Source organism: Hibiscus syriacus, unplaced genomic scaffold (assembly GCF_006381635.1).
Source record: "Hibiscus syriacus cultivar Baekdansim isolate YM2019G1 unplaced genomic scaffold, ASM638163v2 tig00111996_pilon, whole genome shotgun sequence".
Taxonomy (NCBI): domain Eukaryota; kingdom Viridiplantae; phylum Streptophyta; class Magnoliopsida; order Malvales; family Malvaceae; genus Hibiscus; species Hibiscus syriacus.
In genome coordinates this window covers 3,831,929-3,904,017 of record NW_024063233.1, presented here as the reverse complement: position 1 = coordinate 3,904,017, position 72,089 = coordinate 3,831,929, and the positions used below count along the sequence as shown (strand labels likewise).

The 72,089-nt window shown below is 33.0% G+C and overlaps 1 protein-coding gene across 1 annotated transcript; it reads right to left on the bottom strand.

The window, feature by feature from the left end:
• Positions 1-45,717: 45,717 nt before the first annotated feature.
• Positions 45,718-48,704, bottom strand: LOC120174021 (biosynthetic peptidoglycan transglycosylase-like). The gene is made up of 5 exons (XM_039181015.1): positions 48,206-48,704; positions 46,892-47,017; positions 46,509-46,660; positions 46,245-46,389; positions 45,718-45,983 (listed from the first exon to the last, which is right to left on the bottom strand). Exons 1-5 carry the CDS (start codon positions 48,689-48,691, stop codon positions 45,837-45,839), a joined length of 1,056 nt encoding a protein of 351 aa, XP_039036946.1. The 5' UTR covers positions 48,692-48,704; the 3' UTR covers positions 45,718-45,836.
• Between the last annotated feature and the right edge of the window lie 23,385 nt (positions 48,705-72,089).

Genomic DNA, 72,089 nt, shown 5'->3' with positions numbered 1-72,089 from the left:
TAGTAAACACAAGTGTTGGATGGAGTGATCTTATCTTTTCTTTAGAGTGATGTTTGTGAGGCTTTGAGAGTGTGCTAGTAAGGTTTTCTTTATTTTGTTTTGTTTACTAACCATGTCTCAGAGTCCTAGAGGAAATGCAAGTCAACCAAACTTGCAAATGCAAGCACTGATTGGAGAAATGATGATAATGTATCATGAAGAGTTTGATGTTCTTCATGATAAGATAGACCAACGTTGAGATCCACCATAAACTCAAAACAATCCTTCGGAGACAACGACCTCTCCAAGAAGATAATGTCTTAAACAATTATGATGGAGAAGAACCAATAATGATACAATGACCTAGATGTGCCAATGTTGATGATAACATGAATAACATCAAAATCAAGATTCTTTAATTCCAAGGGAAAACTCATCCTAAAGCCTATCTCAAATGGGAAAGTAAGGTGGAACATGTTTTTAGTTGCCACAACTATTCGGAACTATAGAAAGTGAGATTGGCATCCATAGAGTTTGTAGATTATGCTTTGATATGGTGGGATCAACTTACTCTTACTAAAAGGAGGAATAGAGAAAGACTAATCTCAACTTGGCTTGAAATGAAAGGTATCATGAGTAAATGTTTAATTCCTATTCATTATCATCGGGACTTGTTTCAAAAACTACAGAATCTTAAACAAGGCCAACGGAGTGTGGAGGATTACTATAAGGAGATGGAAGTGGAAATGATCTGATTAAATATTGAGGAGGATCATGAAACAACCATGGCAAGATTTCTTTCCAGGCTTAATCCAGAAATTGCCAACACCTTAGAGTTATACCATTACATTGAGATAGATGAAATGGTGCAAATGGCAATGAAGATAGAAAGGCAAATACGGAGAAGATCTACATCTCGCAATGCCATACTTACACCTTCAAGATGGAGTCCAAAAAACTTGAAGAAATCTACTTTCACTCCTAGTAAAGAGAAGGCCGAATCATCCAATGCTCAACCATTGAACAAGGACAATCGAGGAAAAGAAACCCCTAAATGATCAAGAGACATTCGGTGCTTAAAATGTCTTGGGATGGGGCATGTTTCTACACAATGTCCTAACCGAAACACCATGCTTCTACTTAGAAATAGTGACATTGAATATGACCATGAAGAAGAAGAAGCAGCACCAACTGAAGTTAAGGAAGAAGCAAAATTGGGGCTCCCGTGGAAGGAGAAGCTCTAGTGGTTAAAAGAAGCCTGAGTACACAAGTGACAGAGAATAATGCACAACAAGAAAACATCTTTCATACACAATGTCATGTGAATGAAAATGTATGTTTCATGATCATAGACGGTGGGAGTTGTACCAATATAGCAAGTTCAATCATTATGGAAAAGATGGGATTAAAAACCTTCAAGCATCCAAGTCCCTATAAAGTACAATGACTCAATGAACGAGGAGAACTTAACATCAATAAACAGGTGATGGTTCCTTTTTCAATTGGAAAATACAAGGACGAGGTTATGTGCAATGTCGTTCATATGCATGCTAGCCATTTACTTCTTGGAAGACCATGGCAATATGATAAAATGACTATCCATGATTGTTTTACCAAACAATACTCGTTCAACCATGGAGGGAAGAAGATTATTCTTACACCTTTGACACCTAAACAAGTTCAAATTGATCAAATCAAGATGAAGCAAAGTGTTAAGGCCATGAGGAAAGGAAAATCTACATCAAACAAAGAGGAAACTAGTCAGAAAACAAGTGTTTATACATCTAAGTTCTTGTTACAGAAGTGCTTATTGTTAAGACGCAATATCAAAGAAGATTTTTCTAACTGTGAAAATGCAGAAAATTTCTTTGATTTGCATGATGTTCCAAGCAACATAACATGTCAAATTGGGAGACTAAGGGATGTGACCTTCCAAGAGCCAAGAGATGCATCTAATGAGAAGCAAATGGAGATAATTCTTCATCCAAAGGACGTGAATTATGAGGATTCTAAGGACATTTCCATTCCAAGGGTCATAACCTTTCATGATTCAATGAATACATCCATTGGAGGAATATGGAATATGATTTTTGGGATACTAAGGGACATAAACGATCAAAGAAAAATGTCTTCAACATACATGAACTTTGAACATCCATCTAACAAGGAGAACATTTTAATTTTAATTATGTTTGATCAAATTTTTACTTATGGAAGTTTTCTTTCTTTTCAGATTATGGACCTTCAAAGCATTCATTCAAAGAACATGAACCTTTTCATAAAGAAACCTGTTGAATCTAGAGGATGGAAGGACACTAGGAAAAGAAAACCTTTCGATATAAGTACAAATCGATTAAAAGAAGGGGAGGATGAAGTGATCCAATTCACCATCATCTTTAACTTTTCATCTCCATCGTTTCAGGGGAAGAACCTTTGTATCCTTCTACATAATGATGTTTATTTCATTTTCTATAACATAGTTATATTCATATATATATATACTACATCTATAACTATAATGATATATATATACTACATCTATAACTATAATGATAATAACTTATTCATTACTATGTGAGGCATAAGTTATTATTATATACTATAGTACACATTTTTATCTTATACACATTAATATAGTTCATGTACTTAACTTAGTCTTTATGTTTTAAGTGTAGGTACATTCGGCCACAACTTGGGAGCTATCTTGGAGCTAAATGATGAAAGAAACAACAAGGAAACTTACATAGGGACATTTAGGAGAGCATAAGGAACATTTAATGAAAAGTTATCCGGAGACCTGTGAGCTCATAGCAGGATTGAGCTGAATATTTGAGCTACAAGATGACTTCAATTCAATTGGGGAGCTACACCATCAGCATCACCACTTATGACACTTTAAAAATGTCATAAGTCAATTTTTGTGAAATCGTACCTTTTCGTGAATAATTGCTAACTCAAGAGGTACCTATCCACAAGCAGCTGTCGTAATGTTCATCATGTTACAAATCACCTATGGCCAGCTCACCTCCAGCTCATTCACCCTAGAACTAGCTCAAACATGAAATGTTACCTTCCAACAATTGTAAGCTTCATGAATGATGTTTCCCATGAAGATGCCCTTTCATCAAGGTGCACGTTGGTAAAGAGATTACATTCATTGGAGGCCTAAATCATGAAGAGACATGAAACAAGCACCATGCCTATTCGGCCACCACCCACATGCCTTGCACATGAAGAATTTGGGCACCAAGATGAACCATCACAACACCATTCAGCCAAGGAAGATGACTTTGACACCAAGATGAACAAGCATATCACCATTCGGCCAAGGGAGATACATCTTCATCCTAGCCGAACCAACATGTCTTATTTGAAGGGATAACTAAACCATCACAATGCCAAGCGACTGCTCCTTTCATTTAAAGCATTATGTATTTTAAATTAAAGTCATGTACTTGCCGAATCACTAGGTGACTATTCGGCCAAGCCCTCTTATTTCCTATAATTTGAGATGCTTGTTTTCATTTGTACTCATCTCATTTCATAATATAAACCACCTTTTGTGAGTTAAATCTCTCTTCAAAGTTTTTTGAGAACTTTATCTATTAAGCAAGTATATTTCTTATACTTGTGGCCTCATTAATTCACCTTGATTTCTAAATTCCTAGATTTTATATCTAGTGGGTTCAAGACACCATTACCACCCCTCAAGCAAGTTTGTGAAGACTAAGGCCATATAACATCAACACCATCAACCATCTTCCATCAAGGCCACCAACATCATCGTTTATAATTTCGCAGCCAACTCTATTCTATCCTTATTTTCATTTCTTATTTTGATTATCCATTTCTTATTTTTTTATTAATATTTTCTTCTATCATCTTTGTTGTAGCCATACTTATAATTCAAGAACATTACTAATTGTTATTCCTAGATTAGGATAAAAATAAGGCTATCTATCATCTTTTTCATTGAGGGCGTAAATGAGCCTACATCCGGGAGTCATCTCATTTGTCCTAAACCTACGAAGGAGAATAATCCAAAAAAATCAAGATTGGCTTATACTCGCGAAGAGGAACTATCTCATTTGACTTAAACCTACGAAGACAAAATATCCAAAAAAATAAAGAATGGATTAAATCGTGAAGAAAAGACGTCTCATTTGGCTTAAACTCACGAAGGGGAGTAATCCAAAAAATTAAGACTGGCTTAAACCGCAAAGCGTAGTCATCACACTTGAATAAAACTCACGAAGGGGTCATCCGAAGAACTTGACTTAAACCCACGAAATGGAGTCACCTGAAGAATCATTTCACATGACTTAAACTCGCAAAGTGGAGCCATCTAAAGCACATGACTTAACTCACAAAGTGGAGCCATCTAAAGCACATGACTTAAACTCGCAAAGTGGAGCCATCTGAAGAATCATTTCACATTACTTAAACTCGCAGAGGGGAGCCACCCATAACTGGACTTAACTCACAAAAGAGGAGTCAACCTCAACTTTATTTCCTTGGACATAGGAACCAATAATCCAAACTAACTTTTGTATTCACACACACACTAACCAATTGTCATGTTGGCCTTTGCAGATTCAACTACTTTGGGACCAAGATGAATTAGAAAAAAAAATTAGAACACATATACTTGAAAATGTAAAGAAGCATCATAATGGACTAAAAAATGGCCAATTATTCTTGATGATACAGATAAAGTGGAAGAGCATATCAGTCAAATGTTAAAGGAACGCAACAACACAATGGAATAAAGCTATGCCAACCGAACAAAAATCATTTATTTTTTATCTATTCATGTTACATGCCAATGACCAAAGAATTGGTGCTGTAATACCCAATTTTTGTCTAGCCTACCTTTTATCCAAGGCCCTAAACATTTTATTGAAGTCAATTTTGAAGTTTGGAACATTAGACAATTTGCAACAAATTTTCAAGTAAGACCTAAATATTTTCAGGACATTGTATCTTCTTGAGATAGAATCACTTTCAATTAGCTTTCCAAATCCTTTTGAAATACCTCAATCAAACATCTGAAACTCAAGATATGCTTATTTTAGTAAGGATAATGCGTGTATAAAATTAGATACGGGTTCATTATGGAAATTTTAATTTATTCTGAATTTTTAATTATTTTATTAATTATTTGTGAATAAATTCAGCTTTATACTTTCCATTATTTATTTAGGGCTATTTAGGATCTTTTCATTAGGTTAAAATTAATTTTCTTAATTAGTTTATTTAAGATTAATAAAAAGATTCTAGGGATTTTTTGTTTTAAGAAGCTAAGGATCGTAACCCCAAAGGTACAAGCAATAAAAGATTTTTTTTGATTAAAGGTAGTTCTTTTTATTTAGTTTTTTGTTCCTTTTAGTTTGTTAATTCCGATATTTTTTTTATTTTCTATTTTCTCTTGTTCAAAAAAAAATATCGGATGAGAGAAAACAGAGGAACAAGGAAAAAATACCTTTAAATAAAATCTTCATAGATTTAACATTCCTTGAGGTTTCTCGATGAAAACTGATAATAAATCTTAAAAATATAATTTTCGAGACTTTGTTTTAATGTTGATTTGTTCCTTTTTTATTTATACTTTTTTATTTTAATTGTGTATCTTAATTACATCAAACTAATTTTTTTTTATTTAAATGTCTTTTAACCTGTCGTATAAATCTTTTGATTGTTTTGTTAATTATTAAAAAATTCATTTTCCATTGTTTTTTTTTTTTACTTTTCCCTTTCTTTCCATTTCCATTTTCTTTTCTTATTTATTTTTAATTTATGAGAGGGTTAAATCACGTAACTTTTCATTAATTTTGTTTTAAATTTTTTTAAATCAATTTTGTTTTTATCATTTACTTATTTTTATTTCATTTACCTATTTATGTTTTTTCCATACTTATTATGTATACAATTCATATTTACTTATACTAAAAATTTTATTTATTTTTATATTTTTTATATTGGTCACAACCCTTCTGCTTTATTTTTGCATATTAGACTCATTTATTATAAATTCTGATGTAAGGCTACCCAAGCTTCTTCAATGATGGAGAAGTTGGCAGCCTTGTTGTTTCCCGATCTAGGAGAGACACCAAATGCTACACTTAAATATATAAGTAATTTGCACAATATAAAGAAAGAATTGATTAAAGGAATTGATAATTATTAATGGAAATGAAAAATGGAAAGAAATGATAGTGATAGAAATGTTATCAAATGTTGGTTGTGGAAGTGTTGTTGAATTGTCATTCAAATGCAATAGGATTCGACCTCCAATGGTGATGATGGAAACTTGCCTTGATGAAGATTGAAGGATGGTTTTATGGTGATGGAATGGTGATGGAAGTGAAGATGTTGTAGGCGTGAAAATGATAGAATATGGTGATGGTAAGATAGTATCTCAAAGAAGACTCAAATAAGAACCAATGTTAATGAACAAAGACCCAGGCTTTATATTGCTTCTTTAAGGGGTGGTATGAAAGGACATGAACCCACTAGTTATAAGAACTAGGAACTCAAAGTATCTATGGAAGGGATGAAGCCACAAACTAAAGAAAGCTTACTTAATTGATATAGTTATAAAAAGAACTTGAAGAGAGAATAATCTCACAAAGAGTTTGTATTATGAAAAGGGTTGAGTACAAATGAAATGCCAAAGCCCTATTTATGTTTGGTCGAATAATTATGTGTCCATTTGGTTAGAAATACATGTTTTAATGAAGGGAAATGTCCTTGGCCGAATGGTCTCATTGTTGTTCATCTTGGCACCAACTTTGAAGCAATATCTTCCTTTGGCCGAATAGGGTGAAGCCTCTTCACTTTGGCGACCATTTCATCTACACGCATGGCACATGTGTTGGCTGGTCATGAGGCACTCACATGGGTGGTGTAGAATTCTTAAGGTGTGGACTCCCCCATGGCATGAAGATAAACAACAAGTTAGGCGTGACTTGGCATCAAACATGTGTCTAAATGACATGACATCTATGAGGCAGCAACTTGTTATGAAAGGTCATATTTGTGGAAGGTAACCTTTCATCATTTGAGCTACATTCCATGTGTTTGAGCTGAAGATTAGATGGCCATAGATGAAGGGCATATAGGTGAGTCTTAGGGCAGCTTCTTATGAAAAAGAACCTCTCGAAATGGCAACTCTTCGCGAAAAGGTATGAATCCACAAAAATTGACCTAGACCATATTTGTAGTGCTCTATGTGTTGGTGGTGATGGTCTAACTCTCCAGTTGAAATAAGGTCTCTAGCTAGCTCAAAAGTCCAGCTCAAGTCAGCTATGAGCTCGGGGGTCAGCTGGCAACTTTGTCCCACAATGTTCTTGAGTTGTCTTAGAGTTTTCCTAGTCAAGTTCCCATAGCTCTTGGACTCCAATGATAGCTTTAAGATAGCTCCCATCATGTGGCCGAATATGCACCTATAAAGAAAGCATATTATAAGATAAATAATATAAGATATAAATATATATAAATATATTGTTCATAGATTATATTATATGTTAACATGAAACATAGTATATAATCTATTTTTAGGGATAAATTTTTAAATGACTCAAAGGTTTTAATGCATTTGGATGTAAGAGCTTCCCTGAACAGTTTAGCCCTTGATCGAGTGATTGGTCCTTGTGGCATCAGTTCCATGTCCTTTGAAGATGGCATTAGTGTGCTCACGTCATCCCCCCCTTCTTTTACGATTTGTCCCCAAATCGTCACATCCTTGATTGGAGATAGGTCCTCTATATTGAAGGTGGCACTTACATTGTATTCTCTGGGAAGATCCAATTCATATGCATTGTCATTGATCTTCTCGATGATCTGAAATGGACCATCACCTCTTGGTAAAAGTTTGGGCTTCTTTTTAGTTGGAAACCTTTCCTTACGCAAATGCACCCATACCCAATCTCTAACTTCCAAATGGTGTGGTTTGCGTCCCTTATTAGCTTATTGCTCGTACTACTTTGTTCTCCTCTCAATGTTGTGCCAAATTTGTTCATGTAACTTCTTGATGAACTCAGCCTTGTCCTTACCATCCTTGTTAACCATTTGTTCTTGAGGTAAAAGAAGAAGGTCCAAAGGAGTTAAGGGATTGAATCCATACACAACCTCAAATGGTGAAGCCTTTGTTGTTGTATGAACTGATCAATTGTAAGCAAATTTAACATGTGCAAGGCATTCTTCCCATGTCTTTATGTTCTTCTTGATGATGCCTCTCAATAATATTGATAATACTCTATTGACAACCTCTGTTTATCCATTAGTTTGGGGGTGACAAGTTATTGAAAACAATAATTTAGTTCCAAGTTTGTTCCACAATGTCCTCTAGAAATGACTAAGGAACTTAACATCTCAATCAGAAACAATGGTCCTTGGTATACCATGCAACCTCACAACTTCCTTGAAGAATAGATTAGCCATGTGAGTTGCATCATCGATTTTGTGACATGGTATAAAATGGGCCATTTTGGAGAACCGATCAACCACCACAAATATAGAATCTCGCCCATTTCTTGTTTTTGGAAGACCCATCACAAAATCCATGGAAATATCATCCCACGGTGTTGTAGGAATGGGAAGAGGTTTATAAATTCCACGAGGTATGACTTTTGACTTAGCCTTTTTGTAGACGATGCACCATTCACAAATCCGTTCAATGTCTCTTTTCATCTTTGGCCAATACAGATGTTCTTTCAAGATTTCCAACGTCTTGTTGATGCCAAAATGTCTCATAAGTCCTCCTTCATGTGCTTCTTGTACCAATACTTCTCGAAAGGATCCTTGAGGGATACATAACATTTCTTCTTTGAATAGATACCCATTATGTCTATAGAACTTCTTAACTGCACTTTTTTTTACAAGACTTGTATTTCTCTCCAAAATAATGATCATTAGCATAGTAATCTTTAAGGAAATAAAAACCAAGTAATTTAGAGTCCTAGGTGTTAAGAAGTACATACCTTCATGAAAGGGCATCTGCAATAACATTCTCTTTACCTTTCTTGTAATGAATGACGTATGGAAAGGACTCAAGAAACTCTACCCACTTGGCATGCCACTTTTTGAGTTTATGTTAGCCTTTAATATGCTTCAATGCCTCATGATCAGTATGAATAACAAACTCCTTGGGCCATAGATATTGTTGCTACGTTTCTAATGCCCATATAAGAGAATATATCTCTTTGTCATAAGTGGGGTAGTTTAGTGAAGCACCACTTAACGTTTCACTAAAGTATGTGATTGGTCATCCCTCTTGAGTAAAAATGACACCTATACAAATTCCATAAGCATCATATTCTACTTCAAAAGTTTTATCAAAATTAGGAAGTACCAGTAGCGATGCTTTAGTCAAGCATTCTTTGATGGCATTGAATGCTTCTTCTTGTTCTTTGCCCCATTCAAAGATGAAATTCTTTTTAATTACCTCGGTTAAGGGAGAGGCACTATAACTAAAATTGGGCACAAATATCCAGTAAAAGCTTGCAAGTCCATGGAAACTTCTGACTTGGCTAATCGATGTAGGCCTTGGTTAATCCTGAATTGCTTTAATCTTTTCTGGATCTACTTCAAGTCCCTGTGAACTTACAATAAATCCTAAGGATGAAAGCTTGTTAGTGAAAAAAGAGCATTTTTGAAGGTTGGCATAAAGTTTCTCCTTCTGGATAGTTTCAAGTACTGACCTTAGATGTTGCACATGATCTTCCAAAGTATGGCTATAAATCAGAATATCATCGAAATATACCACACAAAACTTACCAATAAAGGGCTGAAGTACATGGTTCATTAACCTTATAAAAGTACTTGGTGCATTGGTTAGTCTAAAGGACATAACCAACCATTCGTACAACCTTGCTTTGTTTTGAAAGCAGTTTTCCATTCATCTCCTTCTCGTATCCTAATATGATGATATCCACTTTTAAGGTTAATTTTGGAGAAAATAGTGGCACCACTTAATTCATCCAACATATCATCAAGTCTTGGAATGGGATGTCTATATTTGATGGTGATCTGATTAATTGCTCAAAAATCTACACACATTCTCCACGAACCATCCTTCCTTGGTACAAGCAGAACTAGAATAGCACATGGACTTAAACTTTCTCTAATGTACCCCTTTTCCATCAATTCACCAACTTGTTTTTGAAGTTTCTTTGTTTCCTCTGGATTGCTTCTATATGCTGGTTTATTTGGAATGGTAGCACCGGGAATGAAATCGATTTGGTGTTCAATTCCTTGAAGGGGTAGAAGTCATTTTGGTATATCTTCTAGGAATATTTCTTCGAATTCATGTAAAAGAGAAACAATAGAAGAAGGCAAGCCTTCTTGGAGATTAGTTAAAAGTAGACTATCCTTGTACATTAGAACAATTAAAGCCTTATGTGACAATAAATATTTTCGAATCTCCTTTCTTCCAGCATAGATGTTTAATGCCTTGGTCATCTCTTTTTCATTGTTTTTGTATGATTCCATGATTTTCTTCAATTAAATCTGGTATTCATTCACTTGAGTAGGAGAAAGTGGCGTCAAAGTGAATTTCTTACCATTATGGGTGATAGTATATCTGTTTGTAAACCCATCATGGATGGCTCGTCTGTCGAATTTCCACGGTTTTCCCAAAAGTATATGTCCAACATCCATCGGTACAACATCACAAAGTACTTCATCTTGGTATTTGCCAATTAAAAACGAGATGACAACTTGCTTTGTGATCTTTACTTCTCCACCGTCATTTAACCATTAATGTTTATATAGATTTGGATGCTTAGAGGTCTTCAAGCCAAGTTTTTCCCCCATAAGGGTTCTTGCAACGTTCGTACAACTCCTTCCATCGATGATCATGAAACAAATTTTGTTGTTTAGATGACAACGAGTATGGAAGATGTTTTCTCTTTGATCATCCTCTATAATTTGAGTGCTTAAAGCCTTTTTAGTGAACAGAACTTGTCTTGAAGGTGTATGGAAATCAAGTAATTCTTGTGTCATGGTTAGTAAAAATAAAAAAATAATGAAACCTTACCAGAACACTCACAAAAGCCTCACTTGATCACTCCAAAGAAAGTTCAGATTGCACTCCACTCACACTCGTGTTTGCACTCATGGATATAATCTTGGCTTTTTTTATTCCCCTTCTGATCTCAACCTCTCGTTTTCCTTTTACCGCTCAATTCTCTTTTGTGGGTCCTTTAAAGAACCAACTCAAGATTGAGCAAGTTTCTTTATTTGTGTGTCGGCCTAAAAAGGAAATGGTTATAGTATAAAAATGATAAAGGTAGGAAAGAATGATTAAGAAATGATAAGGTAGTAAATAATAAAAGATGAAAGAAACGGAAATGAAATAAAGAGAAAATGAAGATAACTTACAACTCAAGTTGCAACACTTACTATCTTCCTTCACAAGAAACAACAAGGATACCTCATTCAATTTTGATGTTGGGGCAGATTGTAATGTGCTTCACTTTGAGTGTATTTTGCAACTTTGATTCGCTTTTCTTTTGCTTCGAATTTTCTTCTTTTCCTTTCTTTCTTTTTGCACTCCAATTTTGATATAGGAGTATTTTTTTTGTTTTTCTTCTTTCTTTTGATTTTTGTTGCAACACTTGATTACCAATGCAACTAAGTTCTGATATCACTTGATGTAAGGCTACCCAAGCTTCTTCAATGATGGAGAAGTTGGCATCCTTGTTGTTTCCCGATCTAGGAGAGACACCAAATGCTACACTTTAATATATAAGTAATCTGTACAATATAAAGAAACAAATGATTAAAAGGAATTGATAATTAATAATGGAAATGAAAAATGGAAATAAATGATAGTGATAGAAATGTTATCAATTGTTGGCTGCGGAAGTCTTGTTGAATTGTCCTTCAAATGCAATAGGATTCTGCCTCCAATGGTGATGATGGAAACTTTCCTTGATGAAGATTGAATGATGGTTTTATGGTGATGGAATGGTGATGGAAGTGAAGATGTTGTAGGCATGAAAGCGATGGAATATGGTGATGATAAGATAGTATCTCAAAGAAGAACCAATGTTAAAGAACAAAGACTCGTACTTTATATTGCTTCTTTAAAAGGTGGTATGAAAGGACTTAAACCCACTAGTTATAAGAACTAGGAACTCGAAGTATCTATAGAAGGAATGACGCCACAAACTTAAGAAAGCTTACTTAATCGATATAGTTCTAAAAAGAACTTGAAGAGAGAATAATATCACAAAGAGTTTGTATTATCACAAAGGTTTGGCCAAATAATTATGTGTTCATTCGGTTAGAAATACATGTTGTTTTAATTAAGGGAGATGTCCTTGGCTGAATCATCTCCTTGTTGTTCATCTTGGCACCAACTTTAAAAAAATACCTTGCTTTGGCCGAATAAGGAGAAGCCTATTCACTTTGGCGCCCATTTCATCCACACGCATGGCACATGTGTGGGCTGGTCATGAGGCACTCACATGGGTAGTGTAGAATGCTTAAGGTGTGGACTCTTCCATGGCATGAAGATAAACAGCAAGTTAGGCGTGACTTGGCATCCAACATATGTCTAAATGACATGTCATCTATGAGGTAGCAACTTGTTATGAAAGGTCACATTTGTGGAAGGTAAACTTTCATCATTTGAGCTACATTCCATGTGTTTGAGCTGAAGATGAGCTGGCCATAGATGAAGGACATGTAGGTGAGTCTTAGGACAACTACTTGTGAAAAGGCACCTCTCATAATGGCAATTCTTCGCGAAAAGGTACGAATCCACAAAAATTGACCTAGACCATATTGTAATTACTTTGTCTGGTGGTTATGACGGTCCAACTCTCCAACTGAAATGAGGTCTCTAGGTAGCTCAAAAGTCCAGCTCAAGTCAACTATAGCTCGGGGGTCAGCTGGAAACTTTGTCGCATAATGTTCTTGAGCTGTCCCGGAGTTGTCCTAGTCAATTTCCCATAGCTCTTGGACTCCAATGATAGCTTTAAGTTACCTCCCATCATGTGGTCGAATATGCGCCTACAAAAGAAAACATATTATAAGCTAAATAATATAAGATATAAATATATAAATATATGGTTCATATATTATATTATATGTAAACAATAAACATAGTATGTAATCTATTGTTTGGGGATCATTTTTAAATGATTCAAAGGTTTTAATGAATTTTGATGTAAGAGCTTCCCTGAACAGTTTAGTTCTTGATCGAGTGATTAGTCCTTGTGGCATCACTTTCATGTCCTTTGAAGATGGCGTTGGTGTGCTCACATTAAAATCCTTAATTTATTTTATTTTACAATAATCAATCATCAAAGAAAATCAATTTAGATCAATAATTAAATTTTCACCTAAACTTTAATTTTTACAATTAAGACAACCAAATCATCATGTTGATACCAAAAGGGCCATATAGGGGTGTTAAATCACAAATGATCGGTGACAAATCCATTACCCAATCCAAGTCGAAACGCGAACCCAAAGCCACCTGAAGAATCATTGCAATAATGTTATAATTTTTTAATCGAACTTTCACAAATGATCGGGTATAGAGCTTATGTTATGAAATGCAAGTTTCATGTGTAAGGAGAAATTATCAAACCTTTAACAAACAACCACACTAAAATCGAGCTAAAACGAATCCAAAATTTCAATATCTGAAAATCAATCAAATACAAACATTAGTATACAATGATATACAAATTTAAAGGAATAAAAGGAATCGTAAATTAAATAAAACTGAATTCTCAATTTCCAAATATATAGATAATATATAATCGATTTAAGGCTTACCCTCTAATATCCCTAGTAGAGTAGCCAAGCTGTCGACACTATTTTTCGCTCAGGCAGGGGAAAAACTTTAGTACGACTTGGGATTTTTCTTTGAAAAGGTTTTGAAATGTTTTGGAGTCGCCATCGGCCTTTTGAGTTAGGTAGGTCGAATACCTAAAAATTTTCTTTTAAAAGAGTTTTTAAGAAAATATTATTTTAAAAGATAAACCAGCCTACGTATATCTAGAGATTCATTCTTTTTTGTAATAAAAAAGGGATCGGGGATCGATTACATGTGGGGAAGGATAAACACCCCCACAACACTCAAAATTGGTACCCCATTGATTATAAATTGTCTCTAATAGTGGAAATCTAAGAATTCAAATATAAATTTAAGTTACGATCCTATTATTTCAAATTCAACCATACAATTTTTATTTAACAGAATTTCTAAGGAGAAATAGAAAATATTCTAATATTTCTAATCGAAGAAAAATAATCCCTAAAATACTTTAGGACATCTCTTTCCAACTGAAATAAAAAGAATATAATAATTTCCCCAAAGAATTCGAGATTAAAATAATTTGATTCGACCAAATAAAAATTTAAGGAAATTAATCCAAATTATATTAATCATGCTAGATTATGATAGTTTAAACTAAAATGGTAAAAGTATAAACACAGTAAAAGGAAAAGGCCCACAAATAAGTATCACACAAATATAAGTGCATTAATAAAATAAAATCATAAACATAAGGACCACAAAGCAAAATAAGACATTCAATATGATAAAAACATGAAACATGCACATATATATTCATGGGACTAAAATAAAATAAACAGAAACTAGATTACAATAATTAAAGGAATGAAATTAAATTGATGAAAAAAGGTGACCATAATATAATTAAAAAAATAATAGCCAAATCAGAAATAAAAAAATGACTGAAATAAATAAATTATAAATATCACATCCAAATCATAATAACATAAGAAATAAAATCCAAAAAGTGGCTAAAATGAATAAACATAAAAAATAGTGACTAAATTTGAAAGTTATTAAAGTTAATATGCATATTCAAAATAAATAACAAAGTAAATGACCAGAGTGCAAAAGAAGCTAAAATATGGGGAGCTTAAAGATAATTTTACCCTGATAGTGACCAAAACGTAAAACACACTGAACTTAGAAGGACCTAGACTGCGACTTTACCCTAAAACAGTTGAACAAAGCAAAAAGCACCTAGAAGCTGGGGACCTGGTGCATGAGTTACCCTTTTTCCATACAACCAAGATACTCCCCCCTCATTTACGTGACTTCCCAGAAGCTTGCGAAAGCTTCCACAAATGCTTTGCCCGCTGTGCACCGGCTATCACACGTTGGACACCGAGACGGTGGTCACTCTAAATCAATCGGTGACCTCGACCACGTTGGAGGAGGACCAACTGGACTCCTTGACCGGCCAAAACCTGCCCGTTATTTTTCTCTCTCACTCTTTCTCCTCCCCATTCGGTGGCCGAGAGGGCTCAAAGCCGAGCCATAACACCGACCACAACATCTCTCACACGTCTGCCACCACTCAAGGGTGCCCACTCTCCCTATAACTAATAAACCCCAAAATAGAAGTTAAAGGAAAAGCACAATGAAAATGTAAAAAAAAGGAGCCAAAGAAAGCAAAAAATGGAGAGCAAAACTTTTTTTCATTCCTTAATTTTTGAGGTAGGGGAGTTGTCATAATAAAATAAAAATGAAAAAAATGGTTACTTTATTTTATTTCCTTTAATCATTTAGTTTTATAATTATGCAATTCAGTTCTCGCTTTTTTTATTTTTTATTCCTTTGATGTGTGCTTGTTTATTTAATATATTTAATTGTGTTTATTATAGCTAGTGTTTCTTAGTTTTTTGGTTAATTAGTCTTTTAGATTTAGTCCTTAAAATAGGATAATTCTTAATTTGGTCCTCGCTTTTGCTCGAGGTTCTGATTTAATTATTCGAACCTTAAACTTATTTTAGATTAATATTAAAGACCCTATTTTTGTTAGATTTCAATCTAGTATTTTAATTTAGGGAATAATTCGAGTTGGCCCTCGCCTAAATGCTCGAGGGACCATCTTGGCTATTCGATTCAATAATTGGTTTAAAAATTAAATAGGAAAAATATTAGAGCCTACATTTTTTGTTTGTGCCTCTAGGTTCTTTAATTTTCATAATTCTCAACACTTTAAGCTAGAAAAAGGCTTAATTCACCCTTAGTTTAATTAGGATAAATAAAATCTATTTGATTGCATTTTATTTTTAAACCTAGGCAATGTTCACTTATTAGGGAATTAATGGTATATCTCACGCAAGTATGCTAAGAGGGTGACTACTGGTGATTTTCGAAATAGGTTGACATCCTTTTCAAAAACTGCATCATGATTTTCTAAAATTAAGACAATGTCCAATTATTAGACACAATAGTTGATCTCCCGCATTCATGCTAGGGGTGAATGTTATCGACCTTAATAAACGAATACTCTTTTCAACTTTTTACATCCGTAATTATTTTCAAATTAAATAAAGATCAAACTCAAAATTTACAATTTTAAATATAGGGTAATCAACTAGGTACCAATTTTTGGGCACTTGTGGGGGTGCTAATCCCTCCCCACGAGTAACTGACTCCCGAACCCGATTTTTGGATTTTTCACATACCCTAAAACTTGGTATTTTGATAAAAATAAATTGTTTTATTAAAATCACATGATTTTTATGGTGTCTCAATCGCACTTTAAATGATTGGTGGCGACACCTCACATTTTAAAAATCCTTTTCGAAAGAAGACCCCCAAGTCGGTATCGATCTTTCCCCGCCCGAACGAAAAACGGTGTCGATAGTAAGAATTTGGTTGACAACGGTAGTTGTGTTGCTCTCGACAATGACATTAGACGAATGAAGTTCAATGTTCAACCGAATCCCATTGGTAATAGCTATCACCTCCACCTCAGTTGTAGCATTCATGGGCCATTACCAAACCATTAGAATCATGGGCCAGCACTTCGATAGACCTAGCTGATCACCCTCCGTGTAAAGCACCATCACGACACAACTGGTGGAGGTTTTCAATGTTGGTATTGCGCAAGTGTATAAAAGCATGCAAGTCCTAGATTCTGAAGGTAAAGCCTTTTGGCCTCTCATTCCCTTCCTTGTTGAATGATAGATGACAAGGCCGCAACAGATAATTTGTTGCTATGTTTCATAGTTGGCTGGAATGATTTATGAGAACTAATTGTTATATTCAACAATTGTTATAACTATTTACTTTTGTAGGTTGACTGATGGTACTTAACATAATATATCTAGACAATTTTTTAGGTTAGATACAATTGTTTATAACAACAAACAACAACTTAAACCCTAGATTTAAATCAATGGTTATACAAGGCTAAATTATATCCATTTAAGCTGTTGTTATAACAACTATTCTTCGAATGAAGTTGGACAGGTTTAAGGCTAGATTCAGCCAGTTATAATAGATTTATTAAACAAATTTTGATCATCCAAAGCAAATCATTTCTCTCAAAAATTCTCTAATTCCTCAAAATTATTTGACTTCTTGGTTTAACAAATGAAAGCAGTAGAAACATTGTCCACTCTGATCTTTGGGTGTATAAATATTCGAAGAGATCGTGTTAAGACTGGGGAACGACCATCTACTGCAACAATTACACACATCGAGATGAATTTGTTTCTAAGGCAGTGGTTAATACCACGACACAGTTGTTCGTCTTTATTGTTTATTTATTTTATAAATTTTCTGTCAGTGATAATGATTTGATTTTATAGTTTATTTACCAAAAAAATAGAAACAAATTACAATATTGTATTTTAAACTTGATGAAGCTCGTTCGATCAACCAAAATATGCCATTATGAGGTGAATTGGTTTTTTGAAGTTTAGGGAGTAAAGAGTATAAAGATAAAAAAAAGTGCACAGTGAATTATGGTGGTTCAACTTCCTTAATGAAGTTTACATCCACTATCTAACCTCTTCACTTAAGATTTTCCAACAAACCCACTAATTTGTTCTATCTTTTTCAAGGAAAAACAGATAACCTTTACAAACTCCCTATCTTTTCAAAGGCTTGGCTAGAACCAAAACCCCTTTACAAAAAAAAAATAACTGTAAATAAGAAAACCTCTAAAAAAGAAGATGTTTACAAATTAAAGTTCACTAAAACACAAATATTTACAAGAGAAATAGAAATAAAGAATGAAAAGCTTTTCTCTTGTGTTTGATTGCTTGGATAGGTGTCGGTAACCTTCTTCAAGTGTCATTGGGTTGTTTTTATAAGTTGGAATGAGTTACTAATCGTTTCTAGTCGTTGGGGATCAAAATAGTAGTTACCTACAACTTTTAAGGCACAAGGGATCGATCCTTTTACCAAAGGGATCAATTCTTTTTCAAATATGTCGGCCGTTATACCAAAGGGATCTATTATTTTTCAAATATTTCGACCGTTATACCAAAGGGATCTATCCTTTTTGGGGAAGGGATCGATCATTTTTCTCGAGGGATCGATCCCAAACTCACTATTGTCCAAGGGATCGATCCTTTTTCAAGGGGATCTATCCTTTGCCAATGGGATCATTCCTTTTGCTAAGAAATCGATCTTTTGAGTTAGAGAAGCTTGGAAACATGACTTTAAAGAGCGAAAATGATCGAGTATGTTTTGAAAAGGTTCGACTAGTTTTGAAAAACATTTAAAAACTTTTTTTAACTTTTATTTGGACTTTGAATTATTTTTGAAGACTTTGAATAAATTCAATTCAGTCCAAAAACATTTTCCCCTTATTTGTTATATCAAAATATAAGTTCTACAATCTCCCCCCTTTTTGATATAACAAAACCTTTGAAAAATATTTTTTGGAAAAAACTCCCCCTTAATAAAACATTTAATGAAAAAAAGAAATATTTTAGAAAACATTGAAGCTCCCCCTTTTTTTCCTTATTGAAAATGAATTTTTCAAACTCATACTTCTCCCCCTTTTGTTATATAAAAAATAATTCAAACTTTAAGGTTAAAGAATAATAATGGAGAGTAAGTAATATTTTTAACATGAAATCATTTGAAAAATCAAAAGCTCCCCCTCAACAATTGCATTCCAAACAAAAATTTGACTTAAAAAATTTGACACTTAAAAAGCAACTTTCAACAAAGATGGACAAACATGTTAGTAACACATGAAATTCAATATATCCAAGTCTAATATACATTATGCAATACCAATTGTTGAATTTAAGTGCATGTGCATAAAGCTATTCAAACATGTTATGCATTTGAACAATTGAAATCAATTATTAGAGAGATATAATTTGCAATAAATCACATGCATAAACATTTAAATTAAGGTCAAAAATTTAAATTTGTAAAAACAAAGCATTAAAATCAATTTTGACCAAAATTCATTATGATGAACAAACATTCGCGAAAAAAATTAAAACTTTAGGAAATTGTTCATCACAATTCTTTTTAACATACATGGGATAGAAAACATAAAATCATTTAAAATCAAAACTCATGCATGCTTAAACCAAATGACCAACCAATTATGCAAGATAATCAAAATAAGGTTAGAGGTTACCATTCCATATCAAGTGTGGCTAGAGTATTTGAATATCTTCACTTTCATCATCATTTCTCCCACACACCTAAAAGAGATATTTATGTGAATTTTGGTATCCAAATTGTTTTGGATCCTTAAACGTTAGTTTCAATGCCCCTTGTTCCATTAGGAACCCATACTTACTAATTTTAAAATGTTTTCCATTTCTTTAAAGGACAAGTATGTTCCAAATGACCATGAAAATGGAAATGTGAGCATTTTGCCATTTTTAAACATAATGAGTTGTTTTTAGAAATTAATTGTTTTTCTTTTGTTAAGATTTCAAGCTTAACTTTCAAATCTTAATTTCCTTTTTCTAAATCATTGATTTTGATTTTTGAAATATCTAAATCATTTTTAAAAAAGTTTCATTTTGTTTTTCAAAATCAACTTTTGCTTTCAAAATCAAATCATTTTAAACTTTAATTTTTGAAATTAATTTCTTATATTTGGAATTCATGGTCTCAAATTCCAAATACAACTCATAACATTCTAGATGGGAGAACGAACGAGATAGCAACTAGGGAGACCAGTAATAACTCAGAATAGATAGAAACAGTAACAACAATGATGTCATAAAACTTAGCCTTTATGTGTGACACTCGGGAGACAGTCAGGACACTCGAGTTACTTTAGTAGTAGGACAATTGTATTGATTGTTAGAATGTCCAAGTTTATACCAGTCAATGCCAAGGAACTTGTCAACTGGGCGTAGAAGCACTAAGACTCGATTACGTAAGTTGGTGGGGTGTACATTTCCAATGCAGCTCTAGATCTCACCCCATATACCCAAGGGTATCTAAGTAGGCTAGAGGGGAGTGTGAACTCCGAGATGCATAACCCTCAGTCGAACCATGATACATACCAAAGCTTGTGCATAGTAGTGTCAGTGTTGCATAGTAGTGTTAGTGTTGCATTCAGATAATGCACAATAGAGCCAGTGTTGCATTCAAATAATGCACAATAGAGCCAGTGTTGCATTCAGATAATGCATAGCAAAGTTATGTTGCATTCAGATAATACATAGCAAAGTTATGTTGCATTCAGATAGTGCACAAGAGTGTCAATATCACATTTAGATAATGCGCAACAGATACAATCATTAGGGTTAGAGACCCCTTTAGAGGTATACTCATGGCTAAGCCCTTAGCAGAGGATTAAGAGAAGCATGGGACCCTTACTTCAGTGATAGAATAATTAAGCCTTAAGTAGGTAACATTTGATCTAAATCATGCATATACCTACTTCTTAATATCATGCCTTTAGCATGCTTATGTTTATGGAACTCATAATGTTGCTTTAGTTTAGCGATTATATTATTGGGCTTTGTAAGCTTAGCCTTTGGATGTTTTCTGTTGGCAGGTCAATAGCTTGAGCCGTTTTTGGAGCACCGTCGCAACATGACTTCCAGCATCTCCTTCAGAATACTATACTATAGCTTTAGTGGGCCTATGTATTCATAGAACCTTACTCATGTATTCAGTTTTATAACTCAAAGTTTGTATTATTTGGTTTTAAATTATGTTTCACGGAGCTCCAATTTTTATAAAGTGTTTTGTAATTTTTGTTTAAGTTTATTTTGATATCATTCAAATTATTTTAAAAAAATGAACATGTTTTCAAAATCAAGGGTTGCCTCGGTAGCCTAATGTGGCACTTTAGGCCCAATTGGGTTTAAGGTGTTACATTCTCGTAATGGTGATTATGTTGGGAAAGGATATTTAAACGGAGATTTATTTGTAATCAAAACTAGTTTAGTAAAATTAATAAAATCACCACTTTTGCTTATACTGTTGAGATATGTGGCATGCTAGATTAGGATTTGTGGATATACATTAACTTAAGAAACACATTAAAATGAATCTACTTTCTAATCTAGACAAGAATAACTTTAACAAATGTGAAATTTGTGTAGAAGTCAAACATGTTAGACCTTCCTTTAAAATTGTTTCTAAAAAAACTAAATTGTTAGAACTTATTCATATCGATCTAGCAGACTTTAGAAATTCTGAGAGTAAAGGATGTAAACACTACTATATTATCTTTGTAGATGATTTTTCAAGGTATATAGAGGTATATCTCCTTAAAACTAAAGATGAAGTTGAAAACTTCTTTCTTATTTATAAGGAAAAAGATGAGAACCATCTTGGATCGCTATGTATTTGAAAAGACGCAAGAAGTTGACTAAGAGAGAGCTAAGTTTTTCAATGGGATTTTCATGGCATTAACTTCTAAAAAATAAGCTTGGATGGGGTTGGCGTGTCTAATAAAGCTAACAAGGTTGAGGTTGAGGGAACTATAAAAGAATTTGAATAATTCAGTAAAGCGAACGTGTGGTATTTTGCAGTGGTTGATCCAAAAATATTTTGAAGATGAACACATAGGTTAACTACACAAAATTTTAAATGAGGTGGGCACAAAGAAAATTTGAAGGTAGGTACCATTAATAAAATAAAGAATTAATCAAAGAAAATTTAAATTTAAGGTGGACACAATCTCACCCTCAATTATATGTGGCTCTGCCACTGATGCTCGAGAAGGATGGGAGACGCTGAAGAATTGAAGATGGTATTAAAAAGAATGCAAGACTTGAAGAGGTGCATTACTGATACAGTGGTAGAGACAAAAAGTAATAGTTTGGTGGAGATTTACTTTTGAATTTAAAGGATGATAAGTGTAAAGTTAAATAAATCATGTGCAATGTTTTCAAGCATAACAGGAGATGTGTAGTGGGAATAGGGATGAGCGTTTGATTGAGTCAAGTTAAAGTTTTTTGAATTATTTGAGTTGATGAACCCTATTTAATAAATCAAAGTTGACTTGAAATTTTTTCGAGTCAAGTCAAATTTTCGAGTTTCTATTTAAATTTAATTGTAAATATTTACAACATTATGAAATTATTTGATTCTAATTTAAATGATAATTTATAACCATATATGAAACATATATATATTTTTGTATTTTTTATATGTAATTTACATATATCATACAAAGTTGAGGGACCGGGATCAAACTTCGACTCAAACTTGAAAATAGATCTACTAATTATTAAAAATTTCAAGTTATTCGAGTTAGATTTTACAACTTGATTTGAACTTGAAATTTTTTCAAGTCGAGTTTATAAAATTACAACTCGAAGTCAATTCAAGTCGAGCAGAAAAAAATGATTTTTCGAGTCAAGTCGAGTTTTCCTCACCCCTAATTGGAGAAAATGAAGTAAAAGAAGAAACTACTTTTTGGAAGATTAGAGTGTTGATGTGAAAAATAAAAATACATGTGTAAAACTATTACTGGTGTTCGACTTTATTATTTCTCCTATTTTATTCACTATACTTAATTTTCTTTAATTTAATCACTGAATTAAATTGAATTTTTTTTTATCACTCAACTGTCAAGTTTCTATCCCCGTTATGAAGTGAAATTAACGACGTTATGAGGTGATGAATTGATAAAATATTAACCATCGAAAGGGCCGCATCAATTAGCTACTTTTACCTTTGACAGCGCAAATTGGGTTTTACCTTAGTTTTGTTTGGTCTAGGCAATGGCTTCCCGTATTTGATGATGAAGATAATGGTAATATTGTTGTTTCCACACCACCAACAATTTGTACTTCAATAATATTATCCCACGACACAAAGTTAGGACATTACTGGGAGCCTGGGATTCAACCCATTCATTCAACTCTTCTGCTGCCTCCGTAAGCTCTCTAGTACGATATTAAACTTCAATTGGAACAATGTTTTCCATGTTATCTATCAATGGAGGCAAATAATTATTTGTGTCCAGTGTGAAAGAAGTTGAAGGAGGAAATGATAAAACTTGAAGCTGGTGGAGATTATTCCAGGTAATCTCATTGTTTAAGTGTCAAACATAAATAATGGTGATTGAGATGGAAATAGGGTTTATTGAGCATGGTTTTCCCTTGTCGTCAAGTCCTGGTTTATTGAGTTAACAATGCCTCTGATCTTGATAGCATCGGTAAAGGAATCATTGTTATTCTTTAAGGTCTCAGGTTTGAGCATCATAAATATCAAGGGTGTAAGTGTTCAACATCAAATGGTTGAGAGTTATTTTTAAACGGATACTGCCTTTATATTTATCCCAGATTAATAAAAATAAATAAATAAATCATATATCAAAATATCATATTGATAGAAAAATTATAAAATTTGAATTTATTTATTCACATAAAAATTTAAAGAAACAATATCCATCTAATCTTTTTCATTTGTCAATTATTTCACACAACTTATAATATATAACCATAAAAATCTATTAATTTAATTTCATAATAATTTCATATAATATACAAATTTAATAAATTTTAAATTTATATTTATGTAATCAAGATATATATATATATATATATATATATATATATAATTATATAATTGTTTTTAAGATTTTTTATTTTTAGAGATAAAATTTCATGAATGGACATAAGAAACATATATATTTAAAATAAATTATAAATTTGTGTCTAAATTTTTAAATATTTTAGGGGTGGAGGGCATGGCCTCCATTAGTCCTAAGGAGGTTATGTCTCTGGCTCGACGGTCACGGGGAAAGGTGGGTTTCCTCCTGGTTGATTTCGAATAGTGACAAGAATAAAGAAGAAAATTACAAAAGGGGTTGGAGAGAATAAAAAATAATATTAATAAAATATTAATTAATTTAATAAAATTATCATGTCATCACATAGTTGGAGGATAAAAGAGTTGAGATATAAAAAAATTTAATATTCAAAATTAAATAAATAAATTAAAATATTTTTAATTTAGTTGAACAAAATAAGAACGAAAAAATAATTGAGTGAAGAATGATATAATTTACCCTTAACAAACAAAATTAGAGGCATTGGAAAAGCTTTAACCCAATATAAACATATAATGAGGGATGTGGGAATAATCATTAGAAATGTTACATTGTTCCTAAAAGTATTTTTTTTATTCAAGTAATGTGTTTGCGTACACGCTAGTATATTTGTTATATTATATTTTTTTGTTTGTATAAATAGATAAATTTACAAAATTTAATTTTATGTTTCAGTTTAAAATAACACTAACACTTCTTATTAATATTCTTACAGAAAACAATTATAAGGACTAAAAACAAAACTTACATCTTGTTAAGTTCATTGTTTGATGAACCCATATCTACAAAATGGCCCATCTATTTTAGATATTTGCATCAATGACATCATATATTTAAGTTAATCGGTTGATATATATAAACAATTAACATGTTTGTTATCCCATCAATGTGTAATATAGGTTTTTTCATGTTGATTACACAACATAATTTATATGTACTCTATTTTGAACATCAATTTCTTATTCATCCCTTAACCGTTTTGAGCATATTAGATATAGTTGTAAAGATCTTATGAAGTAGAATATGAATCAGTAAAATCATTATTCGAATATCTATCTTTACACTTAGAAAATAAGTCTCAAAGTTTCTAATTTATCACAATTCTCCAACATTATTTTGATTGTTCACGAGATTTTCCATTACATGAAATTATCCAAGAATGATACAAAAATGAGACAACCCTTAATTTTAACATGGAGAAAACTTATTGTAATCACCAATTTTTGAACTCCAAATATATTAATAAAAAAGGAAAGAGAAGTCAAACAAGGCCATGCCTTGTTGCTCACAATTCCCCTGCCTGCCATACCTACTGTTGCAATAAAGCCACCCGCACACTCTATGCAACCCCCTGCCATGACAGCACAAGCAAGCAACAAGCAACCATTTTCAATTTTCTTTGTAATATGGGTATAAAACCCATACAACAATCTAAAAAAACTCTCTCGGCTAGATTAAAAAAAAAGCTCTGTACTTGTTATTTTCAAAGCAATAATAACAACATTTCAAGTTTACTCTTTGTACCTTTTTATTTTTTTACTTCTTTTCAAGCAGTATTGTTTTTGTTTAGCTTCGAATCTAAGTAAATAAGTAAAAAACATTTTTTTAGTTTCGAAAAATCATCACCACAACCAAAGTTATTTTCGCAAAAAAAAAGTGTTATCATTCGGTCGGAGCCTCACCGATGTTAAGGGAGTCGGTTAGCAGATCCGAACGATGAGGAGGAGCGTTTCGAGGAGGAGAGTAGCATACTAAAATTTGGGACTGATCCAACGACGGACGGCGAAGATCCGGGCAGTGGAAGTTGAGGGGTTTTTGACTTATTTCGCGGCGTTGGAGGCTGTTTTTCACAAAACCAAGCCCAAATCGGTGACCACCGCGTCAAGACGAGTCTTGAGGTAAATTTTGGTAGTTAACGATCACCGGAAACAGTGGCGACTAAGACGACGGCCTGTGAGGGTCTGACGACATGCGAGCGGCCGAAATTCTACAGAGATGACCGTCTCTCTCTAAAAGAAATAAAAAAACAGAAAAATGAAATGTTAAAAAAATGAAAAAAGTTTATATTTATAAAATAATTTCAGGGAAAATCACATTTTAGGTCCCCTAACAATTCTCGTGTTTTTATAAAACGGTCACTGGAAGGGACCATTTTTATAATTTTCTATTTTTTTTTTGTGCTTTGAATTTTTTGGTATAATTTCAGTTTAGTCCCCAAACTTTTAGCATGTTTTACACTTTAGTCATGTGTAGTGACCTTTTAATTTTTTTTAAACTTTCGCGGGCTTATTTTGTAATTTGCCTTTTATTTTAACAGGTTATTTTTAGGCTTAAGCAAATGGTATAATTTCCTTTAGGTCCTTTTAATTTCTAGCGTGTTTTGTATTTTTGTCCCTAATTCATTTATTTTTATTTTGTTTTGATTTAGTCTTCGAATTTTGATTTGTTTTAATTTAGTCATTTTTATGTTTAATTTGTTCCCATTTAGTTTAGTAATTTCACATTTATGTAATTAGGTCCTTATTTTATGTTCATTTATTTTTATTCTATGTTTTTATAGTTTTTTTTATTTTTTTATTTGTTATAATTTTTTAAATTAAGTTTATTAAATGTCTCAATATTTCATAGTTTTAATTCTTAGACTAAGTTTTAAATTAGATTAACATTCGAATCAAACTTAGAAATTAGGATTTCACATTAGTTTAATTAGGGAGCAATTCGAGTCGAGTTTTCGCATATGATGTCTAATTACTCGAATCGATTGCTCGTTTTTTAAATTTATCAATAATTAATATTTTCTAAAAAAACTTTAGGTTTAATAATCTAGATAGAATTAGGTTTTAAATTATCGATTTAGGTCCTAAGCTTTTAGATCTTTTAGGTCCTAAGCTTTTAGATCTTTTAGAAATCGATATTTTTAGTTCTTTGACCCTTTTAGTCCCCGAACTTCGATTAATGTTTTAATTTTGATATAATTAAATAAGCTAAATAGAGCACTCCATTTTAGATTAGATTTCAAACTAGTCTTTTAATTTAGGGGATAATTCAAGTCGGCCCTCGCATAAATACTCGAGAGACCATATCGTTTATTCGATTCACTAATTGGATTAAAATCAAATAGGATTAATATTAGAGCCTACATTTTTAGGTTTGAGCCTCTAGGTTCCTTTAATTTCATAATTTGACAACTTAAGCTAGAAAAAGCCTTTAATTTACCTTAGCTTAATTAGGATAAAATAAAAATTTGTTTGATCGAATTCTATTTTCAAACCTAAGGCAATGTTCACTTATTAGGGGGTGACTACAGGGGGTGACTACAGGTGATTCCCGAAATAGGTCAATATCCTTTTAAAAGACTACATCATGATTTTTAAAATCGAGACAATGCCCAATTATTAGGCACAATAGTTGATCTCCCGCATTTACGCTTGGGACCAATGCTATTTGGTCTCAATAAACGAATACCTTTTTCAACTTTCCATCCGTAATGATTTTCAAATTAAATAAAGATCGAACTCAAAATTTCCAATTTTAAACATAGGTTAATCAACTAGGTACCAATTTTTGGGCGCATGTGGGGTGCTAATCCTTCCCATGTGTAACTGACGCTCGAAGCTGATTTCTGTATTTTCACAGATCTTAAACTTGGTATTTTGATAAAAATAAAATGTTTTATTAAAACCTGATTTTTGGATTTTTAGCCGAGTCATTCTATGGGTGTGACGCCAAGGAGTTAAGTTTGGTTCCCGATCTGGTTCTCCCACCAAAGTTCAAGATTCCAGACTTTGAGAAGTACAATGGGACCACATGTACTTCATCCCACATCACCATGTACTGTCGATGAATGGCTGGCTACTTGGAAAATGAGAAGTTGTTGATCCACTGTTTTCAGGATAGTTTATCTAGATCTGTTTCTAAATGGTATTACCAGATAAAATGTACTAAATCAATTCTTTCAAGAACATGATAGATCTAGCCCCTTATCGAATCACGTTGCAAAGCATGGAGATGAGGTGTAACGAGAGCTTCCGAAAATATTCGTAATGATGGAGTGATGTTGCTTCTTAGGTACATCCACAAATGACCGAGAAGGATTTCGCTACTATGTTCCTCAATACATTAAAACCTCCCTATATTGATCACATTATATGAACTTCCACCAAGAATTTCTCTAACATTTTCATGTGTGGGGAAATGATCGAAACAACTATAAAAAATGGCAAGATAAGAGGCTCTGATAGTACTGACGTCAGGAAAGGAGCTGAGGTCAATACAGTGAGGTCTTTTTCAACTAATCATGGGACCAAACTTTATAGAGTGACCCCATAGAATATCCCTATTGGTGAAATTCTGGTGACATATGAAGAGTTGATCCTGTTACTAGTTGAGAAGAATCTCGTGACTCTAGTTTAGTCTAACCCTAAATAACCCCATTTGATGAGGGACATGATGCTAATGCAGTATGTAGCTACCACATGGGAAGCTCGGGGCATACTACTGAGAATTGTGGGGCATTGAAGCATAATGTCACTTGATGTACTCACATATTATCTTTTTTGAATTTCTTTTCTTTCTCTTTTTTATTAAAAGGTTTGTAAGTCACTTGACAATTAAACATTTTAAATAAAATTCTACCTTCTGATGTTATGGCAATGAATAATTTTTCAGACTAAAAATTCTTTAAATATCAATTGGATTAAAATCTCTTTTAAGAATCAGAGTTATAGATCTTTGTCAAAATGACATGATTGAAAACTAATGAAACAAGGACCCTTGACCTTAACACAGATGATACATTTGAACCTCATACCCTTCTCTTGCAAGGACCAGTGTAGCCTTCTCCTCTCATGAGAAAAATATCAAAAGGCTTGGCATTCAGGCATGAATAGGAGCGGACAATATGGGACATCTCTTGTGTATGACATTGCAAAACTACCTAGACTACACTTCTATTGAAGACGTTCAGTGATGATACTAATCTTCGCAAATAGAATAGTGGAGTAGACGAATTTAGTTTATGTCAGTTTTTTGGGAACTGAACTCTAAATGTAGGATTTTCTGACCATCAAAGACACCTAGACTATTACAGGTTCTTCTCGAAGAGCTTAAGAAATTCTAAATCTGAATACTCAAAAGGTTGATAAATTATTATTATATAATAAAGTTGAGATATTCCGCTAAAGTAATTGGTTACAGAGGCAACCCATAAGCACTGACTTTATGAATAGATTGCATTCGAACCATGACATTATTCGAATACTCGGTAGTTTGATGTTTGCTCCACTGCAATTGTCAAGACGAGGATCTTGTGATGAGACAAACCCTTCAGCTAGCCCAATGAAGGCGATTATAAGATGTATACAATAAAGTTGAATTTAGCTAGCCCAAACAATGGAAAATTAAATCAAGTTGATCTAATAATGAGTTTCGATGAAAATGGACTAAGGGAATCGAGGAACACCTTTTATAGTCAACCTCACAGAAATACATAGGAATTTTATGTTTAGACTGATGTCCCTACACTACCTTTGTTAAAGTAAGTCTATGAAGCTTGAACAAATGAAAGATTTCAGAGAACCGAAACAGAAGTGTTCTAGAAAGTCTAGTGAATGATTATGCTAGTTGCGTCATTTTTTCCACATCTGATTAAAATTCCAAGCCAATGAAGAGAGGCATGTCGTAAGGTTCACAAGGACTGAAGAAGAAATGACATTTCGATGACTGAAACCTTAGAAACTTTAAGGAGCTAACCTGAAACTAGCCCATCAAATTTTTGACAAGTACTTGTCAAAGAGGTATAACTTTGAAAGATTAAAAGAGCTGTTTATTCTTTTGATATTTAGTGAACTCATGTTCTATGATTTGCTCCAATTGTGAGCCTAAAAGAAGGACATTTTTCTTAAACGAACTTTCCACATTTTGAAAATAAAAATTGTTGAAAACATTTTGATATTTCGATATAACAAATAAAGTATTATTGAATTTTAAGATTTTATATTCAATTTTAAATTATATATTCGTTTAAATTATTCGAATATCAAAAATATTACTCCAAGTTTTCAAATATCAATTTTAATCCTTACTTAAGTGTAAAATTGTGTTTTAATCTTAAAATATTTTTGAAAGAAGTTTTTTACAAAGTATTTCGAACCATAATCGGGCCAAAAAAATAATTTTTACAAAGGGATGTATCGATACACTCGTTCATATACCGATACACCCCCTACTTCAAATGTAATTTGGGAATTAATACACTCATGTGTGTACCAATACACCCCTTACTTCGAATGTAATTTGGGAACCAATACACCTAGTGTGTACCGATACACTCGGTCATATAACGGTCAAAATATTTGAATTTTACACTCAGTGTACTGATACACCTTTATAGTGTACCAATACACCAACGGTCCCAAAAGATTTTTTAAATGATAATTACACCATAACGACTCTATTGACTTCACCAATGATCCCCAACATTCAGAATCAATCCAAGGTGTATTGAAACAAGCTCAGGAGCCATTGATCGACAACAAGAAGCAAGATTTGAGAGAGAATCAAAGAGAAAGCTTTAAACTTATTGTTTGAGCATTTCAAACCCATTTTTCATTCAATATTCATTTTGCTTTCAAGAACACCATTTGTGCTCAATTGTGTTCATTCTTGAGTGTTTTTTCTTTGTTCTAGAATTGTGCAAACATTCTACCTTGTGAGGCTTTCTGTTAAGTTTGAGAATTTGTAGTTTTCTCTTTGGGAGAGAGTGTTATTAAGAATTTGGGGTATAATTCTTGAGGGATTTGTAAGGTTATTCTTTATCCTCAAAAGAAAGACAAATTAGTGAATTTGTGGAAAATCCTTAGTGTGGATAGCTAAGGTAGTGGACGTAGACTTTGGTTGAGATAGTCGAACCACTCCAAATCGATGTACAAATATTTTCTATTTTCTATAAAAGCTTCCACCAAAGTTTTAATTGCCAATTCACCCCCTCTTGGCTATTTCACCGATCGATTAACTTAACAATTAGTATCAGAGCCTCAGTCATTTAAAGGTTTAACCACCTCTTGAGTCGATTCGAGAATAGTTATATCGATAACCATGTCATCAATGGCCTCCACTTCAAACTTTGACTTTGTTCTTGAGTCTCAGCCCGCCAACAAGGATCTTTTCTTCAATGGAGCAAATTATGACTATTTGAAGAATAGGATGAGGTAATTCATTCAAGCAAGTGACATGAGATCATGGAAAATCATACTGAACGGATACTCCGAACCTTCCACAGGCCCAAATATATGGAGTGAATAAGAGACGAGAATGTTCCAGCTCAACTCAAAAGCCATCCTTATTCTATTTTGTGCTCTTAAACCAGCTGAATACGGGAGAGTTTCATCTTGTACAACCACCAAGGAGATATGGGACAAATTACAAGTCACTCATGAAGGCACCAACGAGGTAAAATAATCTAAAATCAGTCTTCTAACTCATAGCTATGAAAATTTCAGGATGAAACTGGATGAAGATATCAAAGCTATGACGGATAAATTTTCCACGATTGTTAATGGTCTCAAGGCATATGGAGAAATCATTCCAAACGAGAAGCTTCTGATGAAGATAGTTTATTCTCTTCCGAAAGCTTGGCAATCAAAGAAGACGACGATCATCGAGGCTAAAACCTTAAAGTCTTTAACTCTTGATGAGTTAATTGGTTTTCTCCTCATGATTAAAATGAAGATCAAAGATGAGGAAGACCTCGAGAAAAAGGACGAGACAAAGAAGGAGATGGAGAAGAAGAAGAACGTTAGAGTTGCTCTCAAATCTACAAAAGATGAGAGTGATTCTGATTAAGATGACGATGACAAAGAAATGACATTATTTGCCAAATGATTCAAAAAATTAATGAAGACAAATAGCGGAAGAAAATTCAAAAGAAATGAAGGCTTCAAAACTGAATCAAAGGAGAATGACCCTATCATTTTCTACGAATGCAAAACGCTGGGGCATGTCAAATACGATTACCCACAATTAAAGAAAAAAGGTCAATCAAAGAAAAAGCACAAGGCACACGTGGCTATATGGAGAGATAATGAACCATCAGATGAAGAGGAACAAGAAGTAGCAAACTTGTGCTTGATGGCCATCGAGGAGAATTCTCAGGAAAATGAGCATTGCTACAAGGAATAGAATGCAAGTTTAAATTCGTGGTTCATTGATAGTGGATGCTCAAGACACATGACTGGAGACAAGAGCCAATTTATATAGCTTAACGCCAAAAATGTAGGAGTAGTAACCTTTGGTGACAAATCAAAAGGTTACATTGAAGCTATAAGTAATACCTCTTCCATACTAATAGAAAAAGTTTTATATGTGAATGGGTTAAAGCATAATTTATTGAGTATTAGTCAATTATGAGATAAATGATACAATGTCTTGTTTGAAACAAATAGTTGTAAAGTCATTGACATTGCATCTAATCAGATTATGCTTATTGGTCATAGAATAGGAAACATTTATATGGTGCATTTAGATTCAATAAATATGACTAACTTGTGCCTAGTTTCTAAGGAAGAACATGTTAGTTGGTTATGGCACAAGAGACTGGGACATACAAAAATGAGTGTTTTACAGAGACTAATTCAAAGAAATTTAGTAAGAGGATTGCCAAAACTAAATTTGATAATGATAAAATATGTGATGCATGTGCTAAAGGAAAACACAAAATAGACTCCTTTAAATCCATTAATAATGTATCAACTAGTAGAGTTTTACAATTGATCCATATAGATCTTTTTGGGCCAATTAGGACTACTATCTTGGGTGGAAAACAATATGCATTTGTCTTGGTAGATGACTATTCTAGATATACTTGGGTTCTATTCTTAAGTACTAAAGATGAAGCATTAGAAAATTTCATCACATTTTCAAAAGTAATCTAAAACGAAAAAGGTTACTCCATTTCTAGTGTTAGGATTGATCATGGTACTGAATTTAAAATATTGGATTTATTGAGTTTTGTAATTCTAATGGTATTAGCCATAATTTTTCAGCACCTAGAACCCCTCAACAAAATGGAGTTGTTGAGAGGAAAAATCAAACTTTAGAAGAAATGGCTAGAACCATGCTTTGTAAAAACAATTTGCCAAAATATTTTTCAGCGGAAGCCACAAATACCTCTTGTTATGTTATAAATCGAGTAATGATTAGGCCTATTTTGAAAAAACTCCATATGAAATTTTCAAAAATAAAAAGTCTAACATTAGTTATTTTTATTCATTTGGATGTAAATGTTTTCTTTTAAACAACGGTAAAGACAATCTTGGCAAATTTGATACTAAAAGTGATGAAGGAATTTTTCTAGGTTATTCCTTAAATTCTAAAGCTTATTGGGTATTTAATAAAATAACTTTAGTGGTAGAAGAGTATATACATGTTTTCGATGATAATCCCCTTCTGAGGGAGAATTCTTGTGTTGATAATGATGTAGGTATTGTAAATGCACATGACGTTAGACATGACGTTGGAGAAGCATCATCAAAAGAAGAAGTGAAAGATAAGGAAACTCATGATGTTCTCGAGAATCCAACCATTGAAGAAAGGGAAGTCACATAGCCAAGAGAGTACAAATATATCAAGGATGGTGAGATTATAGGTGATCCATCAAAAGGGGTAACTACTAGATATTCTCTAAGAAATATATGTAATTATGTTGCATTTATCTCATGCATAGAGCCTAAGAATATCCAAGAAGCATTAAATAATGAAAACTGGATTATGGATATGCAAGAAGAGTTAAATCAATTTGAGAGAAGTAAAGTATGAACATTAGTTGAAATGCCTAGTAATAAATCTACTGTAGGTACTAGATGGGTATTTAGGAATAAGCTTGATGAAAGTGGTAATATAGTGAAGAACAAGCTAGACTTATTGCTCAAGGGTATACTCAAGAAAAGGGTATAGATTTTGACGAGACGTACGCTCTCGTAGCTAGGATGGAAGCAATTATAATGTTATTAGCATTTGCATGTTTCAATGAATTTAAATTATATCAAATGGATATTAAAAGTGCATTTTTAAATGGTTTTATAAAAGATGAAGTGTATGTGGAACAACCTCCTGGTTTTGAATATTCAAAATCATGTTTTTAAATTGACAAAAGCTTTATATGGTTTAAAACAAGCTCCTAGAGCTTGGTATGAAAGATTGTCAAACTTTTTAATAGAAAAAGGTTTTTCAAAAGGGAAGGTTGACACTACATTGTTTTTAAAGCAAAAAGGTAAAGATTTATTAGTAGTTCAAATTTATGTTCATGATATAATATTTGGTTCTACTAATGATGCGCTTTGCCAAGAATTTTCTAAGCTAATGCAAGGTGAATTCGAGATGAGCATGATGGGGGAGCTTTCATATTTCTTGGGGCTCCAAATCAAGCAAAGAAAAGATGGCATCTTCATCAATCAAACAAAACATATCAAGGATATGCTCAAGAAGTTTGGATTGGATAATGGGAAACCTCAAGCCACTCCAATGAGCTCATCTACAAAGCTTGACAAAGATGAAAGAAGTAACTATGTAGATGTTAAATTATATAGGTCAATGATTGGTTCTTTACTTTATCTAACCGCAAGTAGACTGAACATTATGTTTAGTGTTTTCTTATGTGCTAGATTTCTATCATGCCCTAAGGAATCATATTTACTAGTCATTAAGAGAATATTTATATACCTTAAGGACACTTCTAGTTTAGGACTTTGGCATCCTAGAGACTCTAGCTTTAGCTTGCATGCCTTCTCTTATGCAGATTATGGAGGATGCAAAATAGATAGGAAAAGCATCTCCGGTACTTGTCAAATACTAGGAAATTTGTTGATTTCATGGTTTTCAAAGAAACAAATAGTGTTGCATTATCTACCACTGAAGCGGAATACATTTCAGCAGGTAGTTGTTGCACACAAGTTTTATGGATGAAACAACAACTTATAGATTATGGAATTGAAGTTGGTACCATACCTATCAAGTGTGACAATACTAGTGCAATTTGTCTCACTAAAAATCACATACAACACTCTAGAACTAAGCATATTGAAATAAGACATCATTTCATTAGAGATCATGTCAATAAAGGAGATGTAGTTCTACAATCTATAAATATTTTGCATCAAATAGAGGATATTTTTACAAAACCTTTAGATAAAGAAAGATTTTGGACACTTAAGAGAGAATTAGGTTTAACAAACCTACCTTGACTTAGTGTTTAAAATAATTTTTGCACTTTTAATTAGAAAATGAAAAATGCTTATAAAAATAACATTTTTGAATGCATTCTATGCTAATAGTTAGGGGGAGTTTATGATCTTTAGTGAAAATTAATAATATGTTCAAATAAAATTTAAGGATAGATTTGATTGATTGTACATTGTTAATTTTTTATCTATAAGTTGCCAATACCCACTAGAGCTAATTAATTTAGCATTTTAAGTGTTTAAATACAGATTTTGACATTTTGTGCACAGTGTATCGATACATATGTCTGGATACATCCTCGCTATGTATCGATCACTAATAAAGTGTACCGATGCATTCCTTTAATGTGTATCAATACACTCAAGAGTGTACTGATACACCCGTCGGGGTTTAGGCTTAAAATCCCTAAAATTTTCATTTTGTCAAAACACAAACACTATTGCCCGCCATTTTGCTCTCTCTCTCCTATCTCCATATTTGCCAAAAATCAACGTTTCAAGTCAGAATCTATTTTGTTTTTCAACTCCAAATCCTGCTATAATCATCAAAATCGTGTAAACTACATCACATCTCACTTAATCCAAAATTTTCATGGTAATTTTTTCTAAAACTCTATTTTATTGATTTTGAACATAGGACTAGTTTTAATTAGTTCTAGGTTGAATTAGATGTCGGACATTTGTTAGATTGTAGTCTAGAACGATAATCTACAACTAATTTCATCAAAATCGAACTATTTTAAAAAAAAACAAAAATTTTGAAATAAAAAATTATTTTATTTTAAATTGTTGCTTTTGATTTAATTATGTTGTTTTCATGAAAACTATACATATTATGATTTTTCAAACATTGGTTTTCAAATTATTACTCATTAGGATATTATTTAGAGAACCTTGAATATTGAGGACTCGTATTGAGTTTTGGGATTGATTTTATTGCATACATGTGTTTTTAAAATTGTAGGTATCCTTAATCTCATTCCGATTAAAAATCACGTCTCATTCAAAATGCCCTAGGTCTTCATCTAGTCGGTTAAACCAACCACAAAATCGACCTCCTATTCCACCTCCAAATCCAAACCCAAACGAACCGAAAATGACTATCCTAAACTCATGCTTTAATGAACCCGGTCGTAGAGAAGATCTCTACCATAGGTTTGTTAACTTATTCGAGTCATATAGAATCCGGGAAGAGCGTATCCCCTCAATCCAAGCTATGGTCGATATGAAATTCAAATATCTTCCTACCCTCAGAATTTGGAAATTTGATAAAATCTTTCAGCTCAGACTTATCGTTTATCACTAACTAGTTCGCATTTTTTATTCCAATGCAATTTGTGTCCAAAACGAGTCTCACACCGCCACCGTAAGAATTCAGTCTTACCTCTTAGGCCAAATCATTTATATTGACTCCGACACAATCGCTAATATTTTGGGTCTAGATAACGAAGGTTTAGATAACGAAAAAGAGATTGTGGCTAACCGATATAGAGCCAAGGCTAGTGCGAGTACTTTAGTTGATCAACACGATTGTTTTCTTCACTTAATGATATCTTGGTGGTTTTGACCATCCATGGGTAGATAATCCACCCTTAGATCCTTAGATTTATGGTGGATACATTGTATCCAACATAATAAGAAAATAAATTTGCCACAAATCATTTTTGCTAAGCTAGTAGAAACCGTAAACAACGTTCCCTCTAAATATGTTGAAACATTAGTTTACAATTGTCTCCTTAGTAATTTATTTATCAAATCCAATCTTAGATTCCAGCTTGATGTATCCATCCCTCTTAAGAACCCAATAAATCTCACAACCTTGAAAAATTCAGGATGGTCCGGGGAAAAAAGATCAATGGGTTCGATCAACCTAGAAAACACCGGGTGCTAGCTCTTCACGAGCTACACTAGCACCAATAGCTGATGATGATCCATAACTTGAAGAAATTATATGAGATATTGATGATCACGTACCCGAGGATGAGCCGGTCCAGCAAGAAAGTCAAATGCCTGCATACTTTTAATCATTCATGGAGACACTTGACATGAGGTTTGCATCCATCGAGTCACATTTAACTGCTAACAACGAAGCAATGAATCATCAATTCGATGATATGGACGAAAGGGTCGACTTGCTTACACGAGATGTGGCTAATATATGGGCATATGGGCACATCTATTACCTCCCGATCCACCAATGGATGATTAGACCTTTTTCTTGCTTATTTTTCTTAGGTTGATTTTTAACTTATTGTTAAAACATTTTGGATGTTTTTTATGTTTGGATATATTTGAATGGTTTGAATGGTTAATTTGAACTTAATGTTTATATTCTTTTCATTAATTTTTGCACCACTTGTATTTTAGATAAATATGACCAATTACCATTACACATTTATGAATATCGATTTGGGACTAATGGCTAATCTTTCTCTTGATTGTGATCTTAGCAGCTTAAGACTATAAATTTTTAAATCAATTGTTATTTTCTTAAAAATCTTGTTTAAACATTTTATAGAGTCTTTTTTTATTTAAAAAAAAGGGGGATAATATAGTAAGGGGGAGTAAGAGGCGTAATTTTCAAAATTGATTTCAAAAATGTTTTTGAAAAGAAAATCTTAAAATTACTTATATTTTTTGTTATGTCAAAAAAGGGGAGATTGTTGAAAACATTTTGTTGTTTCGATATATCAAATAAAGTATTATTGAATTTTAAGATTTTATATTCAATTTTAAATTATATATTCAATTAAATTATTCAAATATCAAAAATATTACTCCAAATTTTCAAATGTTAATTTTAATCCTTACTTAAGTGTAAAATTGTGTTTTTATCTTAAAATATTTTTGAAACAAGTTTTTTTACAAAGTATTTCGAACCATAATCGGGCCAAAAAATAATATTACAAAGGGATGTACCAATACACTCATTGATGTACCGATATTCCCCCTACTTCGAATGTAATTTGAGAATCGATACACTCCTGTGTACCGATACACCCCTTACTTCGAATGTAATTTGGGAACTGATACACCTGGTGTGTACCGATACACCCAGTTATATAACGGTCGAAATATTTTAATTTTACATGCAGTACACCGATACACCTTGATAGTGTACCGATACACCTACACTCCCAATAGATTTTTTAAATGATAATTACACCACAACGGCTCTATTGACTTCATCAATAATCCCCAACGTTCAGAATCAATACAAGGTGTATTTAAACAAGCTCATGAGCAATTGATCAACAACAAGAAACAAGAATTGAGAGAGAATCAAAGAGAAAGCTTTAAACTTATTGTTTGAGCATTTCAAGCCTATTTTCCATTCAATATTTATTTTGCTTTCAAGAAAACCATTTGTTCTCAATTGTATTCATTCTTGAGCGTTGTTTCTTTGTTTTAGAATTGTGTAAACATTCTACCTTGTAAGGGTTTTCTATAAGTTTGCGAATTTGTAATTTTATCTTTGGGAGAGAGTGTTCTCAAGAATTTGGGATATAATTCTTGAGGGATTTGTAAGGTTACTCTTTGTCCTCAAAAAAAAGACAAATTAGTGAATTTTTGGAAAATCCTTAGTGTGGATAACTAAGGTAGTGGACGTAGACTTTGGTTGAGAAAGTCGAACCATTCTAAATTGCTGTGCAAATATTTTCTATTTTCTACAAAAGCTTCCACCAAAATTTTAATTGCCAATTCACCCCCTCTTGGCTATTTTTTCGATCGATTAACTCAACAAAAAGAAAGAAAGAAATTTCAAACAAGACAATCTCTCTGGAGAGTTCTAGCCTGGAAATTGAAAAAGGTCGCGTAGACCTTGAAGCTCAAAATCAGAAAGTGGGGCAAAGAATTGGAATGTTAGGGAGCAAAAAAAAAGCAGATTTTTGCAAAGAAATGCTATGGTACACCGTGGCGTGGGAGGAATGAAGACGAGTGGATCAAGAAGAGAACCAAGACTGCATGAGAACTTTTTCACTACTATTAATCGAGAAAGACATGCAATACATATACATGAATTTGCATCTTTGCATCAAACATGCATCATCTTATACAATGAAAACTTTAATTTTTCCCTCTCACAAGGGTACCATTAAGATTTCTCTTGAAATCCTGTCTTTTTCAAAAACCTTTTCTCTTCTCATGAGGACCTTCAAGATAGTTGCATTCAGCTACATTTTTATAGATTTTCAAGAAAAGAAGAGAAACTCAAGCCTTAAATGAAGGGAGTCATATTTGAGTGGCAAAACCTCAAGAATTGAGGAACCCAATCCAAGAAGAATCATTACTTTGACGTGGGGGCACGTTACCCAAACAACATGATGTTTTTAAAAGAATTTTTAAAGAAAGCAGATCTTATTTTTAGAACCTTCTTGATAGGATGTTTTCAAATGAACTTTTAAAAGAAGCTAAGCCTGATTTTTAAGGCTTTCTTGATATTTTCAAATGAGTTTTTAGAAACTAAACCTGGTTTTCAGGGGTCTTTTGAGGATGATTTCCAATGAATTTTTAAAAGAAGCTAAGCCTAATTTTTTGGGGTTTCTTGATGTTTTCAAATGAGTTTTAGAAACTAAGCCTAATTTTTAGGGGTTTCTTGATGATAACTTAAAATGAAAGTTTTAAAAAAAACTAAGCTTAGTTTTCAAGGCTTTCATGATGAGTAAGTCCTTCGGGCCATCAGTAAGTCTTTCGAGCATGATGCTTAAATCCTTCAGGTCATCTATAAGTCTTTCGAACAAGATGATAAGTCCTTCGGGCCATCCATAAGACCTTCGGGTAGGATGTTTTCAACATTTCCTTTGCTCGATTCACGTCATTTTGAATCAGTGATGCCTCACTTGAGGGATCAACATCTCGCTTGAGATAGTTTCACTCGAAATAGAAGATTTATCTCACATGAGATTGTTTTTCTTAAAACCAACTACGCCTCGCTTGAGGGATTAACATTTTCAAATGGAGAGTTCATAATGAGAATAACTCATCCGATAGAGGGAGAAGAAGTTCATAATGAGAAGATCTTGTTCGACCCATCGCTCGATTCATGACATTTCGAATCAGCAACGCCTCACTTGAGGGATTAATATCTTGCTTGAGATAGTTTCACTCGAAACATAAAATTTATCACGCTTAAGATAGTTTCACTCGAAACAGAAGATTTTATCTCGCTTGAGATAGTTTCGCTCAAAACAGAAGATTTTATCTCGCTTGAGATAGTTTCACTTGAAACAGAAAATTTTATCTTGCTTGAGATAGTTTCACTCGAAACATAAGACTTTATCTCACTTTAGATATTTTCACTCGAAACAGAATATTTTATCTCGCTTGAGATAATTTCACTCGAAACAAAAGATTTATCTCACTTGAGATTCCTTTTCTTAAAACGAACAATGCCTCACTTGAGGGATCAACATTTTTTGTGCTCAATTCACAACACTTCGAATCAGCATCACCCCACCAGAGGGGCTGACATTTTCTGTGCTCGATTCACAACACTTCGAATCAACCATGCCTCACATGAGGGACCAACATTCATTCATGAGGAACATTCAACGATTCACAATATTTCGAATCAGTGACGCCCTGGGCTCGATTCACAATATTTCGAATCAGTGACGCCTCACTCGAGGGTAATCACCAATTTTTGAATCCCAAATATATTAATAAAAAAAGAAAGAAAGAGAAGTCAAACAAGGTCATACCCTGTTGGTCATCATTTCCCTGCCTGCCATACCAACTGCTGTAGCAAAGCCACCCATACACTCCATGCAACCCCCTGCCATGACAGCACAAGCAAGCAACAAGCAACCATTTTCAATTTTCTTTGTAATATAGGTATAAAACCCATACAACAATCTAAAAAAAACTCTCTCGGCTAGATTTAAGAAAAAGCTCTGTACTTATTTCTTTTCAACAACATTTCAAGGTTACTCTTTGTCCCTTTTTATTTTTTTACATCTTTTCAAACAGTATTGTTTTTGATTTTTTTATCTTCGAACTAAGTAGATAAGTAAAACAACATTTTTTTTAGTTTCGCAAAATCATCACCATAACCAAAACTATTTTCACAAAAAAAAAAGAGTATTACCATTCGGTCGGAGCTTCACCGGTGTTCGGCGAGTCGGTTCGTAGATCCGAATGGTGAGGAAGAGCATATCGAGGAGGGAAGCAGCATACTGAAATTTGGGCCCGATTCAACGACAGACGATGGAGATCCGAGCGGTGGAAGTCGAGGTGTTCTTGACTTATTTCGCGGAGTTGGGGGGCCGTTTTTCACAAAACAGAGCCCGATCCATGACCACCGCGTCGAGACGAGTACTCTGGTAAATATTCGTGGCTAACAGCCACCGAAGACGGTGACTGCGACGACCGACGAGCGGTCTAAATTCTAGAGAGAGGGGAGACCCTCTCTCTAAAAAATTAAAAAAAGAAAAATGAAATGTTTAAAAAAAGGAAATGAGATTGTATTTATAAAACAATTTCGGGGAAAATCGCGTTTTAGGTCCCCTAACAATTCTCATGATTTTACAAAATGGTCACTGAAAGAGACTGTTTTTATAAGTTTCCATTTTATGTTCGTTCTTTGAAAATTTTGGTATAATTTCATTTTAGTCCCCCGTTTTAGTGTGTTTTTACACTTTATTCATGGTAGTGACCTTTTACTTTTTTAAAAATTTTCGTGGACTTATTTTGTAATTTTGTCTTTTTATTTTAACAGATTATTTTTAGGCTTAAACAAATGGAATAATTTCCTTTAGGTCCCTTTAATTTCTAGCATGTTTTGTATTTTTGTCCCTAATTCATTTATTTTTATTTTATTTTGATTTAGACTTCGAATTTTGATTTGTTTTAATTTAGTCTTATTTTATGTTTAATTTATTTCCATTTAGTTTATTAATTTCATATTTATGTAGTTAGGTCCTTATTTTTATGTTCATTTTATTTTTATTTTATGTTTTTTATTTATTTTATTTTTTTAATTAAGTTTATTAAATGTCTCAATGTTTCATAGTTTTAATTCTTAGATTTAAGTTTAAATTAGATTAACATTCGAATCAAACTTAGAAATTAAGATTTCACATTAGTTTAATTAGGGAGCAATTCGAGTCAAGTTTTCGCATATAATGTCCGATTACTCGAACCGATTGCTCGTTTTTTAAAATTTATCAATAATTAATATTTTCTAAAAAACTTTATGTTTAATAATCTAGATAGAATTAGGTTTTAAATTAGTCATCAACTTTAGAAATTATCGATTTAGGTTCTAAGCTTTTAGATCTTTTAGAAATCGGTATTTTTAGTTCTTTGACCTTTTTAGTCCCCGAACTTCGATTAATCTTTTAATTTTGACGTAATTAAATAAGTTAAATAGATCCTCCATTTTAGATTAGATTTCAAACTAGTCTTTTAATTTAGGGAATAATTCGAGTCGGCCCTCGCATAAATGCTCGAAGGACCATCTCGGTTATTCGATTCAATAATTGGATTAAAATCAAATAGGATTAATATTAGAGCCTACATTTTTAGGTCTGACCCTCTAGGTTGCTTTAATTTCATAATTTGACACCTTAAGCTAGAAAAAGCCTTTAATTTGAACCTCTAGGTTCCCTCTATGTTCAAACTTAAGGCAATGTTCACTCATTAGGAAATTAATGCTACACCTCCCGCAAGTAACCTCAGGGGGTGACGGTCTGACCCTCTAGGTTGCTTTAATTTCATAATTGACACCTTAAGCTAGAAAAAGCCTTTAATTTGAACCTCTAGGTTCCCTCTATGTTCAAACTTAAGGCAATGTTCACTCATTAGGAAATTAATGCTACACCTCCCGCAAGTAACCTCAGGGGGTGACTACTGGTGATTCCCGAAATAGGTCGACATCCTAATGAGTTGATCTCCCGCATTTACGCTTGGGAAAAAATGCTATTGGTCTCAATAAACGGATATCCTTTTCAACTTTGCATCCGTAATGATTTTCAAATTAAATAAAGATCGAACTCAAAATTTTCAATTTTAAACAAAGGTTAATCAAGTAGATACCAATATTTGGGCGCTTGTGGGGGTGTTAATCCTTCCCCACACGTAACTGACTCCCAAACATAATTTATGGATTTCCGCAGACCTTAAACTTGGTGTCCCAATCGCCCCTTAAATGATGTCCCCTTAAACATATTTGGGCGCTTGTGGGGGTGTTAATCCTTTTCAACTTTGCATCCGTATATGTTTTATTAAAATCACCCTATTTTTATGGTGTCCCAATCGCACCTTAAATGATTGGTGGCGACTCCTCACATTTCGAAAATTCTTTTCAAAGAAAAAACCCCCGAGTCGGTATCGGTCTTTTCCCCGCCCGTGCGAAAAACGGTATCTACACTTATGATAAGATTTAATGAAATTTCTGAGAGCGGCTATGTTTAAATTTGGCTTTTCATCTGACTTGGTGAATATTATTATACGAACTAACGAAAAATTATTGGTTGATTTAAGGTCGGGGAGGGGATTATAGCAAGATAATCCCTTGTTTATTCTTATTTTGTTCATCGGTTTTGTAGGCTAATCAGATTATTGGTATTCTGGTAAGTCAGTAGAGTCATCGTGCGAATCGTCTATTATATTTTGATGATTGATTGGTTTTCTTTAAAAATTCAGAGACCAAAACATAACGATTTAAGGAGCTATTTGACGTATATGAAAATTCTTTGAGACAAAAGTCCAATTTCGCAAAGTCTATGTTATTTTTACTGCCAACACAACTGAATCTATTGGGGAAAAAAACTTTGGGGGACCTTGAGTTTTGTGATTTTAAACTATTCAACGTGACTCTTCTTCATTCTAATATGTTGGAAGAAAAACTAGGCGAGAAGCCATCCTTTGCATAGAAAAGCCTTTTTCACGACGCTTATCCCGACCTTTTTATAGGGTTGCCATTAACAGTCGAATCCGCATGCATGTTGACCCTTGGGGTGGGTCCATGTAAATTATATTTCACATTAAGTACAGACCTGAATTGTTTGTAAGAACCAATATATAACTGAACATCAAATTAAACAATTATTTAATAATATCAAATCATTAAGAATAAAATAAATATTAAATTTATAAAAGTATATTTGTTAGAGATTATTTAAAAGGTTGAGATCTTAAAATATTATTTTTTGATTGTGATCTTTTAAGAATATATAACTTTCTTTAGTATAAATTTTTGACGGGATTATAGAAAATATGAGATGATCTATTTATTGTTGCTATAACCTCTTTATATAGTTATTATTTGTATTTATAATCCTACCGCTCATTAAATTATAAATACAACGTTAATAGTATCTACACTTTTATTCTCATGATAGTTTTAATACCTTATGACTTATGATTATGATTGATCACTTGATTTTATGTCATATTTTATGATAACAATATATATTAAAATATGTACTCACAATTATGAAATTTTATCCAACATAATCATGATTATGTTACTCCAATTCTTTGTGTGGATTTCATGTCCACATACGTACCAAACAGGGATGCCAAGAAAATCACAAAGGTCTTTGATGCCGTTGATATAGAAAGCATTCTTCGATGTCCTATGCTCTGATGCAGGTGATATTAATGATTTAAATAACGATTCGTTATCGTAATAATATTCACTATACAATAATAATGGTGTCATCTGAAATCATGATTACATGACTCGAGGCGTTCACTGCAAGATTGAAGTTGGCGGTTGAGGAGATGTAGCTGATGTCAACGTAGTTTTCATGTTCATTGTTGGCAAACAAGAGGCAAATGTTGTAGCACACAAGCTGGCCCAATGGTCTTTAATTCGTTTTTGTATTGTGAATTCGAGTTTCTAGGTTGCATATCCAACATTATATTGCAAGACACGAACAAAACAATTTTGGTGATAAAATAATTATTATTATTCTTTAAAGTTTTAGGTTCATGCATCACATATACTGGGTACAAACTTTCAATGTAAAATTATTAAAAGTCTTTGAACAAATATTATCTTATATTATTTGCCACTGATTAATCAAGAAAAAATTGTATTGCATGAGAGTATGAGATCATTTTCAACTAATTTAATATAAAATCCTCTGTTACTGAAAAAACAATGTCAATGAAAATAGAGAAGAATGAATTATTTAACACAATAATAGGACTGAATAGTTTTTTTTCCAGAGGATGGAATAGGTTAAGGATTTTTCTGCTTCAACTTTAATAGTAATAAAAATAATTAATATTTTATTTAATTTGAAGTTGAATTTGAATTTGAATAATTAATTTAAAATGACTAAAAACACATATTCAATATTAACGCTTTTAACATTATACTTTCATATATAATTATATACTATACTTACATAGATATAAATTGTAGATTTTTTTATATGCTTGAGGTGAATACAAAGTAATATATGTTTAAAAACTCTCAACCATTTGACATTGAATGCTCAGACACCTCTAAACACATGGTGTTCGAACTTAAGATCTCAAATAATAACATCAATTCTTTAATTACGGAGGTCACTTGGTTCATGCATAAACTGTAGGTTATAAATAATCATATCCAATGGGCATATCCCATACATACGATGAGTTTAATGGTACAATTTTCAAAATTTGATACTTTAGAAGTATACCATCAATAACTATAGCATTTAAATCTGTAGAGAAATAATGAAAGAGAACGGGATCCTAAACTTGTTATTTCTTCAGAACAGTGAGAGAACTGAAATACTAATCTTCCCTAGAAATAAATCTTTAGTCTTTACCCAACAAATGTTGTCTTGAACTCAGCTTTTCATTTCAATTAAAGCGTTTTACCTTAAGCATTTCCGAGTCGAACCTTGATGGCCCATCTTTCCATCTCTTCACATACTTCCCGTATTTTACTTTCTCTTTCCCAATCCCATGTACCTTTCCATGTTGATTCTGTTCCTTCTTCATTCTGCTTGTTCTTCTCTCCAACTCCCTGAGAACAAAATAGGCTATGATTTAAATTGTGATTGCTTCATGTTTATATTGAGATGTTATCATGATTGATTATGGTAGGTATTAAGAAGAGTATCCATGAGTGAGTGAATGAGCTAGAACCAAAAATAAGGGACCTGTTGACATTTTCAGATAACTGCAGTGTCATCTTGAAACTTTCACAATAAGATCTTTTGATCGACTTTATTTATTTGCTACTGATGATCATTACAGAATAGCAAAACATGAAGATATGTCATACCAACTCATCGGAAGGTCCACTGGCATGTTCTTCCCTACTAAGATGTAGATAAAGAGGTTGTCTCACTGCCAAAAGTGCCATCTCAATATCAAGAAAGCCAACTTGCACCATCCTTTTCAAAACTCTGGCTTGGAAGGTCTTGCCACTATCATAAAGGCAAAAGTCAACTTTAAGCTTATCGTTTTTTTCGTTTTCGTTTTTCATGGGGTTAAAAGATTTAGAAACGGAGAATTTAAGATAATTACAAAAATGATAGTTTAAAACCTGGTATGATCCCTGAGTGGTGATCTAAGCTCTGGTGCTGGTATAAGTCCAGTAAGCATCGCAGACTCAGCCAAGCTCAGGAGAGATGGATGCTTCCCAAAATAGAATTTTGATGCTGATTCAATATCATTAATACCATGTCCCCAGTATATCTGTAATTTACAATGGCTTTTTCAGATTCCAAATTTCAAGATCATTGAATCATAAAACAAAGTGATATAGTACTACTGCTTTGCTTTCATCCACCAATTGGAAATTCCAGGAGAGTGCATGCGAAATTGCGGAATCCATTCAATAAAAATGTTGGCCAAGATGAAAGCACATGCATGAGCATCAAAGAGAAAAGGCATCAATCATCAAAATAAATGAGACATGTGATCGACCTTACAAACATAAGAGCTTAATATTCTTTGCTTTGACATTGTCCTTTCTAATACCAGAGCCAGCACCGTCTCCAATATCTTTCTCGAGAATGTGCGCTCATTTTTCAGTAAAGTGTTCTTCACAAGCTGCCATGTGAGTTGCAGAGAATCATCAAACATAACAAAAATTGATAAAACAGAAGCTTCTCAAATCAATTAGAAGATATATAATGAGGAAAACTCCAAGTGTTGGTTGAATTAAATAGTTTTCCAGGATTTGCAAAGCAGAAGATGGTCAAATTCCAAAATACCAACTGATATATAAGCATTGGATTTAGGAAACAACAGGAAGTCAAGAGGATAAGCAAAAAAAGATTATCATATCAACAATCAAAATGTCACTAAAAAACAAATAGATAGATATAATTCCATTCTACATAATAGTTGTAATGTCATATTAGCAGATTGGTACATCCGAAGAATACTACATTCCAATAATTTTATAAAGCTTGGGGGCAAAGGCAACATCATTTGTGTTTTAGAGACATTTGGCAGTGTGTATGCAACTTTCCACGGTCCTAACACTATCAGTCTTAACAAAATAGTAACATAAAGCTCAAAAGGATTAAAACAAAAGGAGGCAAAATCATGTGATCTTAATATCTACTCAAGTAAATAATCTGCACAAAGCGAATCAAATACAGCCAAAATCATCAACCTGACATGAACTACTTCTCTTCATAATTAATGACACCTATATGACTAAAGAAACTCTTTTTACTAAAGCAACAACTTAATACTAAAACTCAAACTTTTGACTAATTAAAATTATACTCTGCGACACAGAAGTTGAAAAACAATGGAACAGAAAAAACAAGGAAAATAACCCCATAACAACAATCCTACTAGTTTACTGATTCCTTTCCAGTCTACCCTAATTTGCAGTTTCTTTATTCCAAAATCATAAACCTGACTTGTACTAGTGCACTTCATAAGTCCCTCAACACCTATATAACTAATGAAACTCTTGTTACCAAAGCAATAAAATAGTATTAAAACTCAAACTTCAACTTCAGAATAGAATACTTGAATCATGTAAAAGGGGTAAAATATTTTAAAGGATGGAGAAAGTAATTTAGAGTCAAATGCGTGTTTAGCCATTCACATGTAACGAAATACAAAATGAATAAAGAAGGCGCAAAACGAATCCAAAGAAGCAATGCTCACTATTTGAAAATTTAAACATAAAAATAAAATAAAAACGCACTTAATTGGGTAAAACCATCAAACATGTCATGTAAATTAAAAAAAATCAATTAAGAAAACAAAACTAACCTGTTGAGTTATGGTGCTACCACCTCCACGAGCCGAAAGCGACAAAACAGCTCGACAAATCCCAAATGGATCGATCCCAAAATGCCTAAAGAAGCGACGATCCTCATAAGCAACGATGGCTCGCCATAGATGTTTTGGATAAGATTTGGTCCGAGCTTCAGCTTCACAAGAGAAATCAATGAGGTGTTGCCAACGAAGAGGAAAATCAGACAAAAGGGCATTGGACAAAAAACGGAAACACAAAAGGGTCAATGACAAAGCAAGGAGGAGGAGTAGTTCCTGGATAGGGTGATGGGTCCGAATGGACGGGGACCTTGACTGGAGTGAGTTGACTCGTAGGGAATGCAACGAATTGAAGTAAGTCGGAGACTTCGGCGAATAAAAAATATAGGTTTTAACGAAGCGACTTTGTGGGTTTTTAAAGGAGAATTTGGGAGTTTTGCCGAGAATCATCAATTTGTGAGCAGCAGCAGCAGCCATCCCCATTTTCTCGTTTATCTTTTCCTTCCCGGCTCCGTTAATTGTGTAATAGAAATGCTAATAACATTGAAGCAACGATCAAAACACAGGTAAACCGTGGATGTTTTATTATTATTATTATTATTATTAATCAATTATTTCAAATCGAATATTAAAGATATAAAAAAAAAACCTTTTAATTATCTTATTTATAAGTAGGGTATACTACACATATGACTATTTAATTATGATCAAAAATTATTTTGAGCATCAATATTTTAATTTGATCAAATTGATCATTCAATTATTTAAATGATTCAATAAAACCATTGTTCGTTAATTTTTAATGGTATAAGTGACGTGACAATTAAAATTTAATTGAGAGAATTTCTCAGTTAAATATTTGGTATAATTATATATTTGATCCTTATTATTTATACAAGATATCAATTTGATCCTAATTTTAACTAAATTCAATTTAATTAAAATTCAATTGTGACACTTGTTAATAAGATTAAATTTTTATTTTTAAAAAACTCTGAAATATTAATATTTTTCAATATAACCCAAAATCTCTCTAAAATCTAAAAAAAATCTGAGACACCCATTACCGTTGTTGGTAATAGTAGACCGTCGCCACCGTCTCCAAACTGCATCCACTTGTCCCCGATCACCTACTGACCGACCATCGCCCTTGCCATTGCAGTTTTTGGACTGGGTGCCGTTGGCCTTACTCCTGCTTTGTAGGGCATTTCGAATCATCCTTCATCTGAATCCGAGAAGATTCGAAGAAGCAAAGAGGTTTGGGATTACAAAGTTTTTGAATCCAAAAGACTATGACATGATCCATTTGAATGTTTAAGGAATTAATGTTGCTGCATATTGCTCTAAATTACCCATCACCCTTGTTGCATCTCTCTTTCGCTTGCTTTACCCATTACAATCCCCAATCACAGATTCAAGGATTTTCTTCTTAAAGATAGTGAGGATTCAAAGATTTTTTCTTTGTATGAATGTTAACGTTAAAATTTGGAACCCATAATTTTACTTTGTGTGAAGATTCCAGTGGAGATTCCCATATTATTCGCCTAAAAATGTGATTTTCTAAGTTTAAATTTTAAATTCCCAAACTAAAATCAACATTAAAGAAGACAATCGTTTCTCACATTGCAGTTATGACCATCCATTCCTACTAATTTTGTCATCTCTCGAATCTCTTTCATTCCTTTGAAGTTTCTCTATTGTCTCCACTAATCCATTAATCTGCAAATTTGGAGATTTAAGGGCGAAAACAAGGTGGCCGACAGTAGAATCCGATGACTGGTAGTTAGGCGGCAGACGGAGGGGGTTGGACTAGGCAGGGGAGACCAGCGACAGAGTTGATACTAGGGATTTTAGGAGTCTTTTTGACAATTTAGTAATTTTTGGGGGTTTTACTAGATAATAATATTTTTAAGTTTATAAAATTTTAAAAAAAGATACAAAGTGACATGTGTTACCCTCCGTTGGAGGAAAATTAAAATTTAATAAATTAAAAAAATGATAAAAAATTAATCGTCCAATTAGAGATTGACACATGCCGAAATTTAATTAGAGGATTAAATTTATTGAATTTATTAAAATTATGATCATATTGACATCTTATATAAGTAACAAGGACTAAATATATAATTATACCAAAATATTAATCGAGACATCATTCTCTTAGTCAAATTTTATTGTCATCTCACTTTCACCATTAAAAGTTATCTGCCAATGACTTGATTAAACCATTTAAATAGTTAGGTGGTCTGTTTGATCAAATTGAAACATCGAAAATTAAAATGATTTTTGACCATAGTTTAGTGATCACTAGTGTAGTTTACCCTTATAAATATTAAGTTTTCAATCCTTAATTGTGTATCCAATTCACCATCATGCTTAAATTGGATATTCCAACTTTTCAAGGGAAGAAACTTTTTATCTTTATACATCATGATGCTAATTTCATATGCTATAATATAGTTATTTTCATATATATATATATATATATATATATATATATATATATATATCTATAGTTATTATGATAATAACTTATTCATTACTATGTGAGATAAAGTTATTATTATAGACTACACATTTTTATATTATGCACATTATATAAGTTCATATATTTAATTTAATTCTTTATGTTATGTGTATAGGTACATTCGACCACAACTTGGGAGCTATATTGGAGCTAAATGGAGCTAAATGAAGCATGCAACAGCAAGGAAATTTACATGGGGACGTTTAGGAGAGCATAAGGAATAATTGGTGAGAAGTTATCCGGAGACCCGTGAGCTCATAGCTGGATTGAGCTGAAGATTTAAGCTACAAGATGACTTCAATTCAGTTGGGGAGCTGCACCATCATCATCACCACTTAGGGCACTTCAAATATGTCTTAAGTCAAAATTTGTAAAATTCTACCTTTTCGCAAATAGTTTCCACCTCAAGAGGTACCTTTTCATAAGGAGCTACCATAATATTCACCATGCTACAACTCACCTATGGACAGCTCACCTCCAGCTCATTCACCTTAGAACTAGCTCAAACATGAAAGGTTGTCTTTCCAAACATTGTGACCTTTCATGAATGATTGTAACACCCCCAACCCGTATTCGACCCGGATCCGAGTCCGAGATGTCACATTGACTTTTCAAACTTTGACTCTTAAAGAAAATCATGAAAATTTTAAACTTTCATTAAAATAAAAGATGTTAATTCACACAAGTTGGACCAAAATAAACAAAATCAATCAGAGCATTAGTAATTCACAATTTCGTTACATGCCAACACACTATATACAACCAAATATCTACACTTAACTACAATTATGATCTAATTTGTGGAAAGAAGAGTCTGACCTGTCTTGCTCCTCTTCACTTCTCCTCTAGCTTTTCAGAACCTACGTGTGAAACACTCACACGCTAAGTCGATAACTTAGTGAGACAAATAAACATATAATGTAAACTATAACTTGTAATCATGCATGAATAGTTATTGCTATTATATCATACCACTCTTATCCTTATTCATGTAACAAATACACTGCATACATACATATATACATACATGTCATTATCATTCATATCTCTTATTCTCTTGTTCATATAATCTCTCATGTTCATATCATATATCTTAACATGTACTCATATCATATAACATATACAATCAAGCAACTATATCATCATCTTCATTTTTATCACTATCATAGATTCCTTTTATCATATGATCTTATAATTACCATTTGTACAATCATATATCACACATAACATTTCACAAAGAAACAAACATATCATCATATCAAGTTGATTTATATTATCTCTTTATTAGCCTATGTACACATGTGAGAACTAAAGATATGCGAGTACAAAGAGGTTGTGCACTATGTTGTCACCACAACTCGTATAATTCTCTTAAGGGGCACTGAATATTTGTCCCGAAGGACAACTATGTCTCAAAGGACCACTGATTGTTCTGAAGAACCACTATGTCCCGAAGGACCACTGTTTGTCCCGAAGGACCACTAATAATCCCTCGACTCTTGGCATGCCAACTATACCCCTAGCTCTCATATCACATAACATGGGCATTATCTTTTATACCATTACACATCTTCACATAGCCACATAGCTTTTCACATAACATTTCCATTTGCACATGTAATTACTTAACTTATTTTCACATAGCTCATGTTCCATATTCATATCTCATAAGCACGTAGCTCATATTACTTATATTCACATATGCATTCACATCACTAATTCATATAAGCTCATGTATTCACATGGGTCATTTCTCATAGAATATCACATAGTTTCACAACTCATCTCATATAACTTTATGCATATACCCTTACAACATACAAAGTTTATACTAATTCCATATATTTACTTAATTCAACCTCACATATTTTATTATCTAAACCTATATTCACATATGATTTCCTATATAATTCTTATATAACTACTATTAAATGTTAGTATAATAACTTATGCCAGTGTTTCTTAGTCATATATAATTCTCATTTTCTATCTTATATATACATCAATGTTACTCAACTTATTTCAGTCTTCATTTAATCACATGAGTCCATCATATTAGTTACATAGAATCTAACTTACATAACTTATACTTGGTTATCATATTTCACATAAATCATTGCCCTACAATATACTATATGTCATATAGTTCCCTTACACTTATAACATTCTCTAGAGTTTGTGTACACTTATTATATATTTTACCCATGGTTCTTATATCTTCTCCTAGTCATACAAACCCATAATTCCTAATTACCTAACCTATATTATATGTCCATATAATTCTTGGTATTTATACCAAGTGTATACCACTTTCTCTTGTTATTACTTAAATCTTTATAATCTACATAGTTCATGATCATATAACCTATATCATCTTCTTATCTAATCACATGAATTAGATATATATATATATATATATATATATTCATATGATTTACTACTCTAACATATATCCATACATATCATAACATATAACACATATACTTATACCAACCACATGCTTATATTCATTAATTCATTAATTCATGCATTCTAATATAGGAAATGGACTTAACACAAGTATTATTTCCATGAATCACCATATACAATATACTATGCACTCACCTTAGCCTTGCTTTGGTTCGATCCTAATTCTTCATATGTTCCAGAACAGGAGTATACTAATTGATATCTTCTAAACTATCACTTATTGGGCTAAAATAAAGACTATTTTCATCTTTTAATGAAGGTATGCATCGATGCACTCTACAGTGTATCGATGCATTCCTTAACGTGTGCATCGATGCACTACCTGGCATCGGTACACCATTTACATTCGATGTTTTCTTATTAAGGGGGTGCATCGATGCACTCCTTATGCATCGATGCACTAATTGCATTTGATGTTTATTTATTTGAGAGTGCATCGATACCCATTGAAGATGTACCGATGCACACAACCCAGAAATGCCATTTTGAACACGAAAATCCCTTCATTTTCCTCTCAACACTTCATATTTCACCTTCTTTAATATTCCTAACTTTCATACACATATTTACACTTATTTCTACTCAATAATCACTTCTTTAACCTCCCAATCATATCCTTTATATGGCATTCAAGAATCATACGCAAATATCAACATGTTCCAAATCTCATTCTAACACTTCATATTCCTTATTTAGATTGATGACAAGTCAAATTCAACTTCCAATTCTAATTATCAACTCTATATCAAGATTTCATTCAAGAACTCATAATCTTTAATCTCTCCTAATTCCATCATCTTTTGATTTTAAGATAACTTAAGCTTTCCTTAAGCTTAGTTATCATCTAATGATCGAAACCCAACTTAAATTTAAGCTAATAATCAACTATTAAGAAATCTTACCTTTGCAAGTTGGAGTCAACAGTTGGGAGAAGGAAGAAGAAAACTCTGGAGAAATCTCTCTTTTCCCCACATGGTTCCCTTACCTTATAAGAGGGGAAAAATATCTTTCATGCTAAATGACCATTTTGCCCTTTGATTCCTTTAATAATTACTAAAACCTTCATGAAATATTTCTGAATAACTCATTGAACTATTCAAATATCCTACTTTAATCACCACATTCTGAAGTTTTACAATTTAGTTACTAACCCATAGTTTAGGATGTTACAATGATGCTGCCCATGAAGATGCCCTTTCATCAAGGAGCACGTTGGTGAAGAGATTGTATCCATTGGAGGCCTAAATCACCAAGAGACATGAGATGAAGCCCCATGACTATTCGGCAACACCACATGCCTTGCACATGAGAGCTTTGGCGCCAACTTGAGGAAGTACATCATCATTCGACCAAGAGAGATGACTTTGTCACCAAGAAAAACCAACATGCACCATTCGACCAAAGGAGACGTCTTTCCACCTTTTCTGAAACATCAAGCCCCTTTATGAAGGGTTAGCCAAACCAACACCAAGCTTAAGGACATATCTTTTCATTCAATTAATTATGTATTTTCATTAAGAGACATGTACTAGCTGAAACACTGAGTAACCATTCGGCCAAGCCCTCTCATTTCCCATAAATTGAAAGGCATGCCATCATTTGTACTCATCTCATTCATATTATAAACAAACCTTTGTGAATTTAATCTCTCTTCAAAGTTCTTTGTGAACTTTATCGATTAAGCAAGTATAATTTCTTATACTTGTGGCGCCAATCCTTCCACCTTGATTCCTAAATTCCTAGATTTTTATCTAGTGCGTTGAAGACACTTTCATCACCCCTCAAGCAAGTTTGTGAAGATTGGGATTGTGCTTCCTAGCATAGTTTCTTCTTTGGCGTGCTTGAGATACAACATCACCACCATCTCCATTTCAACATCAACAACATCAACATCATCCATCAAGACCGTCAACATCTTCCTAATTCTGCAGCCATCTCTTTCATTTCTTTCGATTTCATTACTTTTATTATATAACCATTTCTTAAGTCCATTATTAATCTTATTTCTTTCTTATTTTTTTTTGCAGCCCAAACTTATAATTCAAGGACATCAGTACTTGTCAATCCTAGATCGGGACACAATAAGGCTATCTACTCACTTCCATCAAAGCGTGTAGATTCAGCCTACATCAAGCGGTATTCAGAGGATAGTTGGATTGATATCAAAAGTGTCATTGGCGTGCAAACAATAGAAGCAAAAAGAAAAAGAAATTCAAAAAGAAAAGAAAGACCCCTACAACAATCAAGGGAGTTCAAAGACAAAAAGAAGAAAAATAGAAGAAAAATAAAATTTCAAAAAGAAAAGCAAAGCCAAGAAAAGTGCTCTACTATTGCAAGTACATCAAAGAGTCCTATCTACACTAAGAGAAGATAACCTTATTGTTTCTTGAGAAAGGTTGCAGTAAGTGTTGTTTCTTGGATTGTAAGTCACCTCTTTCTATACTTTCATTTTTTTCTTGTCTTCAACCTTTTCTTTCTTTTAAATACCTTGAATCATTTCTTCTACCTTTCCATTTCTTCTTTTTCTTTTCTACCCTAACCTATTTACAGTCGACGCACACAAGAAGAGAATTAACTTGTTCGAATCTTGAGTAAGTTCTTCAAAGGACTTAGCAAGAGATATAGAGTGGAAAAAGGCTAATTGAGTGAGTGAGATCAGAAGGGGAATTGTTAAAAGCCAAATTATATTCCATGAGTAAACACGAGTGTTGAGTGGAGTGATCCTATCTTTTATTTGGAACGAAATTTGTGAAACTTTGTGAGTGTGCTGGTAAGGTTCACTTTTGTTTTATTTGTTTACTAAACATGTCTCAAAGTCCTAAAGGAAATACAGGTCAACCAAACTTGTAAATACAAGCATTGATTGGAGAAATGATGAGAATGTTTCGTTCAGAGTTTGATGCTCATCATGATAAACTAGACCAAAGATGAGATCAACCCCAAGCTCGGAACAATGATACTCCTCGGAGGCAACAACCTCTTCTAGAAGACGATGTCCTAGACAATTATGATGAAGAAGAACCAGCAATGATACAAGGACCTAGGTGTTCCAATGTTAATAATTTCATGAGCAAAATTAAAATCAAGATTCCTCAATTCCAAGGGAAAACTGATCCTGAAGCCTATCTTGAATGGAAAAACAAAGTGGAATATGTTTTTAGTTGCCACAATTATTTCAAACTAAAGAATGTGAGATTGGCAGCCATGGAGTTTGTCGATTATGCTTTGATATGGTGGGATCAACTTAATATTACCAGAAGGAGGAATGAAGAAAGACCAATCTCAACATGGCTTGAAATGAAAGGTATCATGCGTAAACGTTTCATTCATGTTCATTATCACCGGGGCTTGTTTCAGAAACTACAGAACCTTAAACAAGGCCAACAAAATGTGGAGGATTACTATAAGGATATGGAAGTGGCTGTTGGGACCGTCGGCGCACCCCATGGCGCAGCAGAAACAAAACTCGATGGTCTCACCATCGATCCAAGTAAGAAAAACTGAAATCGGGAGGAAAGGATGCGAATACTTACAGCAGGTTCCTTGAAAACAACAAGGAAAATAGTGAATACTGGTGGTGTAGATCGGTTCAAATCGTAAGCCTCCACGAAATCACGTCTCGGCCTCTACTCAGTTCACCAGATTGAGAGCAATATTTTTCTTCCCCAAAATAGTTTTAAGAGAAAAACGGTTGAAGGTTTTGTGTGTGTGTTCTAAAACGGCTGCTAGACCTAACACACCCTTTTATAGCCAAGTTACCCTAATCATATTAGGGTTTTATTATTTAAAATTAATTAAATCTATAATTAATAAATTGGAATTTAATAATCCTTTTATATCCAAGTTACTCTAATCATATTAGGGATTTTATTATTTCAAATTAACTAAATCTATATTTAATTAATTGAAATTAAATATTCAGGATTATTAAAACATATATTTAATTAACTCTAGATATATATTTTAGTAACGTACAACAAATTGTACATCTTTGCTCGTTTCAATCCTAGGGTGTGACCTTGTAGGTTCTTGTAACGTTAGCAGTAATTATTAGAACAATCCTAATATTACATACAATGAGTGACATCTAGCAATATATCATTGTAACCTAAGTTACAAGAAAATGTGATTCAATATGTCATCTTGGTGATTAACTCTTTTATGTATTACATCATTATGTCCTTTATATCTAGAATAGGCACAAGTCTTGGAATAGTCACACTTGTATAGCCCATCTATTGTTTCTTGATATCTAGAGTAGACTGTAATTAACGAATAGTTTATGATATCTCATATCAACTTATTCGAGCATGGCCATACGTTTCTAGTCTTACTCAATCAAGTGGCCTGTGATATATTTCCTATTATGTAGGAAGGACAAATCCTATCTTAATCATACACACCACTATATATATTGAGATATATTCAATAACAACCTTTATAGAGCAACTAGTTACGGAGCTTGTTTAGCTGCATCAAAACATACAACAATATATGTTGGGATAGAATTGAACTCAAGTCTGAGGATCATACATATAGTCATCACCATGAGCAATGTTATGACTGTCACATAATAATCTAAGACATATGCTCATTGTCGGTCAATCCAATACATTGTTCTCTAACAATATAATCATGTATCAATTCTAACATCTCTATGTCAATGAAAACTCGTTATCATCAATCAATAACATGTTAGTCTTAAGCGTAATATTATTGTCCATGCCCATAATAATACTTGACTAGGGATCTTTTAATAATAACAATTATGCCATTATATGAACTTTATTATCTTCCAGTTTATGTTAAACACACATATATATATGAAAATAATAGCGGCAATGCCTTTATTCAATAAAATCGATAAATAAAAGTATTATTACAATCATCATATGATTGGTCTTTGGGCATACTCTAACAGTGGCATTGATCCGAGTCAATATTGAGGAGGATCATGAAGCAACCATGGCTAGATTTCTTGCCGGACTCAATCTATAAATTGTCAATACTTTGGAGTTGTACCATTACATAGAGATCGATGAAATGGTGCAAATGGCTATGAAAATAGAAAGACAACTATGAGGAAGATCTATATCTCGCACTACCATGCCTACACCTTCAAGATGGAGTCCAAACAACTTGAAGAAATCTACCCCTACTCCAACCAAAGAGAATGTCGAATCATCCAGTGCTCCACAACTCAACAAGTATAGCCGAGGAAAAGAGACCCTTGAACGATCAAGAGACATTCGGTGCTTCAAATATCTTGGGAGGGGGCATGTTTCTACACAATGTCCTAACCGAAACACCATGTTACTATTTGGAAATGGTGACATTGAATCTGACCATGAAGAAGAAGAAATAACACCAACTAAAGTCAAAGAAGAAGCAGAAATTGGGGCTCCTGAAGAAGGCGAAGCTCTAGTGGTTAAAAGAATTCTGAGTACTCAAGTGGTGGAGGACAATGCACAAAGGGAAAACATCTTTCGTACCCGATGCCATGTGAATGAAAAGGTATGTTTCATGATCATAGACGGTGGAAGTTGTACCAATGTGGCAAGTTCAATAATGGTGGAAAAATTAGGATTGAAAACGCTGAAGCATCCAAATCCCTACAAACTACAATGGCTCAATGAATGGGAAGAACTTAACGTCAATAAATAGGTGATGGTTCCTTTTTCAATTGGAAAGTACAAGGACGAGGTTATGTGCAATTTTGTTCTTATGCATGCTAGCCATTTACTCCTTGGAAGACTATGGCAATATGATAAGAGGACCATTCATGATTGTTTTACCAATCAATATTCGTTCAACCATGGAGGGAAGAAGATTATCCTTACACATTTGACGCCAAAACAAGTCCAAATTGATCAAATCAAGATGAAACAAACTGTTGAGGCCATGAGGAAAGGAAAACCGACATCAAGAAAGGGAGAAACTAGTCCAAAAACAAGTGCTTATACATCTAAGTGCTTGTTACATAAATGCTTATTGTCGAGACGCAAGGTTAATGAAGATTTTTCTAACCTTGAAAATGCATAAATTTCCTTTGACTTGCATGATGTTCCAAGCAACAAAACTTATCAATTTAGGAGGCTAAAGGACGTGACCTTTCAAGAGCCAAGAGGCGCGACTAATGAAAAGAAAATAGTGGCAATTCTTTATCCAAAGGACATGACTTATGAGGACTATAATGACATCACCATTCCAAGAGTCATCACCTTTCATTATTCAATATATACATCTATTGAAGAACCAAGGGACATGATTTTTGGAATGTAAAAGGACATAAACGTTCAAAGCAAAACATCTTCAACAGACATGAACTTTAAACATTCATCTAACAGGGAGTACAATTTAATTTTAATTATGTTTGATCACATTTTTACTTATGAAAGTTTTCTTTCTTTTCAGATCATGGACTTTCAAAGTATTCATTCAAAGAACATGAACCTTTTCATAAAGTTACTTGTTGATTCTATTGGATGGAATGACATTAGGAAAATAAAGCCTTTCGATTTGAGGACAAATCGATTAAAAGAAGGGGAGAATGATGTGATCCAATTTAGCATCATACTTAAATTGGCTATTCCAACTTTTCAAGGGAAGAAACTTTCTATCTTTATACATCATGATGCTAATTTCATATGCTATAATATAGTTATTTTCATATATATATATATATATATATATATATATATATATTATCTATAGTTATTATGATAATAACTTTTTCATTACTATGTGAGATATAAGTTATTATTATAGGCTATAGTACACATTTTTATATTATACACATTATAAAAGTTCATATACTTAACTTAATTCTTTATGTTATGTGTATAGGTACATTCGGCCATAACTTAGGAGCTATATTGGAGCTAAATGGAGCATGTAACAAGGAAACTTACATGGGGACGTTTAGGAGAACATAAGGAACAATTGGTGAGAAGTTGTCTGTAGACCCTTGAGCTCATAGTTGGATTGAGCTGAAGATTTGAGCTACAAGATGACTTCAACTTAGCTGGGGAGCTGCACCATCATCACCACCACTTAGTTCACTTCAAATATGTCCTAAGTCAAATTTTGTGAAATCGTACCTTTTCGTGAATAGTTTTCACCTCAAGAGGTACCTTTTCAAAAGGAGCTGCCATAATGTTCACCATGCTACAACTCACCTATGGCCAGCTCACCTCCAGCTCATTCACCTTAGAACTAGCTCAAACATGAAAGATTACCTTTCCAAACATTGTGACCTTTCATGAATGATGCTACCCATGAAGATGCCCTTTCATCAAGGAGCACATTGGTGAAGAGATTGTATCCATTGGAGGCATAAATCACCAAGAGACATGAGATGAAGCTTCGTAACTATTCGGCCACAACACATGCCTTACACATGAGAGCTTTGGCACCAACTTGAGGAGTCACATCATCATTCGACCAAGAGAGATGAATTTGGCGCCAAGTTGAACAAACATGCACCATTCGGTGAAATGAGATGTATTCCCACCTTTGCCGAAACATCAAGCCCCTTTATGAAGGGTTAGCCGAACCAACACCAAGCTTAAGGACATATCTCTTCATTCAATTAGTTATATATTTTCATTAAGAGACATGTACCTAGCCGAAACACTATGTAACCATTCGGCCAAGCCCTCTCATTTCCTATAAATTGAGAGGCTTGCCATCATTTGTACTCATCTCATTCATATTATAAACAAACCTTTGTGAGTTTAATCTCTCTTCAAAGTTCTTTGCGAACTTTATCGATTAAGCAAGTATAATTTCTTATACTTGTGGCGTCAATCCTTCCACCTTGATTTCTAAATTCCTAGATTTTTATCTAGTGGGTTGAAGACACTTTCATCACCCCTCAAGCAAGTTTGTGAATATCGGGATTGTGCTTCCTAGTATAGTTTCTTCTTTGGCATGCTTGAGATACAACATCAACACCATCAACATCATCCATCAAGACCATCAACATCTTCCTAATTCCACAACCATCTCTTTCATTTCTTTCCATTTCATTACTTTTATTAAATAACCATTTCTTAAGTCCATTATTAATCTTATTTCTTTCTTATTTTTGTTGTAACCCAAACTTATAATTCAAGGACATCAGTACTTGTCAATCCTAGATCGGGACACAATAAGGTTATCTACTCACTTCCATCAAAGCGTGAAGATTCAGCCTACATCATTAATTGTATTTGAGAGATTTAATTATATTTTAAATCATTAAAAAAATTAAAACCATTAAAATTAAGTCATGACCCTTCTAATATTTTTCTGGTTTAATTATTTTTTAAGAGATTATCAATTTTAGAGTTGAATAAAATTAAGTCTTCCCTTAAATTTTTGGGGTCTGATTATGTTGAATTAATCGATCGACGAAATAGCCAAGAGAGGGGTGAATTGGCAATTAAAATTTTGGTGGAAGCTTTTGCAGAAAATATAAAATAATTGCACAACGATTTAGAGTGGTTCGACTTTCTCAACCAAAGTCTACTTCCACTACCTTAGCTATCCACACTAAGGATTTTCCAACAAATTCACTAATTCGTTATTTCTTTTGAGGACAAAGAGTAACCTTACAACTCCCTTAAGAATTATACCCCAAATTCTTGAGAACACTCTCTCCCAAAGAGAAATACACAAATTTGCAAACTTACAGAAAAATCTCACAAGGTAAGATGTTTGTACAATTCTAGAACAAAGAAAGAACACTCAAGAATAATACAATTGAGCACAATAAGTGTTCTTGAAAACAAAAATGAATATTGAATGAAATAGGCTTGAAAATGCTCAAACTTGAGGTTTTATGCTTTCTCTTTGATTCTCTCTAAATTCTTCTTAATTGTTGTTGATCAATGGCTTCTAAGCTTGTTTAAATACACCTTGGATCACTTCTGAATGTTGGGGATCATTGGTGAAGTCAATAGAGCCGTTAGTGTGTGAAAACAATTAAATAAAACAGTTGGGAGGATGTGTGCATCGGTACACAATTAAGGGTGCATCGGCACACTATGTGTAAAATTCAAATATTTCGACCGTTATAAGACCTAGTGCATCGGTACACTTGGGGTGCATCTGTACACTAATTACATTCAATGTTTCAAAAGAGCCAGGAGTGCATCGATGCATGGTCTGTGCATCGGTACATCAAAAGCATTCGATGTTTCAATAAAACCTGTAGTGCATCGATGCATGGTTTGTGCATCGATACATCAGAAGCATTCGATGTTCAATAAAAATAGGTGTGTATCGATGCATTCAATAGTGCATCGGTACATCCCTTTGAGAAATTAATTTTTAGCTCGATTAAGGTTTGAAATACTTTGTAAAAATTGTTTCAAAAATATTTCAAGTTTAAAACACAATTTTACACTTTAGTAAGGATTGAAATTGATCTTTAAAAAACTTGGAGTAATATTTTGATATTCGAAAAATTTAATTGAATATACTTTAAAAATGATTATAAAATCTTAAAATTCAATAACATTTAATTTGTTATATCAAAACATCAAAATGTTTTCAACAAATTATTTTTAGGACATGATAGTTTTGAAATTAGTGAAATTAAGCCATAATTCTCTATTTTATGATTTAATTACCTTTTGAAACCTTATTAATTTTAAAAATAAACAACTTGATCCCTCCCATAATTTAATCATAGTTCCGCCCTTGCTATTAAACCAATTGATTATCGGTAGTTATTTAGATTCTTTAACTGCTTGTTATAATTTGATTTAGTTGTTTTCAGTTTTTAAATTAATTTTGAGTTTTATTTATGTTTCTTTACATAATTTGATAAAATTTTAAAGCATTTTTTATAAATTCTATTGAAAGAATAATGTTTATGTAAATAAAAACAATTAATAATTGTATATAATATTTCAATTATTTTTACTATTTGAGATATAAATCATTTCTAATCATATTATAAATACGGTGGCTCATCGTTTAACCAAGTAGGAGTTGGATCATATCGTTTAGGGTGTATATGGGGTTTGTAAACTATTCGAATCGAATTTGAGTATTATTGTATTTGATTCAACTTGAAAACTCTAAAATAGAACTCGACTCGATTTGAAAACTAGCTAGCATAAAATTTTTGATTTGGACTCAAACTCGAAACTATGAATTGAAACTTATAAAAGCTTGAAATAAAAAAAATCTTAAACTTAATTCGATTGAAGCTTAAACTAAAACTTGAACTTGAACCTTAAATATATGAAAACTTTATATTGTAATTAAAAAACGCACATAAATGTTAATATTATTAATAATTTATTTTTTTTAAAAGAAAATATTAATATATTATATTTTTGAATTACTCGTGAGTTTTTCGAATCAAATATCAAATAATTCGTTTCAGTTTGTTAAGACCTCGAACTCAGCTCGAGTTTAATCAAATTCATTTAAATTAAATATTTATCAAGATATCTCGAATAACTCACGTCTTGTTTTATTTACAAAGTATCATTTGCTAACTGCACATTTACCACGTTTTCGGCTTTTCATCTACCATGAGCTTGACCAATAAATGCCTAGTGTGACGTGTCACATTGTAAGCGGCTTATGTCTTACAGTTTTTCTAATAATACTCTAAAATATGATGAATTTAAATATTTTATGTAGAATTATATGAGTAAATTATACAATTCATCACTAAATTTTATTCTTTTTTTTAATTTACTCACTGAATATTTGAATTGCTCTTGCTTGGACCACTCTTAATTATTTTATTATTATTTTTGTATGATGTGATATTTTTTTTATTATTTAATGTAAATATAATTTAAAATAAATTATAAAATAATATTTTTTATTATTAAATCTAAAAGGACTTAAAATAATTACCGCTCAATGTTGATCATCGTCAACCTTCAAAATTATTTTTTATAGTAAATAATAATAAAAATGCCATATCTTAAGAAAATAATAATAAAATAATTCAAAATTTTCAAAACATAAATAATTCGAAAGTTTAGTGAGTAAATCAAAAACATTGAAAGTATAATGAGTAAAATAGGAGAGAGAGTAAAATTCAATAAAGAATAGTTTATTTTACCCAAATTATATTTATAAAATAATTTTAATAAGTGATTATAGTAAAGTGACGAGAGATATACACGAAATTTATTGGTTTTTGATTTAATTGTTTAGTAATATATTTATTTTATTTATAAATTATATAAATGTATAAAAAATAAAAAATATATTTACAATTTTGTCAATTTTAACACTAACACTTATTTTTAAGTGCAATTATATCATTTATATTGATGCGTGGCTGCCTCACTAAAACGACATACTTTTGTTAGATTCGTTTAATGAAAAATTGCTTCCCATAAGTTAACTTAAAAACTTGTTATATTATTAACAAAATTAATATACATGTTAAATAGTATTTTGGATTAATATAATTTTTATAATTATATTATTTTATAAATTTATTTTAAAAAATAAACATTATTTATAATAGAAACATATAAAAAACTAATATTTTTTATAAATATTATTTGTGGAACTAACTTGATTACCAACATATTTTACTGCCTATTCTGGTAAGCCTTAGACCTTGTGTATACTGCTCTTCTTTTGGGTAACTTTCTCTTCAGGCACTCTTATCCCCAAAGAACAAGACACCATTGAACGACCAATGAAATTGTTAAACACAATCAAAGCATCACCAACACTATTGAAGCCATCATACTTTTTTCCCTTTTCATTTATAGAGATGAATTTCTTATTTAAAGTATCGACGTTGAGTGAGAATTATCTAGCATTGACAACAGAGAGAAGAATCGGAGAATAGTTAAGTTTATCCATGCCTTGAAACTAAGAAGAATAGAAAAGTAAGATCTGAGCTTGAAATGGAACCACATATGGAGGCGACAGTAAGGAAAGAATTAAGCAAAACAGACGTTAAATACATGAAGGGTAGTTGTGGTGGATAAATATATTGTTAGTGTGAGGATAATTAGGGAAATAAAATTTATAAAAATAATACTAAATAAATTATATTATTCAAACTACTATTAAATATATATTATTTCTATTAAAAATATAACAAATTCTTAAGTTAGTTTGATGGTTTGGTCTTTAGCAAAAGTTTGTGAATAACATTAGTTTAAATCCTATGGAAAGTCCAACCAACTAGAGGTTATAAAAAAGTTTTTTTAGCACTTTTGTTTAGCCTCCGACAGAAAATTAGAATTGAGAAAACAAACATCTTTTTTTTCAAAGAATATAACAGACGGTGACCGAAAGTCAATAAGCGAGGATTTCGGTTTTAAGGAGGTAAAAGATCTAGGTAAATACCTAGGAGTTCCTCTAATTAATGGAAAGGTGACAAGAACCACATACCAATACCTAGGGCAAAAGGTGCATGAAAAGCTGGCTGGTTGGAAAGCTAAACAACTTTCTCTAGCCGGACGAATCACCTTGGCCAAGGCGGTGCTGGCAGCAATACCTTCCTACACAATGCAAACTATTTCCTTTCCTAAACGTATATGCTTATAAATAGAACGAATTATAAGGAGGTTTGTGTGGGTTATTCGAAAGTTAAGAAAGGAACCAACCTTGTGAATTGGAACGCATTATGTAAACCAATAATGAAAGGAGGCGTAGGATTGAGAAATCTAATACCACAAAATGAGACTTTCCTCATAAAAGCAGCATTCCAGTTACTTAGGATAAAGAACAAGCAGTGGGTTCAACTGCTGCGATCAAAATACAAATGGAAGGATAATTTACCGGTAAGCATCAAAAGAGGAAATTGCTCAAATTTATGGAGAGGGCTGACCAAAATTTGGGATGATGTACGCTCTGGAGTAGTTTGGAATATAGGTAACGACCCGTCAACAAAGTTCCGGAGGGATATGTGGTTGCAAGAAATTGGTCCATTAAACAACCATATCACATGCGACGAATTGCTGAGCATAAATTCAAACTCAGTTGCTTCCATGGTGAATGAAGAAGGTTAATAGAAGTGGGATGAAATTGAGCCTCATCTTCCACAACGGATTCTTGTAAAGATTGCAGCGATCAAACCTCCACTAGCCTCGTTCCAAGATGATTCACTAGGTTGGAAATGGAACATAGATAGAATATTTTCAGTCAAGTCCGCTTATGAATCCCGTACAAAGCAAGAAGATAACGAAGAGGAAAAGATATGGAAAGTGATTGCAAATCACAAAGGGACACAAAGGATCAAGATATTCTTGTGGTTGGTGGCAAGAGAAGCAATACTAATGAATGGAGAAAGAGTGCCCAAACATATAACAATAGATGCAAGCTGTTGTAATGGATGTAAGGACGTGGATCATATACTACGAAAATTTCAAGTGGCAAGCTCATTATGGATGATGCTTATCAAAGAAGATAAATGGGCAGATTTCTTCTCAACAAACATAAAAGGCTGGATGTATGAGAACCTAGCCAATCCATCGTAGTTTGTAAAAAACTGGGAAACATGGGATATACTATTCGGTGCCATTCTATAGAATCTTTGAAAACAGAGAAAAAAAACTCTTTGATCCAAAAAAAAAAAAGAAATTGTACTGGAACGTAGTAAATGACTAGTAACAGAGACTTGCAGGGCTACAACAGCGAAACAAGGATAGAAACAAAACAGACACCACCTCCGGAAGGGTGACTTAAATTAAACACAGATGGTGCAAAGGACAACTCGACAGATCTATCATATTGGGGAGGTGTTATAAGGGATGATATGGGCCAATGGAGATTGGGTGTAACACCCAATTTCTCGTATACGTTTCCGTACACGAGTCATAGATGTCACATCACTTTTAAAACTTTCCACTTTTAAAAAATAATAAAAAATCATTTTAATTTCATAAACTAAAACATTCATTTACTTATGATATGTAAATAGATCTTAAAGGTTCGAGCATCTTTAATTTTTTTACATCATCATAGTTTAAAAATACCTTTCAGAGTATTATAATAAATCTATTACATACCAGCTAACAACATCAAAAGTGGACATAATTGTCGTACAATTACTGATGAGGCGACCCTTGAATGACAATGTCAAATGCACTCCTTACTTTGCTCGTTAAAACCTACGCGTGAAATAAACACACGTTAAATATTTACTTAGTGAGGCAATATCACTAATGACGTAAAATCATTACATCAATATATTATAACTATCAAATACAAATTTATTGTTTTCAAATCATTATAAGTTCTTTGGGGTGCACACTTAGTGCCGATATGGTCGTTCATAAACTCATTATGAATTCCGTGGGTTGCACACTTAGTGTCGATACGATCATTCATAACTTATTATGAATTCCATAGGTTGCACACTTAGTGTCAATACAGTTGTTCATAAACTTATTATCAATTCTGTGGGTTACACACTTAGTACTGATACAGTCGTTCATAAACATATTATGAATTATGTGGGTTGCACCCGTAGTGCCGATACGGTTGTTGATAAACTTATTATGAATTACGTGGGTTGTACAGTTAGTGTCGATACGGTCGTTCATAAACTTATTATGAATTTTGTGGGTCGCACACTTAGTGTCGATACGGTCGTTCATAAACTTATTATGAATTTCGTGGGTTGCACACTTAGTGTCGATACAATCGTTCATAAACTTATTATGAATTTCATGGGTTGCACACTTAGTGCCGATAATACACATAGTACTGATATAAAAATGAAAAAAATGCATTTAACAACATGCATCTATATCACTTAATGTACATAATAAATGCACTCACCTGGTATGCCTCACTAGAATGTTGTAATGATGTCCGACTACTCGACAACTTTATCCTTTCCCTTTTTCTTGCTTGACTTTGGAGCTTGGTTGCGATCTACAGAAGCATCCATTATTACACATACTATACAAATGTTAGTATACTATCTAACATTTATACTTAAATAATACTCAAAAGTACTATTATATTCAATTTATATTAAAATTCATCATATCTACAACATTTCAGGCTCAATAGCATTGGTACCCATAGCATGGTATCGATACTTCTATAATATGGTACCGATACTCCCTTTAGTATCGATACCATTTCTGCATTCTGGAATCCATAATATCGATACCTTCCTCTTAGTATCGATACCCACAGTAGTATCGATACTAATTGAATTAGTTTCGATATTGTTCATCATATTTCCACAAATTTAAACCTATAGTATCGGTACTGTTCTTCCAGTATTGATACCCTTACCCATATTTTAAAATTTTTAGCTCGATTTTTACCCAAATTTCATTAATGCTCTTACTTTTACCTCCAACAATACTATTAAACTCATCATTACTTAACCCAACTAACTTTTTCCTTCATTAATCTTCTTATAACATCCAAATTCTCTTAAGAACACTCCAAACCAAGAATCACACTACTTTTTCCAACATGTTTTTAATCACATCCAAGGATTTCAGTCTCTCATTTACTTCTTTGACAAGTCAAATATACTTATAAACCTCAATACAAATTTATATTTCAACATATCACTCAAAAACCCATTTTCTTCAATCTCAAATAAATCATCCATCTCTTAGTTTTAATCCTTTTTAAACCTTCCTTAAGCTTCCACATCACTTAAGGTTTCAAGAACAAACCAAAAACGAAAGGGAAAACTAGCTAGACGAAGCCTTACCTTTGGGTATGGAGGAGAGCACAGGACGAGGAAAGATAAGAAAAAGAAGAGAACTGGGCTTTTCTCAAAATTTTCCCTTTTTCTACCTTAGATAACCTTAATATAATAAATTTTAAATCCATTTCCCTCTAAAGAACCAAAATACCCTTTCATTCTTTCATTCTTACTAATTGGACTTAACACAATTTCCTATATCATTTCTTACATTTTACCATTTATTCAATTTAATCCTCCAAAATTTTAAATATTTTCAATATAGTTACTAACCTGATATTTGAGGTATTACAATTCTCTCTCCCTTAAGAAAATTCATCCTCTAATTTAAGGAAGTACCTGATACAAAGAGGTGTGAAAACTAATTCCTCATGTCCTCCTCCTCTCTATCAATTAGCTTCTTCTACCTTATGGTTTTGCCAAAGTACTTTAACTAGAGGAACTTCTTGTTATGCAGTTCTTTACGTTCTTGAGCCAAGATCCGCACGGGTTCTTCCTCGTAAGTCAAATATGGTCGGATCACTATTTTCTCTGGTGTGATAATATGTGATGGATCTGATCGGTACCTTCTGAGCATCGACACGCGAAAAACATTGTGGATCTTGTCCATATCGGGAGGCAAAGCTAATTGATAAGCTACTAGTCCAACCCTTTTTAAAATATCATAAGATCCTATGAATCTCAGACTCAGCTTTCCTTTGCCCCTAAACCGCAATACTTTCTTCCAAAGCGATACCTTTAGAAATACTTTATCTCCCACTTGAAATTCAATTTCTTTTCTTTTCAAATAAACATAAGATTTCTGTCGATCAGAGGCTATCTTCAGATTATCTTGGATAATTTTCACCTTCTCCTCCATTTCTTTCTTCAAATCCGGGCCAACCAGGTCTTGATATTTTAATTCAAACCAATTTAAAGGTGTTTTGCACTTTCTCCCATACAAGGCTTCATACGGGGCCATCTTAATACTCGATTGGTAACTGTTGTTATAAGTAAATTCTGCTAAAGGCAAGTACCTTTCCCACGATCCTTTGAACTCAATCACACATGCTCGTAGCATATCCTCCAATACATGAAGAGTTTGTTCTGATTACCCATCTGTTTGTGGATGAAAAATCGTGCTGAAATTCAATCGAGTACCCAATGCCTCATACAAGGACTTTCAGAATCTTGAAGTAAACATAGAATCTCGATAAGACACTATTGATATAGGCACTCCATGTAGCCGAACTATCTCTTATATACAATTCCACATATTTATCCATCGAGTAATCTACCCAAACTGGAATAAAGTGAGTTGTCTTGGTCAAACTGTCTACAATTACCCATATCGAGTCCTTTTTACCTGGTGACAAAGGTAGCCCCAAAAAAAAATCCATTATAACTCATTCCCACTTTCACTCAGGAATGGATATCGGTTATAGCAATCCAGATCACACTTGATGTTTAACTTTCACTTGCTGACATGTCAGGCATCTCACAACAAACTCTGATGCAACTCCTTTCATGCCAGGCCACCAATAACGACTCTTCATATCCTGATACATTTTATTCCCGCCTGGATGTATAGTCAAAGGAAAATAATGTGCCTCGAAAAGAATTTCTTCAGTTCATCATTATCGGGAATGCAAAGTCTTCCATGATAATATAAACATCCATCAGCCCTCCTTAAGAAGTCTTTGACCTTTTCTTTTTCTAGTTATGCAATTCTTGACAAGCATTTCTAATCTTGACCTTGCAGCTCTTTTACCCGACCCAAATGCATCGATTTTAATTTAAGCTCAGCAATCAAGGCACCATCTTCCTTAAAAGACATACGTACATCCAAAGCTCATAGAGCTGTAAAAGTCTTTCGGCTAAGTGCATCCGCTACCACATTAGCCTTTCCAGGATGATAATCGATGATCAAATCATAATATTTCAAAATATCGATCCATCTCCTCTGTCTCAAGTTCATTTCTTTTTGAGTCAGCAAGTACTTTAGACTTTTGTGATTCGTATAAATATGACCCTGTTCATCGTACAGATAATGACGCCAAAATTTCAAAGCAAACACTACTACTACCAATTCCAAGTCATATGTCAGGTAATTTCTCTCATGAGCTTTTCAACTGTCTCTAAGAATAAGCCACGACTTTTGTATCTTGTATAAGCACACATCCCAACCCATTATGAGATGCATCACTAAAGACTACAAAGTTTGTACCCGAATTAGGTTGTACAAGCATTGGGGCTTCTGTTATAATTCTCTTTAGCGTTTCAAAACTTTCTTGACATTACTCCAACCAAACAAAAGGCACATCCTTCCATAACAACTTAGTTAGCGGCAAAGCTAATATTGAGAAGTTCTTCACGAACCGTCTATAATAACTAGCAAGCCCTAAGAAACTCTGAATTACATGAACATTCTTTGGGGGTTGCTAATTCATTATAGCTTGAATCTTTTTAGGATATACTTTTATGCCTTCTGTGGAGACTATATGACCAAGGAAAGCAATTTCAGCTAACCAAAATTCACACTTGGATAATTTGGCATACAATTGTTTTCTCGAAGTATCTGAAGAACCACCCGATGATGAGCATCATTTCCTTTCTTGACTTGGAATACACCAAAATATCATCTATAAATACCACCAAAAATTGATCCAAGTAAGGTTGGAATACTCGATTCATCAAGTCCATAAATGCTGCAGGAGTATTAGTCAATCCAAATGGCATCACCACAAATTCGTAGTGTCCACACCAAGTTCGAAAAGTTGTTTTTAAAATATTCTCATCTTTAATCTTTAATTGGTGGTATCTTGACCTCATGTCTATCTTAGAGAACACTATTGTTCCTTTCAGTTGATCGAATAGATCATCAATCCTTAGAAGATTATACTTATTCTTTATGGTTACTTTATTTAACTGACGATAGTCGATGCATAATCACATAGACCCGTCTTTTTTTCACAAAGAGTACGAGTACTCTCCAATGAGAAACAGTGGGTCTGATAAATCCCTTATCAAGTAGATATTACAATTGGGCTTTTAATTCTCTTAACTCTGTTGGAGCCATTTGATACGGATCCATAGAAATAGGTTCGGAACCTAGGTAAACCTCAATATGGAATTCCACCTTGCGGTCTTGAGGTAATCCTGGTAACTCATTGGGAAAAACATCTGGAAACTCCCTAACCATGAGAATATCATCTACTCTCACTTTCGATACTCGAGTGTCT

Excerpts from the sequence above, each read along its gene's own strand:
- LOC120174021 (XM_039181015.1), bottom strand. The coding sequence starts at position 48,691 with ATGGGGATGGCTGCTGCTGCTGCTCACAAATTGATGATTCTCGGCAAA. Across the intron at positions 47,018-48,205 it reads GTAGCACCATAACTCAACAG|CTTGTGAAGAACACTTTACT; the intron begins GTTAGTTTTGTT and ends CTCACATGGCAG. Across the intron at positions 46,390-46,508 it reads CCACTCAGGGATCATACCAG|TGGCAAGACCTTCCAAGCCA; the intron begins GTTTTAAACTAT and ends CCTTTATGATAG.